At 36.9% G+C, this 72,089-nt stretch overlaps 1 protein-coding gene across 1 annotated transcript; it reads right to left on the bottom strand.

The window, feature by feature from the left end:
• Nucleotides 1-34,763: 34,763 nt before the first annotated feature.
• Nucleotides 34,764-48,269, bottom strand: LOC143182075 (uncharacterized). Its single transcript, XM_076382817.1, has 3 exons — nucleotides 48,180-48,269; nucleotides 40,122-40,255; nucleotides 34,764-34,893 (listed from the first exon to the last, which is right to left on the bottom strand). Exons 1-3 carry the CDS (start codon nucleotides 48,267-48,269, stop codon nucleotides 34,764-34,766), a joined length of 354 nt encoding a protein of 117 aa, XP_076238932.1.
• Between the last annotated feature and the right edge of the window lie 23,820 nt (nucleotides 48,270-72,089).

Below are 72,089 nucleotides of genomic sequence, written 5' to 3'. Positions count from 1 at the left end.
GCACTTTTATATTGGACAGAACAATCGAAACATTTCTTGCTGGTTTTAAAAAACAGATGATTTGACGGGTCAAAGCATGCTCTCACTTCTAGTGAACCTCTAGAAAGTAAATTCCACTGAGCTTTTCTGTTAAATGAGAAGTACCCAGAAAAATCAGATTTAAATGTTGTTCATGAGAAATTCATCGACCTAGAACTTGTAGAGCAGTGTAGCAATAATTTTGAAAATTATTTTTTTAAACCTTATTATAGGAGATAAAAGAAACGAATAGAAATTTTTCAAGTAGAATAAATGTAATTTTTAATGCAATTTATCTAGTACTAAAAACAATAGGGAAGTGGTTCGAAAGTGTTTTTTGAAATAAATTTTCAAAGAGGAAGCTGAAAAGTAATTAGGATCAATTTTGCTAACAGCTGTTCCTCAAAGCAGAATGGAATATCGAACGGAGATAATAGGTATCGTGGATTCTCTGAATCTCGAATGAAAGGACGATTTCCACAAATCCGACATTCATGACGGTAGTTCACTGACAGTGTCTCCGAGTACTAGATTTAGTGTCGATATTAACAGCTCCGTATCCATGTCGAGAAGGAGAGACATCAATCCCTACCTTCCTAGAAACTATTTCGTGAGTATGCAAGTTCCATTACTGAAGTAGATTTTACGATTGAAATTTTGAAAGTAGAGAATTAATAATATTCTTCATATCGATACAAATACTCTACTCTGTCTTACTAACACTAATACAATACCAAGCACTGCTAACAGCTTCCTAATAACACTGACTTAGGATACATCCCACACAATACAAAGAAGTTCCCAAAAGCTCAGCTTCTTTAATCAAACCTGAAAACTGAAAACTTTCAAAACACGTACATGTCATTCTGTATTCCATCAAAAATTCAAGCGCTCCGAAGTCTACCGAAGAAACAAGATCAATCGATCACGTTTGCTGAGTCTAACGAAACCCGAATGACGAAAACGCCGCGATGGTTCGCGAGAAAATCGCCCCTCGTTCGACGCGCTCGCAGGAAGTGGATTTTCCAGATGAAAGCTCGTTAGTCAAGCCAAAAAATAATCGCGGCGGGGGATTAGTAGCGTTGCAGGAGCGATGTTTCTGGAGCGAAGGGTGAAGGGTGCAGCCGAGGAAAAACTAGGGTCTCGAAAGCGCGGGGTAGTTCGCGGAGGAAGCCACGAAAGCCCTCTCAAACCGCCCTCCGCGTTAAAGTTCTCCCTGCATTGCAGAGACTACGCGATACGACTCAGTGAAAATCCATCTTCTAATAAACTTGCTGGCAAAACGACGAGAACGATGCAGAACGGGGATTCGGTTGCATCGTCTTCCTTCTGCTTACGTTATACAGACTGCCTCGGCTGTGGGGCTCTGTGGAGGATCCTTCACGTTCTTCCCGGACCACCAGGACAGGGAGAAAAGTGGTTCGAGCAGTGGCGTGGAAATTCAGAACTTTTCGGAACAAGAGAGGAATGAAGTGGGGATCGGCTCTATGGAAGCCTCTAAGAAGCTTGGAATTAGAGGCAGGTCAGGATTGCGTAATAGTAATGATAGCGGTGGTGGAGGAGATTGTTGACTGGAGGAAGATGTGGCTTGCTGATGGAGATCTATGGTTGAGGGTGTAGGATGAAAGTTGTGAAAGAGGAATTCAATATTTTTCCTTTTTTTTTAATTTTGTTCTTTAGTGAGAGTCATGAGTATTCTCAGAATTTTGACTTTGTTTTTCGTAAGTAGAAAAGAGATTGATATCCTTCATAAGTGTCGAAAGTTCTGTTTAACAATATCGGCATTAAATTTGAAGACAAATAAATGGTTTATTTTTGGCTGAAGAACTTAATAGAAATCATATTTAACTGTAATTATACGCTTTGTTTTGTGAAAGAAGGAAATATTTCCTGCTTCTAAAGGAGCGAAATTCCCCTTTAGAGGAAGATAGAATAGAAAGGTCTGTTAGACACAGGCTATGGCGAGATAGCTTTGTCTACAGTTAGCCTGCGATATTTAGTTTCATTGTACAATTACTGTCATAATGTCCACTTCTAATATGAAATACTGCTATGCTTAAGTCCCATGAATTTTGCATCCCTGAAGTATTTAACTCTCATGAATTTCACATAAGCTGTCTTCATCAATTTCTTACTGTGCTACCGCTTACTGAATTTCCAGAATAACATATTACAGCATTAGTAGGTGTAAAGTAACAAGAAGGAAAAATTTGACGAATATTTTTCGACAAAAAATATCTATTCTACTTTTATTTGGTGAACTAACAGTTTTCTACAGTAGAATCATTAAAGTAGATGAAACGATTTTAAAATCACTATCAATTTTCAAATTTTCGATCAATTAAATTGTCTTCCATTATTCAGTCGAGTGAGTGAACGCAAACTTCGATAACTGTTCGATCACTAAATCCAGCAATTAACTTTGAACTGAAGAAATAAATCGACCAATTTGAACTTTGTAATTAAAATAATGGATCAATTTTAAAACTTTCCCTCTTGATTCCAATTATTTTAAATGTATGGTTCGAGATTATAAGTTTTATAAAAATTAGTACAAACAAGCTTTATGAAATATAAATATCTATCACATATTTCACAAATAACGCAAATTGTAGTATTTAAATTATACACGACAATCATATTTTAAACGTTATCAGCGTTTTAATATTTCATTATCACGAATAAAAACTACTGTTTGACAATATTCCTGTCCAAAAAAATGTTATTAAAAATCATAGAGCTCTAATATGATATTAACATAGTCAGGAAAAATCAAAGTTTATTTGTGAAATGATTTCAGAACACATTTATTCACATAAATAGAAAATTTGTATATGTATCGTGGAAATCACCCCTATTCAGTTATTGAAATCACAGTAATTTCCAAGTAATTTTCCTCGAACAAGTACTGTGCACATCGAGAATGCTCGCCTTCTTAACCCTCATTTCAGCGTAATCTTTCGTTACCTTACGCCACTGTACTTTCTCCTTCGCGCACGTGCACACGTACACTCTCGCCACCCCCACACGTCCAATGTTTCGCGGGGTAGTTTTCACAGGATGCATTTGTGCGCGTGGAGTGCATTGTGCATTCGTGTGCATTCACTTTCTCTGTTTTTCCTCCAGTTCACGTCCCGATGGAACTTTCTCCAGGCGAGGACGTTGATACCGCTGCGTGAATATGCATCCGCCTCCTTCAATAACGATTCACTTAGAACTGTAGTTTTACCTGATGCTCTTTATTTCATCGTCATGTATGAATTATACTCATGGAAATGTTCTGCACCTTCGAGACGCAATCGATAAATAATTGCAATTGCAATAATTGTTATCGTGGGAGATAGCAGAGTCTTTCTTCATTGCAATTTTGCTCTGGATTTTCAGCGATTGCCAGTTTTTTACATTAAGTCAGCTGATTCACAAGACCTCAGACGAAATAGTTGCTGCGACTATTGTACAGACGTTTTAGGTCGATGTTTCAAAAAATACAGAATATAGAAAAGTACAGAGATGAAGTGCCATGAAACGTGTACATATCTACAAAACTTTCGTCATTATTTAGACATCCGCTATCCATTCAGAGAAAATGTCCTATAAAATAAAAAAAAATCGTACTTAGAACAGACAGTATCTAAAGCAAAATATTCTCATCATTATTCCACCATACAAATGACACATAAATTTCAATTTCCTCTCTCAGCAAGCATTAATTAACATCGTGCCTCTCTGGGCACTACGCCTTCTAAGCTCCTTCCACAATGAACAACTATCATGAAATATTATGTGACCGAATTCCCAGTACAACAGGAACGCAAGCGTAACACGAGCAAGCATTTCTAACAGCTGTTCAGAACACAAGATCGGAGACCTGTCGCTTCCCTCGCTTCCCCTAATTGCTTAATTACCGAATAATCACTGTGCCTACGAAGTCACATTCGTCTCCAAACATGCACGTCGAATATCCTTTATCCTTACTCAGTGACAGGCAAACACCTACCCACACGCGACGATATATCCTGTCGTCGTCACATTGATTTGAGTTACGCATACAGCGCCTCCACTACCACCCTCCTGGGATTCGCATTTTCGTCCCACATTGCATCTGCTCCTGGTTGTCCTCGGGAACTTTACGTCTCCGTAAATATACACCCGTCTATGGGGATCGTAAACTTTTCCCACCCTGACGCACGGTCAGCCCCTTTCTCGAGCACGAGTCACCCTATGGCACCCTAGTCTCGAGGAAGCTCGAGGGTAGCGGAGTCGAGGGAACTCGCGTGCTTCGTTGCGAAGGATGGAACAGAGGAACGAACAGAAACAGTGGAAGTCTTGAAAAAGGGGGTGGCACGCAGCGTGGGGTTGCTTCTTTTTCCTTTGGGCTAGAAGCACAGTAGACGCTCTGGGTAACTATCTAGGTGTCCTAATAGAAGACACTGATTCTAGAGCTACGATTACATTAAGCAACTTTTCGTTGGGGAACCGAGTTGATTAACCTGAAATTGACCGAAGTTGTTCGTGTTAATTCCATTCTAACCAAGTTGAGACGACAATCTTGATAGAGTTTAGGTTGATCAATTCTGTTGCCTGACCAAAAGTTGCCTAAAGCCTTGTTCAGATTCGTCAGGTTATTCGAATTCAATTGAATGCAAGTGATTTGACGCAATGTGAATAATATGATCTTGCTTGAATTCGAGTAAGTTGACTAATTTGAACGAGGTTTAATGTAAATTTAGCTTAATGGGAATAGATGTATGTATAGAAATAATTGACTGTAGGTACGATTTTCATTCCAAATTTCAACCTCCTGCAACGAGAAGCAACGAATTATTTGGCTTGATTTAGTGTAAGCTCTCCCCCTGGTGGAATACTGTGCTATTCAACGACTACGGACACTTTCAGGATAATAATTATTCCCATAGAGGCACGCCACGGTCCTTTGTGAAGGGAGGTATTTCCACCATCTTATGGAGAACTTTATTCAGAAAGGGTTGCTTGGTTGATCTCTGTGCCCAAAGTTTACTCGAGTTTATGCATAGTTGTTGGTGATGAACGACGGAGTGCCTCATAGGGAACGTCTAAAAGATGCGTTTGCTAACACAATAATTGTGTATCCAATTCACTAACACAGTATCCTACTTTATTCGTATTTTCGAATTAGAGAGGTGCTTAATAATTACCAGTTTAGAGGTGCATCTATACTATATGCTATATAACAAAATTACATACATACCTCTTTAGAAAACAGAAAAGAGAAATATTATACGTATGTCTCCTCTATTTTCTAAAACCTCTATTTTCTAAATTTTGTTATGTATCATATAATATAGACACACCTTAATATCCATCGACTAGAGCTATCTTTGAAATAATGTTTCCAAATATTCAAATTTCGAAGTACTTAAATTTTCATACATTTCAATGTCTAAAAAATCTCTATTGGACCAATTTTAAATTTCCCAGAAATTTTCTTTCAAACAATTGTAACTTTTCTACATAAGAAGAACTAAATTGCCTCACCTATGTGTACTTAGGTGTACGCACATACATTTCTCTTATGGTGTCAGTAAGCATTTCGTACCCCTCCTTTATCAACCGATTACACGTTCTCATGGAAGCCCTTGGCGACAACGCGTAGACAGCTCCGACACTCCCGAGTCAAATCGTTTCGTTCAAACAAATTGATAGTTCAGCACTCGGAACGAGATTGTAAGACTTCTTCGCAAACGAATCTCGTCGGCGGGCAAATAGACACAAGCGGCTTAAGCTCACTGAACAGATTGCTCGAACCTGGACTCTATGAGCATCGTCTTTATACGGTTCTGTCTGAAACATCCGTTTTTCTAGCTTAACGCTGCACTTCCCAAGTGGTACTCTCCTAAATTCCGTGGAAATCCTTATCTGTCTTACTCTGTACCTAAATAAAATTTCTATCGAGTTTTCAGGACATAAATCGAATGGATTCCTCGTCTGAATAAATATTTGACGTACAATACAATTTTTTGAGTCACTGCTTTCAGAAATTAAAAGAACCAGATCTTCTATATGAAGATATTTTTCAATTAGAACTCCCAGAATATTCTTAATATCAAAGTGATATTAAATCAAATATTTTTAACATTAATTATTCTAATTTCTTTGGAGCCTGAACTGGCACGTGTCTTTTCGTCCAGCAAGTAGTGAAGGGCAAGCTCAACGCGGACCGATGTCAGTACACAAAAGGGGGGAAGCCACTGCTGAATTTCATTTTCCTTTCGTCCACGTTTTAGGGAAAAACGAAAGGAGAAGAGAGTAGAGCGAAACGACTGGAGGATTCAAACGACGAAGCAAGTATCGTGCTGCAAAGCAACTCATTCGGCTGTATACGTGCGCGACTCATTTTCGGAAGTGGTTCGTTTTTTTATTATTCCTGTTTCCCTGTGAAATGTCGTTCAGGGCCGTACCTTCATCCTCTTCGTGGACTGTCCTCTCTTGTCGTGGAATGTTCAAATTGTACTCTAGCAAACGTTTTTCTGAACTTCTGGCCTTTGCATCGAAACGGTTCTATTTGAGGGATAACAAAGGGAACATGGGGTTACTGTGCACGGGGGAATTAAAACGGCTCAGGGTATAAAAGGGAAACATTTTAACGTTTTAAATGTTTTACAAGCATTTGGAAATGATGCAAAACACAGTAAAAGAAGGAAAAGCGAAAAGGAACATAATTAGTTTCATTATTTCCGTGTATATATTTTTCTAAGGTATATAATTAGTGAATGAAATATTTGGATATTGTGAGCATCTAATGATTTATTAGGAAAGCACTAGTCCCTCATTATCAACTTATAAAACCGGAAGTAATTAAATTGTTTGATATTTTGTTGTTAAAATTCTTAACATTTCTCTCATAGAATTCTGTAATCCTTCATTGAGATTATTTGAGTTAGTTGTATTATCCACAAAAACGTGCTTCTAATTTTATATATTCATAGGAATAAAAAATTCAGCGTTCTTAAAATATAAAATATCTACCGCTTTAATAGAAATGGCAACAGTTACAAGAGAACCACAGCAGAGGGAACAAATGGCAAGATAAATGTTAGAGAAACTGTTGACAACAGACAACCGCAACTCATTCTCGAAAGTGCTATGCTATCCATGCTTCCTTTTCCCTTCCCACTAAGATATACAATTTAAAAAGCATTTTGTAATTCAAAGCTCTCTGAAGTTTTTCAATCTGACAAGCGAAGGGAGTTTTAAAAATTGTAAGCGGAAATATGGAAACACTTTCTGCTTTAACATGAAACTTTCGTTGGAAGCTACTCCAGGTTAAAACACTGGACATAAACCTATGGTTGCAAAAAAAGCAGACTTAAGTCACATATTTTTGACTTCAAGAAAGGCTATTCTAACTCTCTTCCTTCACCCTCGAGCTAAATTCTAAAACTCTAAAAGAGTCAACTACTAAGAACGAAAAAGAAAAATCCTGACCTAAAGACATTTCTAATTCAATCTTCCCCGCTCTAAGAAAACGAATTTTCCATCGAAACCTTATCCAGTCCCTCAGACTCAGCACGACAAGCGTTCATGCGCAAGGTCCGTCTGCTTCCCTCCGTGAAATATTGTTCTTTGTCCGGTCGTAGACGAACGCGGAATCGGATCAAAAACCCAGAAGCTACGATACTCGTTGCGCGAAAAGGAAAGAGAGAAGAAACAAAGGGGAAAAGCGTCGGTGAAAAAAAAAAACGCACTGGTACCAGGGAGTCGCATAATGGCAAAGGACTCAAACGAGGAGACAAGTGTCGCGCGACAAAGGGCCACCGGCAGGGGTTGCGCACGACTCATTTTCGGAAGTGGTTCATTTTTTATTATTTACAGCCCGGTATACACGGTCCCGACTGGACCAGCAACCCCCGCGTGTAATTCGAGGAGGGCGAAAGGGGGCGGAGGAAATAGAGGGAGAAAGAGCCCCAAGAATCGACAAGAGCAAGAAAAGGCAGGATTTCGAGGATGGTACAGAAAGAGGGTGCCTTTCGCGTGTCGCGGGATGAAAGGACGCACAGAATCGACTGACATGGGTAGGAGTCCTCTTGGAAAAAGGAAATACCAAGTCAGTGTCGGCTGAAAGAGGATAGTCAATTTGAAGCGTGCTTCTTTAGCCTTTGACGCTCTTAGATAAATAATGGTTATCGGTATTCGTTAATAGTTATCAAGCAGATTTCCTTTGGAAGTTATAGATCTGTGGCTTTGGAGCATAAGATTAATACTGCTTTATAGGATGCATTTTATCGTATTTATGCCATCTTAAGGAAATCGTTCTGCCAATCTATTTCGTTTTTATTAAAAATACATAGCGTTAGGCTAATTTCATTTTAAAGGGCAAGGTCACTACTTTAACATCCCTCAATTCAATTTTCTTGGACAACCCTGAGTACTCTAATACAGCGCGGAGAAACAGGTGGTAATATTTCTCGAAACATATTTTCAAGCTCAAGCGTCTGTACAGAGCTTAATAAATTTTTTTCCCTATCTGCTTCGGGGTGAAATCAAAGGCGGAAAGCTTCCTATCGAACGAGACCTCGCTGTGTGATCTACAACTTTTTTTCGCTGAGTTATCACTGTCTGAAAGGACTGTGCTCCAGTAGCCTCGCAATCGTGCCACGATCCAGAGATCGACGAAACTCCAAATATTTGAGCTGCTGTACCATCGTGACAAAAAATCGCACGGGGATGAGCCTAGGCTCATTTTAAAGGGCAAGGCCTCTCCTTTTAGCTCCCTGAATTGAATTTTGTCGAACATTCCTGAATACTCCGCTGCAGCGCAAGAAATTGATGGTGATTTCTCTCGAAACATATTTCCATGTTCACGCGTCTGTACAGAGATTATTGAATTTTTCTCTCGATCAGCTTCAGGGTTACATCAAAGGCGGTAACCTCCCCTTTCGAATGAGACCAGACTGACTAATCTACGATTTTTTTTCGCCGAGTTATCGCCATCTGAAGCGACAGTGCGCCGCTAGCCTCGATATCACCCCATGATCCAGAGGTCGAAAAAACTGCGAATATTTGAGCTACTGTAACATCGTGAAAAAAAATCGTACGGGGATGAGCCTAGGCTCATTTTAAAGGGCAAGGCCTCTACTTTTACCTCCCTGAATTGAATTTTGTCGAACGCCCCTGAATACTCCGCTGCAGCGCAAGAAAGTGATGGTGATTTCTCTCGAAACATATTTCCATGTTCAGGCGTCTGTATAGAGATTACTGAATTTTTTTCTCGAGCAGCTTCAGGGTGACATGAAAGGTGGAAGCCTCCCCTTTCGAATGACACCAGGCTGAGTCATCTACGATTTTTTTTGGCCGAGTTATCGCCATCAGAAGCGACAGTGCGCCGCTAGCCTCGATATCACCCCATGATCCAGAGGTCGAAAAAACTGCGAATATTTGAGCTACTGTAACATCGTGAAAAAAAATCGTACGGGGATAAGCCTAGGCTCATTTTAAAGGGCAAGGCCTCTACTTTTATCTCCCTCAATTGAATTTTGTCGAGCACGCCTGAGTACTCCGGTGTAGCGCAAGAAAGTGATGGTGATTTCTCTCGAAACATATTTCCATGTTCAGGCGTCTGTACAGAGCTTACTGAATTTCTTTCTCGTTCAGCTTCAGGGTGACATCAATGGCCGAAGCTTCTCCTTTCGAATGACACCAGGCTGAGTGATCTACGATTTTTTTTGGCCGAGTTATCGCCATCAGAAGCGACAGTGCGCCGCTAGCCTCGATATCACCCCATGATCCAGAGGTCGAAAAAACTGCGAATATTTGAGCTACTGTAACATCGTGAAAAAAAATCGTACGGGGATGAGCCTAGGCTCATTTTAAAGGGCAAGGCCTCTACTTTTACCTCCCTGAATTGAATTTTGTCGAACGCCCCTGAATACTCCGCTGCAGCGCAAGAAAGTGATGGTGATTTCTCTCGAAACATATTTCCATGTTCAGGCGTCTGTATAGAGATTACTGAATTTTTTTCTCGAGCAGCTTCAGGGTGACATGAAAGGTGGAAGCCTCCCCTTTCGAATGACACCAGGCTGAGTGATCTACGATTTTTTTTGGCCGAGTTATCGCCATCAGAAGCGACAGTGCGCCGCTAGCCTCGATATCACCCCATGATCCAGAGGTCGAAAAAACTGCGAATATTTGAGCTGCTGTAATTTCGTGAAAAAAAATCGTACGGGGATGAGCCTAGGCTCATTTTATAGGGCAGGGCGTCTACTTTTACATCCCTGAATTGAATTTTGTCGAGCACCCCTGAGTACTCGGCTACAGCGCGAGAAACGGATGGTGATTTTTCTCAAAACATATTTCCATGTTCAGGCGTCTGTACAGAGCTTATTAAATTTTTTTCTCGATCACCTTCAGGGCCAGATCAAAGGCTGAAGTCTCCGCTTTCGAGTGAGACCGGGCTGAGTGATCTACGATTTTTGTTCCCTGAGTTATCGCTGTCTGAATGAATAATGCGCCACGAACCTCGCAATCAGGCAGTGATCCAAAGAGCTATGAAACTGCCAATTTTTTAGCTGCTGTAATTCCGTGAAAAAAAATCATACGAAGGTGAATCTAAGCTTATTTTAGAGGTGGAGGCCTCCACTTTAGTATCCCTGAATTGAGTTTTCTCGAGCGTCCTTACATATTCACCCGCAGGGCGTGAAATAGAGGGTACTTCTTCTCCTAATATATTTCAAGTTTAGTCTTCTGTACGCTGTTTAATCAATTTTTTTGGAACCCGTTTCGAGGTGAAATTAGAGGTGGAAGATTTGTAGTTCTGAATTAAGATCTAAATAGAAATTTTCACGTACTTGACTTATGTACGTATTTAATCACAGAAATAAGCTCATTTCAAAACTGCTTTAGCTCTCACATGGTGTCTGACTACTGCAATCTTATTACAAGAAATTATTTACTATAGTATACAGAAAAGTAACACACGCTTGCTCGTTTTATTAATTGGATTAAATTATTGTAGAATATTTTGTATACAATGCATGAAAAGTTATACTGGTATAAATATTGTGTGTCTACTACACTGATTAAAGATAAAGATCAGAAAAGTAAAGAAAGTGTAAAATATTATTAATATCCTTTGGTAAACACTATCGAGCTAATTAGCATTCTAATAATTGTGGTATCTAATTTGAAATATATATTAAATGAGTGAGTCTGGAGGTGTAGTATCTTCGGCCCACTACATAGCAATATTAACAACTTCGAAGCTGGCGAGGCACTTCGTACGAGAAAAGCCTTCAACCAAGGCTGAAAACTTCAAACAGTTTCCTTAGTGCAGGACCTGTTAAACGACTTTTCACTCGATCTTCGATTGGCAGCCGTCTAACAGCAGAGATGGCCAATTCTCCCAAGTTCCGTGAGGATAATTACTTGAGGGACAGGGGTGGCTATAACTGGGACAGTGGGCGCTCGAGAGCTATGGCGCGATCTTATCGATACAGCTTTTCGTCGAAGGCTGTAATTAAAATTTAATTGGACAAGGGAGGGGATATTTGATCTATGGGATCCGAGTACTATGATGAAGCGATTATTTATTGAATTTAGACAGGAATTGAGATTGATACGAACTGGGTATTGAGAGCTCTTTCCATGGAAAGAGCTTCAGATTATCTGGGGGACAACTTTCCGTCGTTAATATAAAATGAAAAGAAATGTGGGCTCACTGTGAAATCGATGTAAGAAGATAATGGTACAAAAATGGCAATTTACGTGATGTTCATTCCACTCAACTTATTTCAGTACAGTGTCACACTTGATGTATCCTGAACTGCTATGTACTTTTTCTTTTATCTCTATTTATCGTCATCTTTTGATTAATTTTTTCTGATAAGATACATTTGAATTATTAACTTCAGAATCATGATTCCTGTAAATACTGTAGATACACTTGAACTACATGATGATCAGTTATCATTACAGAAGGCAAATAGGGTAGAGAATATTATAGATAATGCACCTAGGAATTTGCAGAAGAATTCATAATCTAACCCATTCAAGTCTCTATTATATACATGTAGACTTTATTATTGTCCAATACATCAGCAGATAAATGCCTCGTATACCCGATATAAATATTTGATTAACAATAACGAGTTTATGAGGTCAATCGACCTGCATCACTGTCAATCATTTATTCAGCACTTAGCGAGGTTGGCGTACTTAATTTCACGTCTGAAAGAAATTTCCTGTCACAGCGTCGCACGCCAACGAGATATCGATTTTAATATTATTTTGCGTCAAACGACGTTTGAAGGTTCAAATAATCTCGATAATAAAGTGCGGAACCCACAGGAATTGAAGCCGCATTAAGGTCGTCTGAAACTACTTAAAAGATTATTTTTCGAGTTCATCAAGAGATTACAACCTCCCAGGCGTGCTTCAACACTCCGAGCAGGAATAATATTAAATCTGTTTTCGTGTTTATCGTGCTTTCCATCAAGATGAATTGAAATTCCCATCTCTACTATGCGATAAATATCCTAATAGGATTTTTCACAAGTATTGAAGTCCTCTGAGCGTCGAAATCAGATGGAATGAAACATGAAACCGATGAAATTACTTTTGCTTTGTAATATTGGCTCTACGTTGAAACTAAAGAAGGCCTTCATTCATTGCATTCAGGTATTCCTCAGCTACTGTGCACATATTTTAGTATCACAGTTTGTGATACAGGATAGTGTTTTCTGTATTATAAGTTGATTAATTTAACAAAATCTTAAGAAATGATTTGGTTTCATGTTTGGACGCTGAACAAATTTTCTAACAGTGAATTTGTCTAGGATTGGCCTCACACTCGCTTGATCTCTCCTGAGAAGGCATTATACAATCCTCTTCTAGTGCAAGGAACAAGCGAGGAAGAGTGATACCATGAGAAAAATCCCAACATCTGAGAATATCAACACTTCTAAATATACTATAGTGAAATTCCTTGACACAATCACTGACTTACGTCTCGTGCCAGAGAGGTCCATGACGACCAAAAGTTTGACCAGTAAATCGTCCCCAAATTGTAACTAATTGTCCCTTTCTAAGTCGAAGAGCGAAACACATAGTACAAATAATTGGTGCAAAAATTCTTACGTCCTCTCTTGTATTATATCAGTTACATAGTTCCTTAATGAGCACTTATTGTCCAAGAAACATAATTATCGATCAAGTGTCAATCACCCTCGCCTCCAGTTGGCATTAAGCGAGTTAATGACCTTCTCAGACAGCGTTCATGTATTAGTTAGTAAATGTTCCACTATACATCCCTAGAATTACGATTTTCGTCGTAAAAGTAACCATAAAACCTGTCGAAGGCTTCCTAATTCCATTTAACACCTCAACGTCGTCGATGTCGCGACGATGCCATCTTTAAAACATCTGCAGCGTCGTAAGCATCAAGTTTAAAGAGCTCCCCCGTCCGTCATGGTGGCCGAGAAGTTTTGGTTATGACATCAGCATTGTTACGAGAGCCCGTATTGCTCGTACTTATCCACCTTGCGGAAACTGGCGCGGAAGTTTTCTGCGGATCCTTGAGAGAGACGTGCCCTCTTCAAGCGAGCTTTACTGTCGATCGCCGTTGCTTTGTTGGATGTTAATGGCTCTTCCCTGAGTTTAATAGACCGCTCATTAACTTAGTCTTTTTATCGGGGAGCATACTCAACCTTTCATTTTAGAGCGTAGCAGACTAAGATGAAGAAGTCATTCAAGGACTCCAATTCTTAGATTCTAAACTTTCAAAATTTTCAGAGCCTCAAATTTTGAACAATTAAGGCGTTTCTCAGCCAACAATCTTGGTACATAGGAATTGCAGTAGTGGACGTCAAAATTTGAGCTAAGTCTTGAACTTTTGCTTGTAGCTAAGAAGTATCTTAAAAGACAAATCTCTAGTTTCTCAAATTGTTCTTCAAATTCTAAATATTTAAAATCCTTTTATGTATTTATTTCATTTATTGAATTCCAACACCTGAAATTTCTTCTGCTGCTATTATAGTTGTATTTTAAATGAAGGTAGCCATAATTATGACCTGAAATACTGAGAAAATTGTCGATTTTTTTAAATTATGATTTTGATATCGATTGTATCAGTAGGTCATTTGCAATTTTGGCCTGTGGTCGAAAAAATTGTTCAAGTTAATGGTTCCAGGTGTATATAGCTGCATATTACACGCGTGATTATCATAGGTAAAAGCAATCTCTGCATCATAATTGCAACACATAAATAATAAATGACATGCAGTAATCATTGTACGCGTCTACGTTTTGAAAGTCAATCGAAATTACATCGCTCGTAACATGACAATAGTATACAATGTAGGTTGGCATAAATCTGACATTAATTTGCATGTCAATTAAGTGCACGCATCGATGCATCGTCGATGGCACAACATGAGTGTGATTTAATATAATCCGAGAATTTAAGTTGATATAGGAGGTTTATGTGGACCCTGTTATTTATAAATGATACAGAAATAACAAGATTAAATTGATGGAAGCTAATGAAGAATAATCCCTGTATTCAATAGGCAATTCGTTAATTAACTTCATGTGCAGCATAATGTGTAGTTTCTAAACTGTCATAGGTCCTTTCCTAGATATTAAACCAATTTGAATAAACTTTATTATGTTCCATTGAAGTCCCATTTAACTAATTTAATTACGTGTTATATTAATATAAGGTATAGTAACATAAACGTTTGATCATAATCGTTTAATAGAGGTAGCTAATATTTACCTACACATATGTACATGGAAACTTACTGTCAGGTGCAGAATCACACTTAAAATAATTCACTTGTATTACAAGGTTCTAATTTATACAAGATCATTAGTGTAACAGGAAACCTTTTAATGAGAGTTGGTAGCAGTCACAATACTAACAGAATTTACAACAAATGCTCAAAGAGTTCCTACTTAAATTGATCACCCTGTATATAATTATACTTTCTCCTCTTAACATAAATTATTCCAATATTCATGATCATTGCATCCATTCGAAAGAAAAACATTAAAAACGTAGTTCTCTTCACGTTATTTAACGCCGTTATTTAACGGAAGACGAACAGTTTCTCGGTGCAGCGTTCATTTTTCTTCATGCACGAGAGATGAAATTGTCGATTCGAAAATGAGATCCACAGAAGAGGTGGCAATGAAGAAAATTAATGGGCGTGATTTCGAACGAATCAGAGATCCATCTTCATTCTTGGAGCAGGCGTATCGTATATTATTGCAACGAGCGTGCAGCAATTTTTATGACACTGAGATTACGAGCGACTTGGCGCGGCGTTTAGGAGCGTAACATTAATTCTCGTCGTAATTATACTTGGCTCATTGTACTAGACGCAGCATTTCATCGCGTGCACCATCGCGATCGTGTGGTTATGATAACAATGCCATTTCACAGCCTGGAAACAAGATCTCTGGTTTATAATATCGAAAGCTGACTCTGGCGAGAAGACTGCGGTATAAAATACGTGGAAGCAATATGGCGAGCAAGGTTGATTAACAATGGGAAGTGTAATGTTCCTAGGGAGTAATAATGTCAGTTGAAATATTGCAGTAGCATTTGTCGTTTTAGGTAACGTTAAAGCGTGTCGTTGAAGATAATAAATTCTTTAGTATCTACATATTAATTCCTTCCATTTTATTCTTCTTTAGAGTGTGACTTCTCAAATCGAATGTCTTTCGGCGATTGAGAATTTTTTAGTGGTATATAGTGTACAAGATGTGTTAGTAAAAACTGGCACCTTGAATGTCTTTGAATCTATAAGAGTACCAGAAATATTTTTTGAATAGAAATTAGTAATAATAATAATTAAATAAAGAATGGAGAATTAGATAAAAAATAATTTCCTTTCGTACTAAAGGAGCCACCATATTGTCATATCTTTTAAGTGACACCACCTACAAAGAAATCGATATGACTGTATGATAACTCGATTAGTACGAAATAACTTTTGGTGGAAACATTCTTCTATTATTTTTATAGTTTCTAAGATAATCAGTGTGCTAGTTTTTATTGAGACATTCTATATACTTGCTAAATTTAGACATTTACCTTAATGTTTAATTGAAAATCAAACTTAAATAAACTCAAATTTAATTCCAAATTAAATTTGGAATTCTAATTGTAATTTTACCAATGGTACAATAGTAATATTGATATTAATATTATGAATAATTAGAGTTTCGTTGAAATGAAAATTATGTTCGATAAATTAAACAGTTTCATTGGTTCGAGGTTCGACAAAATTAGAGGGCTCTCATATGTCGCAGTTTATACAATTTGAGAGGATAAAATTGAAGAACTTCCATAGTTACAAGCTCGACTACTTTCTGAGTGCAAAAACGCAATTGAAATTCGAAATATGTCCGATCCTTGATGCTGTCACTATCTTTAACCTTAGTTCTAACTTCTCCATTCGAGATGGTCTTGGGAAAATGCACTTGGAAGCAAGGACATCAGAATGCCAATGAGATGTTCTGGATGCTTTTCAGAGTCTTGCACTCTGTACAAGTTTGCCACGCTGAATGTGCTCACACGCAACTGATGCAACAGAACATTGCATGCACCCTTAGGCCGTGAAATTGCTCTGCCATTCCATATTTCTTGGATATAGCTCGGCACGCTTGTACGTGCAAATTGTGTGAATCATTATTAACAAGGAGAAACTACAAATATTCAAAATACCAATTAGAATTTGAAAATCTTGTAGGAAAAATAAACTCACACAGTTGCTGACGTTTCTTCCTTTAAATATTCTTTTATTACCACATCTATTTTATTCATTCGATTACACTGAATTTTACTATATTTGAAGCTGAAATATTTTCGCTTTCCTCTATATGTAGGTATATTTTTAATATTAACATTTACTTCCAATTTATTTTGACAATTGTCTAGAACAAAAGCATGAAGGAGCAATATTTCCCAATCATTTAGACTACATTTTTTATTTTCATTTTAATTACTGCAAATTTAATGCAGTTACAAAATAGAGTTATTCAAAGACATTCACTAATCATAGGTCACAGATGTTGTTTTGCCATCGATTTCATTGCTACGAAAAATGATGTAGCAACATTAGCCCTGGTTTTCATTTGGGTAACAGTAATAATAATAAGGAACAAGTTTAATTAATGCCATGAATATACTGTGGGTTAGTGCATCGAACTCCAATCGTATTTTACATCGTCTATGCTATATTCCGATCTGCGAGCACGGTTCGAAGGCAGAACGCGACCAGGCAATTACAGGATTATTCCCTATTGAATTTCCCAAGAGGGAAAAGAGGGAAGAAAGAACGCAAACGGTTTACCCTTTATTTTTTCCTTTTTGCTTCAGGTTTCTTATTCTCGTTTAACATTTTTTTAAATCGTACCTACAGCCGCGAAGAACCACGGCGAGTGTGTTATGGGAAAATGTAGAACCACGATGTTCCATTTTTCCTTGGACTTAATGGCCGTATCGGAAGAGACAAAAATCCAAGTTCAGTGAGAATGAAATGAAAAACTTATTCAGTATGCAATTAAGTTAAGAGGCAGCGTAAATTAAAATTTGTTTTTAAGTAGATTGCTTTTTTGACGTATTCTATGGACTCGTTACGAACAATTACCTTATGGAAGGTAAAAGCACGGTTTTTAACTGAATTTGTGTACCTGACGGTTCTTTGCTTTTTAAAAGGACAGAAAATAACGAAATAGGTCCAAAAAATAATGGGGACGACAACAAAAGACAGAACATGTTGCATGTAATTGCTTCTCTGAACAAATTTGTACGTGGGAATATGCATAAGAATTGCGTAAATATTCAATGAACTTTTGAATACAGTATTATTAAAGATTTCCAAGGGAATTTTAGATGGGTTCATTGATTCATAAAGTTTGCATATTAAAAAATTCACCACGATTAAATAGATACTATTTTGCTAAGCAATTTCGGCTTTATGTAAGTTTTAAATACAGATGATGTAACTAATCCATTAGCTAATCATGTAGCTATTGAACTTAATATTATTATAATTAATTGTAAGTACTACGTCCCATTACATTAATGAAATTAATTAATACCATCGCATAATTATATCCTTTGACATATTTATAATTATCTCCATTACAGAATGTACAGTATGACAAAATGGTGTTCTGAAAAATAAATTATGAACGTTCGTCGTTTTTCCTAAATTAACAATAAATTCATGGAAAAAATTCATAATAATCTGTAATGAATGTGAGTGGACTCCTTGCTGAGTACATAGTGCTGAGATCTTTTTTACACATTATAATACTCAAGTATTAATAGTTATTTAAAGCAATGAGTTATTATGAAAGAAGTCATCTAACAGTATAAACACTTCTTGTGTACTTATATCAAGCTCCTTTCCTTCTCATTCATAAAACTATTGAGAGTATAAACATTCATCAACAAGATCCCATAACATGTACAAAATACAATACGAAAGCATCGCCAACTTTTACTCCACTCCAATATAAACCATCCCCTGTACATCATTTACTTCATCTATTTCCAACAGAGAAACATGCATCCTCACTCAGTTCCTTTTTACCAAGACATCTATCAAGAACTCCAACTACATTCAACCTATGTCAGATGCTTCATACTTCTCGCCCCACTTTTGCAGCTTTCAGTAAAGCATTCATTTTGCACTTTAGGATCATAATAAACTTCGCGAACACGTCCTCTTGTACCTTCCACTCTATCGCGTCTTCCATTTAGGCCTCAGATTTTCGCCGTCTTTGTCACCCTCTCTGAACCTTCGCTGTACATCCCTGTTGTCCGTCTCGCTTAATCCTGTCGCCCTGGCGCCTATAGACCTCCACTTGCACCAGGATCGGATGCAGGAGAGTTAAGGCGCAGCGTAATAATTTTGAATTCGGTTAACTCAACTCCGACACCCCCAGCCACCTTCTCCGCCCTACTTTGCGAACAGGGGACCAGCCTTCCTTCCATCGCCGGGGGTGCAAACTGCTGCACGCCGAGATAAGCGCAATGAATCATCGGCCAGATAAGCAGACACGGTTGTCTGTAAACGCTAACACCAGCTTCGTGAATCAATTGTATCGTGACACGGTTCGATTTCGATTAACATCGCTTGGATAATGTTTCATGGGAATTTGACATGGAGGGACGAGAATTTGAATATTTGTTTGAAATTCTTTTATCTGGGAACGTGGGTTCTGATGGTTATTAACAATCGCATGCATATTCATATTTAGCGTAGTAATTTCGGGTCATGGGATACGTGATGCGTGGAAATATGCATGGCAAGATTTAATAACAGCTGAAGTATTGTGTTTCGCTGGTGTAAGCTTGTGATACATTGGTGACGAAGTTATAGAGAATTACGTTTTTGATGATGGTTCGTGTTGGCAGGTGATTATTGTTTTATCATATATATCAATGAAAATGAAAAGATATGGAAATTTTGGAGTGCGTAAATTGAAATTACATTAACTGTAATTTGTAAAATGATAATTTATATTTGAAGCTCATATTTAAACAAACACTTGACAAATATTTATATGTATGATACCCTTGAACATATACAAAATTATTACTTGTGTCACAGATCCTAGAAATTTGTGGATTTTGACATAATTTATTTATATATATTTTCAGATCTCTAACAATTAAAGCTGCCATATTTTATTGTTTAACAGTCCCCTGTATCCTCTTAATCTCAATTTTGTAAATGTAATCGAGAAAACTTTAGTATGTATTGGGAGCAAGTAGTACGAGTAAACCGCTGCATGTATCGAGCTGGCAAGTAGTATAAGTACGTATAAGGGTAGACATTTAATCCACTCTCTTACGAAGCTCTCCCAAGTTACGAGTATCAAATATTTCAAAAGTCCTGATTAATCTTGAAGATTTTAATTCATATTTACACCCAAGATTTAAAATTTTAGAGACGTTTTAATTAACAAAATTCCTCATAATTTAATATCACAGAGGCGCTTTAATGATACGATCCTTTGCTCTTAAATGAAATAACAAACGATCTCCTTGATAAATTCCCTTATAATTAAAGGGAAACACCGATTTACTGCTATAACGATGACAGCGTGAAGTGTACACAAGACTTACAATTCCTAAAGACAAGAATTATTATAATAAACATCGGATAAATGAGAGTACAGCATTGAAATAAATTTTTCCTTCAAGTCTGAACCTTCCGCGGCATAAATCAGTGCGAGACGGGGGAACTGCTAGAAGACTCGGACGATAAAACTTTTCCATCGAGTTACTCCACTTCGTCCAGGAGATTAATAATATACACGATGTGAACGTGACTTAAGCGCCTATGTTTTAATTAAATCGAAATTCACGACGAAGCCTGTTAGGCGGATTAATAAAGGAGTCTGGGGACGATAAAAAAAACATTATAAACGTCAAAACAGAGTAGAAGAGAAGAAAAGCCTTGCCTGACAATACGTACTCCTATATGAGTATTTCAAGACGTTAATGGAAGGATTGTTATTAAACGCTGTTGTAAAATAATAATAGATGATATTGAACAGACATTGGAACAATAATACTGGAATATAGCTATTTTATGTATCTCAATTAATTTAAGAAATGAATTACCATTTTGTGGAATATTGCATGATTATTAAACACTTGATTCATGAGTTTTGAAAAGTAGTTAATATTGGATTTTGAACTTTCACATTTGCAGTTCCAGGAATTGAAATTTCACCTATTGAAATAAATAAAATATAGTTTGTATTTTTTAGCAGAAAAAGGGGAAATTAAAGTTAATGCAAAATGATTCGAAACGTGTTTATCGATCTGATAAACTATTATGTTTTAAAATTATTTTCAAAAAAATTCCAAGCACTAGAAAATATCGTTACTTTTTCAATTGCAATGTATTTAATTTCGAGTTCGACGTAATTGTAAATTATGCAAAATTGAAACACACATGTTGGACAAAGCTTGTCCCTTTGATTGTTGTTTATTCTCTACACGATTTCAACGTCACGATTTCTGCCACTGGCTTATAATTACGTTTTAATGAATCGCTGGACCAACAAGCGCTACGTTCATTCGGCAACTTTTTCAATCCTATCGTGGAACGAAGTTAAACAAAAAGTCGCCTTACAGAGCTTCGTCGAAAAGTTACCACTTTTCATATATTTTTAATGTTATTGTACTGCGACCGCATAGCCAGCGTACCCTAGAGAAAATCAAACGAACAGCGTTCATTTAACTGCGAATTCGCTTCTTTATGAGCTGAGTTTACAATTCGAGATTTTAACCCTTTCACGTTCGACATGACGTACATATAATTTTATATTTTTGCTTATCTTGAGTCATCAGATTTTATACGAAGCTTATTTAAATCTCTATTATTAATAAATTTTTAAAAAATTGGTTTCACAGCCCAAAGAATACTCTACTTCGATAGGGTTAATAGGCAGTCATCTCCTTTGTAGAAACTCGAAATTATTTTATTTTGTATAGAAATATCAAAGATATTTATCACAAATTCTATACAAATATAGAAGATTTTCATGATTTTATTACATTGATTGATTAATTCTTTAAGCTACTTTTCTTAAAATTCTACAATTGTTACTTAAGTAGTATAAGTCAATCTTAGAGCTTCCTGAATCCTTATTCTGTTAATGAAGTACTCAACTTTAGGATAGTAAGGATCAGACAATATGATCATAAAATAGGGGGTTAAAGATTAAGAAATCTAAAATTATTTTCCACTTTTCATATGCAGGGTGCAACAAGTGTATGTTGAAATATTGTAAGGGGTGGTAGAGAAACTCAAATGGAACATATAGTGTCATATGACATAGTGTCTAATCTGCCTCGATTTTTCAATAATAGTACCTCAAAGTTAACACACCTACATGTTATTCTAAAAATCAGAGGACTCTGTAATTTTACAGGTGCAGAAATAGAGCAGAAAAATCATAATACATTTTATTATATTTCTTGTAGTGTAACTTTCATATAGCTTATATTATTATTACATTATTATTACTATTATATAGTACCTTAATCTCCCTGGTTTGAGTTACATTGATGTATTACAGTTATATATCTCCTCTCCCCTTTACATAAATTTAGCAGATGAGACAGGACAGATAAAATCTTTCCTTCATCCCAGATTCATATTGCCTCAAACCAGAATTCAAATGTACACCATAAAATAAGCACCTGCGATCCCTTCATTTCCAATTTAAACTTGCTACAACTTCAAAGACGCCACTACAGAATAGCCAATCATCAATTCACTTCAGCAAAGCCAGAGATAATGCAGTTCGAAAATCTTCCGGATGCAATCAGAAAAACTTCACCGCTGGTGCAATTTCAAAGTACTTGCCGCAGCCTCAGCAAAGTTCCGCTGTATCCTACTAATGCGCAGAGTTCAAACACGAACTGTATCTCCGCGAATTTCTTTTCCCTCAAATAAATCATCGCGGATGTTGGAGCATTCTTTCTCCTTCAATTCCAAGCATTCCGAAAGAAACTTTGCTCTCTGAGTGAAGTTATACACTAGACTTTAAAATTCTACATTCACCTCTTCGGTCTCCCCTTTTCCACACGTCTAAGCTTCATTTAGTGAAATTAGATTACATTTCGTTCTATTAGACTTCTTTGTAATGCTTTCAATGTGAGACTATTTGTACGATAATAACTTGAGTTGAAGATGCAGTCTTCTTTGGTACTGTTTCATTTATTTGGTCCTGTTTCTTCTGCATTTTCTCAAAATTGTACACTTTAGAAGAAGAAACTCTTTCGATTAACCGAGCCCTATCCAAGTTGTCAATTATTCTTTGTATTAACTATAAGAGTGCAGGAGAATTTTTGTTCAAAGTGAGACCATAATTTAGTAATAGTAATAGCTCGTGTTTTCTGAATATATTGAACAATATAGACTTTGTTACTCTTTGATTGAAAATACAATTAATTATATTTTCGTTTTAATTCAATCAGCAATCTCTGCAAAAATTCATATTTCGTGATTGTTATACAAAGCGTTTCAGAACATGTGGGACCCACTTCAGGAGTTGATTCTATGCCTACAAACAATGAAAAATGTCAAATAAAGATAAAGTTTATGAAATATTGTATAATGAATTTTATAAACGAAGCAAACTCTCTGTTCGACCTCTCTTTCCATAGATTTTGTCAACATTTTGCAAATAAATGGATTGGTCGTGGAGGTCATATTCCATAGTCTGCTCGTTCTCCGAATTTGAGTTCATTAGATTTTCATTTGTGGGGGCATTCAAAATCTATTGTATACGCAATATCTACCGAAAATGCTGAAATACTACGAAATAAAATAGAGCAAGGCTTCCAACAAATTCGAGAGACACCAGAAATGATGGAGAGAGTAACAAGAGATGACAAGACGCAAATTTAAATGCAAGGTGGTCATTTCGAGCACCTTCTGTAAAGATAACTAAAGCAGAAAATTCATTATGTCTCATAAAGACAGACACAATATTTTTCATTGTTTTTAAGCATACAATTAACTCCCGAAGTGAGTCCCACTTGTTATAAAACACCCTGTATATTAGCAAAAAAATTAAAACTACTAAAATATCTGTGAAAATAGAAAGTACATGTGTCACATTAATATAGATCACCCCATTTCTATTTTAATCAAATATCAATTCGAGTTTCAATGAATTATGAATTCAAACAAGCACAATACTCTCAAAGCATAAATCGTGTTAGTCATTTTGCCTGTTTTGGAGCTTAGCGCCAAACAAGCAGCTCTTATCAGACTTGCAAGAAAAAACGGAAGCAGTCAAAGAATCAAGGATAAGAAGGAACCGCCACGAACGCATGAAAAACACTTTGCCTTCTAGTATTCAGGTCGACCAAATTAGTGAAGAGGGACCGTCGTCTAGAAGAGGATAATTATCGTTATCACAGCCGCGACTTTTTCCCTCGTTCCTTCTACCACGGCGTGTTTGAGGCGGTAGCCATTTTTTAAGTCGATTTCAGGGACGTTTGCTCAGGCAGTGCCAGCGACCCTGAATTCAAATTACTGTCCACAAATATCTAGAATTTTTAATTAAAGAGCAGTGACACTAGGAGCTGGCCAGTTAACGATCTCTTGCCTCCATCGTATGCTTCGACCTCTGACCGAAGTTAACGAGCATAAAATAATGAGAAGAACGACGTATGAGAAATGAAGACGCCTTCCTTTGTGTCATATCTTCTTTGCATGCTTCTCGTTTTCCCTGTTACGCGTGTCTCGTTTTTCTCGTATCGTGATACTTGGTGTAGGAGGAATGATTATGTGGGAAGGAAAGTATGAGAGGAGCATCTTTACTTGCATTGAAGTGTATGGAAGACTCTTAAGCTTTCGAAGGCTGATCGATATCGCGGAACTGTGTTCAGAGATTTGAGACTTACTGTGCTATACTCTTGATGCTGAGGCTTTTGTTCGTTTAGAAGAAATCCTGAGTTTTAGAAGGCATTATCATTAGTGGTCATATTTCCCTCCTTTTTTATTAAATTTGCTGTTTCTTACGTACTTACAGTGAAATGTTCATAACAATTTAAAAATCATCTTCCAAACCATTAAAATTTAGTATACGTTTATTTTAAATATTATAATTTCTTTTTAAAATATTAATTTTCTGATCGCCTTCCCTTGCTGCACAATTAGCTTGTTATTAATTGTGCTGTGAACAACAATAAATTATTAGATTCTAATTAAGAACTTTTAATTGAAAAAATTGTTCAACTAATTTAATTACTGAAAGTTATGGAATGACTGAGCAAACTTTAAACGAGATTTAGTTATTTCATATTTGAGTTGTGACCAAAATATCACTTAAAAATATTTGTAACATAAATGCACAATTAGAATCTTTAATCCAGATTACGACAGTAGCTGAGCTATTTTTTAATTAATAAAAAGAATAGGACACACGTTTTTCAATCCCTACTGTGAGAACAAACGTAGATCTAAATTGGAAAGCCTATTAAAACAGATAAAGGATTTCCTTGTTCCATTTTTATTTAATTCAGAGCAGACGTAATGAAATAATTCTTTTCAGTTCCATTAGTAACTTTTTTCAACGACATTATTTAATTTGCACGATGCAGTTATTCGTCATCAATTTGTGAGGCGTTTTCTACGTCGTTCTCTGCAAGCTACACAGATTTCATAACACAGAAAGTAAAGAATATTTATTAATATTTTCTTCGCGAAGACTCTATTCTTTCTAGCGTGTTTCCAATATTTTATTTTACCGTCTCGCATATACCTTCTCGTATAGCGTCTCGAAAACCAGAATATTCACCTTAAGAGTGTTGTTATTCCATGTAGGGGCATTCACTTGGGACGTGTCGATAGATACATTCTCTTCTTACCTTCTAGTTCTTCTTCGTTCCCTCTTTTGTTCTGTTCGCACTCTTTGAATCATATAACAGAAGAGTTCTCTATCATGGATATTTGTTTGCTGATACCTGCGTTATGCAGCTTTCTACATACTGCCATGTGAGGTGTGGATATAACATACATAGCTTCTAATAATGCTTGATTCTGCAATTGGAAGTGAAACACGCGATAGGGAGAACAGATTTTGAAAGAACTATCAAGACCTTTTATTTTATTTTTTTCTGCTTGACATTATTAAAGTCTGTGAAATGAAAGAATCATTTTTTATGATTGTATAATAAAATTTGAACACAAAAAGAAGCGCAGTGATATAGACAATTCACTATATGGATAAGAAATCGTAATGAATAGTAGTTTTAATTAAAATTGATCATCAAAGTTGTTAAAATTTTCCTTTTTCGGTTTTATTTTTTATTATGTAACGTTTTTATGAGTAATAGTATTTCTAGATATATAGAATTTGCCTACATCTGTACCTACATGTATATATTATATTTATTTAATATGTTTATAATCATTGTCATACATTCTCATATTTTATAACATTTGAAACACTAAATCAATATCGACCAGAATTAATTTCCATTTGAATCAGCAACGGAATGCATTTACATATAATCACGTAACCCATTTATAATGCATAAGTTAATTTTTAATAAAATTACAATAAAGATTTGATGATATAAAACATAACAGGCATAATACAGTATAACGCCACTTGAAATAACGCGCCAAATCTCGCGCTGGATCACGTGACTACTGCGCAGGTGCGCACGCAGCTCCGCGCATATTCGCTCGATCTTCGACGCGAGTGGGTCGTAACAGGACGCGCTGCTTCAAAAACATAATTAAACATTGTAATTTTGTATGGAACGATACAATTCACACTACACAACGATTCATGGCATCATAGAGTATCAGAAAAATACTTTAAATAAATGGTAAGGACTTAACCATCGTAAAATAGGCGCGACGGTCTTTACCTGAGTTCAGGTACGCCATTTTTTGTTTGTCGACTATGTACTAATTCTTGGAACTTTATCGACTTGCAGAGGGGATAGATCTGTTTCGTACCTACGATTTCTTGAACGCGTGCTCAGTTGTCCAATGAAGTGCGTATGGAAAACACCTCGGAGAAATTCACTGTAAAGCTAAGGTTATACGAATTCTAAAAGCAGCGACGTCACATGGTTATTCGCAGTGCTTGGTCTCCACTACGTTCATCATCAGGTCAGTGCGCACATTTTTAGCAAATTAACACAATTTTTGGGATGCAAGGTTTAATATCGTTTGTTTTATCGTGTGCATTTTCCATGCTTAACGCAAGACTGATTTTTAATTAAATGTGAGTTTTCTAGAATTGTTTTGTTCACTATTTTAATAGATGGAGGAATACTTGAACCGTAATTGAAGTTTTGCGATAAAAAAATTAAGTAGACGAACATTAATCCTTTTATTTATCTGAATGAGTCAGTAATAAGTTAATAGATAATTTAGTTACATGAATTTTCAGGATCATAGTGTTTTACTTAATACAAAGTTATTTCTCCATATACTTTATTATTATTTAAATCAATATTTATCAGAAGTATAATAATATATTTTATACAAGAATACAATAATATATTATTATACTTAATGTTTGTTTTACTTAATATAAAAGTTATTTCTCCATGTACTTTATCACTATTTAAATCAATATTTATCAGAAGTATAATAATATATTTTATACAAGAACATAATAATATATTATTATATTTAATGTTTGTTTTACTTAATATACAAATTCTTTCTCCATATATTTTATTACTATTTAAATCAATATTTTTTATCAGTAATATAATAATATATTTTATACAAGAATATAATAATGTATTGTTATACTTAATGTTTGTTTTACTTAATATAGAAATTCTTCCTTCATATACTTTATTACTATTTAAATCAATATTTATCAAAAATATAATAATATATTTTATACAAGAAAATAATAATGTATTATTATACAAAAATATATTTGTAAAAAATATTGATTTAAAATATCAGGTCCTTTATTTGTTCAATATTATTTTTAGATGATTCCTATTAATACTTCCATCATCTTTTTTATATTGAGCATAATTAATTCTAATCTATATTTGCTACTTTGATATTACTATGCACAAATATGTTTTATCTTCTTAGAAATTGACTTCAACTACAGGGTAGTCTACTTAAATAATGCCACCTACGTGTCTATTCCAGTTGTGATGTTATAAAAAATATTTTATTTGTGACTTTAGAAAGAAAACCTTCCCTGAACTATGTTGGTCTCTCTATTCCATTTAAATTAAATGTAAAATATTCTTTATATCATCATAATTAAAAAAAGAATTATTCAGGTGGTCCTACTTAAGTGGACCACCCTGTAGCAAATTCAAATAGTACATGTCTAGTTATACTTCGAACGAGGCATAAATCGGATTCGTTTTGATATCCAGCAACATATTATGTACCTTATAGTGCAATACCCCTAGTTATTTCCATAATAACTTGATTTTATTTTGTTATTTATTGAATGACTCCTATAAATACTGCTGTCTGGCCACGGCCACCGTTCGAAAGAATAAATACAATCTCCGGTGGGGGGGTTAAAAAACATGCAAAAGTGTCTGATTCAATTTCGAGAGGCGCGATGTTTTTACCCGATCAGAGAGATGGACGCATTTTTCCAGCGAGTAACTCGAGTGTTGATTACAAAACTGGCTGTTGCGGTGTCTCAGAACTGGGTCAGCTCCATACATCGATTACTCATTAACTCTTTCCGAACGGTTCAACGTACGCACTGGGCTTTGACAAATCACACTCGAAAAATCAATTTTCCATCATATGTGTTCGATTCGCAACACGTCAGAGTAAAATGCTCGAAACGCACTCGTCGACATGGCCGTTTCACATTTCGTTCTGTGGATACTACCACTCTGCGCTAAACAATTGATTCGTAGAGAGCCTGGTCGCGTTCACTCATGGAATAATGATCCACCAATATTGCAAAGGATTCGATTAAAAATTTTTAATGAAGTACGTAATGATCGTTCGAAACATTTTACTTGATTTTCGGGTAGTAATTCGTTTAATACGGAAGGTTGATTTACGGAGAATAAAATTGATTGTTTTCTCGATTGTGCCAGTGTGCGGATGTATCGAAGCTAACAGAGGTGTTACGCTTCAGTAGAAATTAAATTAGATTAACAATTTTATTCGTGTTGGTTAAAGCCTTTTTTACGTGATTATGGGTCGCGAAAATTTATATGTGTAAATAAAAATATTTTGATAAGGAAGAACTTTAAGATTGGTCTACATGTTATACAGGGTGAATTATGTAACTGTATCACGAATTTTCAGATTCACATTTCATAATCAGATATTTGGCATCCAGGGTATAATCCTCTTTAGTATACTACTCTCGATACCATATAACTTTCGTTTGAAATATTTTTTTATACAATAAATATTTTGTTAAAAAATTCAGATGATACATTGCGTGACTCACACTGTATAATAGTTATACAAAATAGAAACTTTGTTATAAGGTTATAATATATTATAATAAAAATATAATATATATTGCCTTTTTTATATAAGTAAAACTCTTATCGACGAAGATATATTGCTGTGTCCCATGGAAATTTTATTCCTTGAGGGATATTTATGTGTGAGTACGTTTAAATAGAGGGACATTATATTTCCTGTGCCTCGTTTCCAATGCGTCCAACTTTGAAATATTTATGGTACACGAACTAAGAATAACAACGTGCAAGTAGTGAGATTTTTCATAATGCGATTTTTAAATTAATTGTTTTCGACAGGCGGAATTATTTGATATTTTAAATTAGCTTCTACCATTTTTAAATTGTACATGTAATTTGAGAAGCTTGACCCCTTTAAACAACTTCCCTATGTTATTGCTGACGCCTTTGTAGAAAATATTTTATATTCGGCAAACGGTTTGAAATTGTTCCATGACTGAAGCTAAATTAAGCAAAGCCATAACTTAATAACGTTTGATTTATATTATACAAGAAGATTACATGAAATTAAAATTACTTGAAATTTAAATTTACTTTTTGAATTTAATATCGCACAATTGCAATTTCATGGGGAAAGAAAATTCAAAATACATGTAAACGTGAAGCCAAAATTAAGATAAGGGAATCTAGTATACTAATTGACTCGAAATAATTCAATTAAAATTTGATTATAATAATATGTGTTTACAATCAGAATTTAATTACGAATATACTTTTAAGTACAGTGTGCTAAGTGTTGATACCTATTCTTTCGAAAATACACTAATAAATTCCCATAGAAAGTATTTACAGGCACCCAATCAAATTTGAGACCCAAATTTCTTTCATCGTTTCTTTAACATCACAAAAGCAAATTGTCACAAAAGTGTCCACACTTTCTCGTAGCTTTTTCTGAAACTGAAAGTATATTCGCATCGCCTTCAGTATAATGTGTCTCAGTCAGGGTGCATTGCGGTTTCGTAATTGGACACCACTAATGCACCCCAATCTCGTTTGTTGAACGTGAAAAGAATGAAGAAGAAAGAGGGTTACAGAGAAGGGATCGAAGTGCAACGCGTAACAAAAAAAGGCAGGGAAAGAACAGAGGTAACCAAGACGAGTGGCTAGGAAGGAATAAAGGAACCAAAAGAGAAAAGTGTTAAGTCGATACAGAAGGCGTCGCTATTTGGTTTATTCGTTCACCAGATCTGTTTCTTCCTTGGCTCACGACTTCCCAGTTCACTATTCTTTCCTTGATACACCTACGTGCTGTCTTTCCCTCTCTTTTTATTGTTCAGTTTATACACTATCATTAACTACATTGGTATTTGTACTTCATCGCGAATTGTTAACATAAAGATACAAGTGTAAGGGGTTGAAATAGTTTAGAAGTTTAAATCTATTCAAGTTTAGTTTCTTCATATAAATTTGTGAAGAGAAATTTGTTTTAGACAGATACTACTATTTAATAATATTTTAAATTAGCTTTAAGAAATTATACTTGACGAAAAATCAGGATAGTTTAAGTCTCTCAGAATATTTGTCCAGATCTCGCGTTTCAAAGGGTTCTTAAATTAGCATATGGAATACAAGACCTAAAAAAATTTAAATACCTATCATGTTTCTGTTATCTACAAATATCTCAGCACAATACTCTCTGTACCCACTTTAATGTTCAACAACTTCAGTACAAAATGGAGTTCTTAATATTCTACAGAAATTCAAATCCCTCTAAGCAAATTATCAGTCTCCCACAGTGAAGCCGAAAACGTCCTCCCATTGCATTTCACTTTCTCATTCTCCACCCTAAGCACAGACCATGTATCTTTTAATTCCCAGTCCCGACAATTTCGTTTTTTTTTTCACGTCGCCGTCTACTTGGTTCTTCCGTTTCATATTCGTCATTCACCCCCATTCACCTTTTGGCACCACCACCCTCTTCCAGCAACATGGCCACCCTTCCGTCTGTCGATACTCTTCACCTTGTCTTTCATGTTTCATCCCACTTGTTCCAGCTCTGTCATCCATTCCGCTGTTGCTAGCCCATAATTTTCGCTCGTCTCGGGGTACACGCCGACTTCCTTCTCATGTTTGCTTTATTATCCGCCTCACGATCCAGTTCTCCGTTTCCGCAATTCCCTCCTTCGTTTTTGCGCTTCGTCATCTGGGTCGCCCCGTACATATTTCTGTCCTCGACGCCGACGTTCTTATTTCCCTCATCCTAGCCCGGATTCCGTATTATTTCCTTCGTAGTGCGTTTCCCTTTCCTATTTGTCCCCTGTGCCCCATTATCCCTTTCCCGGTCGTTTCTTCGAGTTTCAATATGCGTCCACGGTACACCGTTGTTTCGCCAGCTCCTAACATTTCCCTTTCTCATTTTCCGCGTTCCCCGATGCAGCCTCTCGCTTAAATTCGAGCTTCCAGCGCGAGGGAAATATTTATTGGGCGCTTTATTACAAAATGGCTTTGCTTCATGAAATTTCGATGTACCAATAACGCTGCCATCTGTTTTACAAAATATGTTTGAACTTTTATTGAAACCTTTTTCATGGAATCTTGCGTGTTTTATTTGCGTCTTTGTTGGGTGCTTGTTGATTTATATTCTGAGGGTTTTTTACTAGGCTTCTTTTGTACATTGTGTGAGGCTTGATGTGGTTGGTAGCATCGTTTATGATTAGGGGAGTTGGTTTACGAAGATTAATATAAGAGCTACTAGGGTAGTCAAAGCAGAGATGTTATACGAATTCCTTACTTGGAAGGAACCTAAATTGGAAGGTGGAGGAGGAAATAGCAACTGTATTATCTAGGGTCTAGGGTCTAGGTCTTAGAACTATACCAATACGACACCTAGTATTTGGACCTCGTTCTGCATTGCTTTGTGAACCCATAAAAAATCTAATTTCGACTTATGAATGTAGTATTGTTCAAAATGGCACAATTAATGACATTTTTATTAATAAATTCTTTAATTTTATTCCTTCTACTACTAACAAATTCAAAGAGACAAATATTAACAGTATATGCATGTATACCATTTTTTTCATATCTTTATCTAATGATGATAATTAGATAATTAGTTAACTCTCGTGTTTGAAACGAAGTAGGTTATATTCTACTTGCAACCTGCTATCCTTATATCCAAACAATTGTTTATTTTCCTGATTAATATTATTTGTGAATTAACACACTAATGCAAAATTCTGCAATTCAATAATATGCCATTTTGAAAAAATTATTGTTTTGATTTTTTGGTCTTTTCTTGGAAATTACTCTATATTTTATTTGTAAACTACTATTCTTATATTTAAACGACTAAGTATTTCAATTAATAATGTTACAAAGTATGTAAAGAAAATTGCTATCCTTATTATTTGAGAAGAAATATGAAACACTCAGTTGTCCATAACTATTTATTTGTAGATTAACACATCAATGCAGAACAGGGACCATTCCTTCCCTTACCTCTCAATTTCCCCACTATATCCAAAGAAAAAATTCGCAAAGCAACCCTGAGTCAAAGTGACCAGTACAATAGCTTCTTTGACACAAACGATCATTTTTTTACTTAATCCTGAACAGTTTTTTCTCCAAATACTTAAACCAGAACACCATAATTAACTAAATCCGCCACCCTCATTAGTGAAACAGAATCAAGCCAACCCTTCCTCGACATTCCACCCTTCCACGCTGTCATTTACCATTTTCACATTTCCTCGTAGCTTAATTTCCTGCGGCGAAGCGCAGCGGTCCAAATAACGACAGAAAATAAAACGAAAGAAAGAAAACGGTACACGAAAGCCTGGTGTACTCGATTTGACGTTGAATACCAGGCACCTCTTCGCCCGAAGTTCCGGTGTCTCGGGTCGGGGATGTCTTCGCCTTATCGCTAGATTGCTGGTTCCTTCCTCGTTCCAGTCGCCGTTGCTCATCACAGCCGGGGTCAGGCTCGTGAAACTTTAGGTTCCCTCGCGGGCGACGATGGCGAAGCGCGAGATGGAGTTGCCGATTCTCGATTGCTCGAAGCGCTCGAGATGCCAGCTCTCGACGAGCTGCTCCTTCTCGGTCTTCGCCAAAGCGCGATAATCCGATCGAACTTTCATTTGCTGAGGACGGTCGCTCGCTAGCTGGGCGCAGAGGGGGTCGAGAGGGTCACGGGGGCGAAGGGGTGGAATTGAATCTATTATTCCGAAGGCCCGGCGACGGCACGCCGAAGGGAATAATCGCGTACCTTCTCGGTGTTCCTCGAAAGTTCGCCTCGTTCTTTCGGATTGCGTCGTTACATTATTTTCTTGGTGAAACGAGATAGGACCTCCATTGTCGGGGGAGCGTTCGATGGGGTGCATGGATGTCGGTGAGTGGCGCAGCTCTCGTGGATTGATGCCGTGAGCGTTTTCAGAGTGTTGGTCGGTTGTTTCGCGTAGGGAAAGCAGATTGCTTGACAAGGGAATGCAAATGAGGTACACTGCGCGGGCAATTAGGGGATTAATTACTCCAGTAATCTTCATCCCTCGAAATGTAGGGTGTTTGAAAAAGTTCTGGCATTGAACGAGGTTTTACTAAATATCGTTTCATCGATTTAGAAGAGTATTCTTTTTGTTGTTACTCTCTGTTATAAGGTAGTAAACCTAGTACTCGATCACTTTGTAAGAGGCGTCGATTCTTTTAAGAATAAAATTGGACATTTTTTAATAATCAATCTACACCGTTTAAATTAATGATATTTACTGACAAAGAAGAACTTAGTAGATATATATCTGAGGTAGAGTACTCGATACTGGATCAGTACCCAATAGTCAATCACTTCAATAAATAATAGTTTCAAAGTACTAATTTGTTTATTGTAGTGTATAGTGAGATATCTGAACTTACTGTATGATGAATTTGAGAAAGTTCAAGTAACGCTATTTTATTATTTATTGAAGCGATCGGCTACTGAGTACTGATCGAGTACCTAGTCAACTATCTCACCTAATTAAAGTTGAAAAATTAGAAAAGTTAACCAAAATATCTCTTAAAATATTTCTTTTTTAAGGTACCTAATTATTTTAGTACTTGTTGTACCTGTGTTATACCCAGCTACTATTTTTTGTTTACACTGACTTTACTGTTTCTTAGAACTTTTACCTGTAGAGAGAACACATTTATTTTCTTCGACTATTCTTTGGAAACTTGTTCAGTCGTCTAGTCAAGTGCTTATGGGAAGCACCTCGGAAATATTCAGTGTACAACGAAGACTAACGACCAGCAGAAATATCGTCACATCACTGTTTGCAGTCCTTGATCTCCACTACGTTTATCACCAGGTCAGTGCACATACTTTTACCAAATTAACATATTTAATGTATCGACTTTTAGAACGCAAATTTTAATGAAGTTTACCTGTCATGTGAATTTTTCGTTTCGTTATCCACCAAAGGCTTTTAATTAAACGCACATTTCTCGAGGATCGTTTCCTCCGTTAATATGTGAAACAATCCAAAAGCAGTAGCGAAGGCTACAGCTCGCGTGACAAATGTTTAATTGAACGCTTCAGAAGCGGAAGATAAATCTCGCGCGTGATAAGCAGTTGTGTGAAACGGGGGAAGCCAAGCAATCTCTTAAAAAGTCGAGGATGAGTCCCCTCGCGGTGGATGCTTCTCGAGACGGTCGATCGATCGAATTTTATTTAACGAACAGCCGAGTCATGGTGAAAATAGCGAGGGACGGGGGTTTCTCAGCCAACAAATAATAGATCGCGCCGCGATGATCGAGGGGACCATTTATCTTGCTGGAATCACGGACGGAGAGGAAAGAATAATGACAAAACGCTTACCTTCCCGGAGACCCTTGAGTTGCATAAGAGAACGCCAGCAGCGTGGATTCTGTATTCCTTGTCGAGCTGCTCGTGTTGTCCCTGAATTTTTCTGCCGGCAAAAGGAATGGAAAGTGACACCTTAGTCGAGATTATCCGTTGATGTAGATTGTAGAAGGAGAACCTTTTGTTAGATAAGAAAAAATTGAATGGCTCGAAGTAAACAGAGCTGCACTGCCATTGGTATAATTGTATTACTCAAAACTTACATCCTTGGTTAATATTAATCTTCAAACTTTTATGTCTTAGAATTTTTTATGGCTAGCATCATTTGTCAACTTATATATATATTTATGCAGACAAATTTTGCACGAAATTATTGCAAAAGAATTACAGAAATATCATAGTCGCGTATTCCTTTGTGCAGTTATTTCTTTTCACATTAATATATTTTCCATGAATTTTTCCATGTTCAAGTAAATTCTAATTTTGTTGACTCTTTATAATACGTAATGTTTAGAATTATCGTTGAAATAATATCTACTATTACAATCGTTCCACTGACAGTGCCACAGTTAAGGAAGTCGAAATAGATTTCACGGCGATAATTTCAAATTTAATCGTTTTCCCGCGGTAAAAAATTAAGCGTTAAAGCGAGTAACGAGAGGAAGGCGACGTCAGTTGCTGCGCCAGCGAATTCTTCCAGGCGGTTTCCGCCCAGTGATTTAGGAATCGAAAAAGTTCCAAGGATGAACGAACGTCTCCGCGAAAACTTCAGCAATTACGTGAAAGCAAACAACCTTACGAATTCATGGCACGAGCCTGCCCCATTTACCCTTCTTTCCCCTAGTCGACAGCATTCGATTCTTAAATCCGGAAGAGAGCTATCGAAATTGAATATGTCTATCTCTTCTATTCGTTTTTAACGATTTTTCAAAACACTTAGCTTTATTCTCGTTTTTACACTTGAAACATTTCTTTCTCAATTTATGGACATTTTTGGAGTTGTACTTCTTAAACTGGATGACATATGCTATTATAGAAGGGTAGGAGGGTTAAAAGTATTGATTCAGAGTTGGGGGAATCTATAGGTCTTGGATTATAGTTCGTCTTGGTAAAACAAATAAAAGTCTAATGGTCCAACTTGCAGTATATGTAAAATGTAGAACAGTTTAGGTAGAAATGAACGTAAGTCGTTGAAGGGAGGTAGAAAGCTTTAAAAGGTTTGCATGGAGGGAGTAGATTCAAGTACCAGAGTGCCAGAGGAATTGATATTATATAGATAACTGGAAGTAATTACATGGCTATCCACTTGAACAACTTTAGAAGCTTTGACCTACTAAACTAGTTGAAGTTTCAATAAAACTGTAGTGGATTTGCGATTGAGTTGATCGTACCCACCCCAGTCTAGATAAAACCTTAGTCAATAAGATGTTCTGAGATGCAAATTCATAAGAATATTTACATTAGATAGCAACAGTGAAATGTAAACTAGAAATTCTTTTTAACTGTCTTACTGTAACACGTTTACATAAAGAAAAATACTGCTTTCAGATCAATTAAATTCGTAATACTTTGATAGAAGTTTTACATGATAAAGTAATTGTGTTATATAACACTGATGAAACAATTTTTTTATTACATGTATCACAGTTCAAATTTTATTAAAGAATTTCATAATTGAGTTAAACTTGGAGTACAATAAAAATAAAAATTCGATAACAATTTTTATTTGTAGAAAGTTTAATAACTCGAGCACAAAAAGTTTGAAATATCCTTTTTTTAAAAAAACGATGAATGAATATGTAACGTAAATATTCGGAATAATAGGTACCTTTTATTTTTGAGTGAAATATTTCCATTAACCATTTGAACTTCTTCCACAATTGTACTAATTTTGGAATCCTTCGCGAAACTACGTACATAAATTTCGTGTAAATTACTGCCCATCAACGAATCAGTGAGGTTACACGGATTCGTGGTTTCCAAATTAAGCAACGTATATACGAAGGGAAATTCTAGAGAACTCTAAGGACTAAAAGTTTAATAATTAAATAAAACATGTTATATCGCATATATGCATAATAAATATGTTCCTATATGGCAACAGATACAATATTTTGCTTCAAATTGATAAAATTAAATATTAATTTAAACTCGTTTAAAAAATACTAACACAACTCGAAAAACATCAACTTCTGTTTTCCCTGATTCCACACAGAACCGTTCCTCCACCATACCACCCCCAAACTCGTCGCCACCCTCTTCAAACACGCCATATTCGCGCAATAATATTTGCAGGATACTCGTAACGCCGAAGCACCCATAAAACGTCGAAACCTAAATCATCTAAGCTATTCGAGCCCCACTTTCCCGACTTCCCAACAGTCAGCACCGAGCATCGCCTCCTGCTTAGCATCTTCATTTTCCCGATACCCCGAAGAAATTCATAGTCAAACACTTGAGCGTTCTCAATCCCTGAATAATTCGTCGTTTGCCCCCCCATCTCGTTCCTCGCATTCAATTTCTCGCTCGTGGGCGGCAGACAGGGCGGAAGGGAGGTGCGTGGATAGGATCGTTAATTATTCCATTGTTCTTCGCACGTGTTCTCCAAAAAGCGACGTCATATTTCGCCTCGCCGTGGGTGCACAAAGGAGGTCGAGAGTTCTCGGAAAGAACGGGTGCCGAATAAATAATTCGGGGGCGCGAGAGTCGAGCCTCCGCGTGTATCGCGGCGCAGGGAGGAATTCCGCGACGCCTCGTCGTCTCATAAATTTATCATTGCCGTATAATCAACGAGGCAGTGCCGCCATCTACAAACAGGGCCGAAACGCCGCGAGCCACGGCAAGAAGTTGCGCAAACAGCGCCGAAGCGCGAAAGCGACGAGCAGGAGAGCCAGGGTGAAAAAGAAGGGAAAAAAAAAGAAGAAGTCGCGATGTGGCTTTGCATATCGCTGACTAGAAGCTTTTTCTATCCAAGTGGCGGCGGAGACGTCTCGACTCCTACGACGCCTCGGTCCAGGAAGCGACTAGGGAACGCCGACGGCGCTGCTAATTTTCGGGATTCCGGAAATCCGTGCGCACCTGTTAACTTGATCCTGCCGCGTTAGATTTATTGCTGGCGAAAGGAAATTGGCTGCTCGCTGGTAACGCTCGTTATTAATGCTTGCTGGGGAAAGAAGCTGTGAGATCGGGGAGCGTTTGAATCGGTACTCTACAGAACTCGTAAAGTTGTGTCTGGGAAAAATGGCGGGTTTGTGTGGTTACAGTAGATAAGACTGCCTGATTTCATCAGAGATGAGTAGGGAGATTCCTAGTGCTCGTTAGAACAGCGAGGCGAATTGGAGGAGGCATTCCTAGCAGTCAAGTGTCGAACTGTACGCTCATTAGAAGGAGACTGCAAGTGAAAGATGGAGACATGGGTGTACGAAATTGTTTAAAAAGTCCCCGCCAGGATTTATTTTCCACTCGTACTCTTTCTAATATACACACAGTTCGACAGTTAAATGCTAGGAACGAGAACAATAATTGAGAAATATTCAAAAAACAATTAATCACAGCACTTAAACTAAACATAAAAAAGTTAATTCCAAATGACTATAAATTTAGAAACTTCAAAATGTATACCGAATGCTCACTTGTCCAATGGATAGTGTAATTAAATCCTTGTTCTTTATTTTAAATATTTAATAGTTTCGTAATTCAAATCTGCTGAGACGTGTTACAATTTCCACGTTATCATCCTAATCCTCCCGAATCTGTTCTCGATTAAGTGCAACAGTGTTTCCCAAACATCCAGCGAAAGCTCGTAAATACATTCTGAGTTGAAAAACCGCGAAACCGCCGAGGTAAAAGTTCCCCGTGTACTTTATTTCCTCGAATTCGTTTACCGTGACCACAGAACGAACATAATTAATCACCGCGTATTTCACGCGTGGGAAACGGACGAAGGTTCGCTGCTTCGACTTCGGTTTCAGACAGCTCGTGCCGGAAGCTACCTGAAACTGCATAATTCTACGGTAGTTTGATCAAATTGTTAGTTCGCCGGAGGACAGCCGCTAATAAATCTTGAACGAGTTAATCCTCCCTATCCCCCTCTCACTGCTTCCCTTTGGGGAGGGTAGAAGAGGGTGGAAAGGGGAGTCTGGGGGCAAAGCTCGTGTTATGAGGGTCCAGTGCCAACTTGCAAAATATATTATTCGAAAGCTAGTACCACCCCCGAGGGAAATGGATGTTTCCTTGGCGCAGTTTTTCGAGCTCGCGGCCGATTTCGATAATTTCGTAGGGAGCTTCGATATTCGAGTGCACGCGAGCAGGAAAGCTTTCGATGGAATTATTTTTCTGATGACGCACGCGATACCGTGCAAACATTTTCGTTTTGCCGTGCCTCCCCTCCTTTGTGAACGTTTCCTTTTTTTTCATTGATGGCACGAGCTTCGTGTACCGAATGAGAGAGAAATATGTGATGTGTTTCCTGTTTTCATGCTGACACATAAATTGTTTGTAGCGTCGAGAATTATGGATCTTAGTGGATGAGCAGGTGGAGGGAGGGAAGTTGTTACGTATTTTAGTGATACCCTATTTTATCATACAGTTCCCAGTTAGCAAACTTCGATTTACTTTCGGATTATAAAAGTCTGATTTGAATTCGTTCGTTCCATAAAACGTCGATCAAATTGAATATTGTCTATTTAACATTCGCAGAGCTATCGGTAAGAAGAGTCTCCTTAGACCATGATCTTTCTATGCTAATATTTACGTAACAAATGCTTACTTACTTTCTAATTTCTGAGATATACATTGTAATATTTTCAAGCACAACATTTTTTTAAATTTTAGATTAAAAATATTTATTAGAAAAGAATTGGATGACAAAATTTTAATTCCTTGGTCGAAAAAGACCCTGCGATCTGCGAGTGTTGAATCACTCCATATCATTTGAAAGTTTAAAAAATGAAAATTTGCTAAGAAACATGTAGATTACTAATATTAGTCGGTAATTTTCATAATAACAATTTGTTTCATTAGAAACATTTTTGATGCTAGATGCTCTATCATTAAAAAGAAGGAAATGTTTATATAATTATAAGTATGGGAACATAAAAGCTACAGTTAGGTTTTTATTCGTATGCTCTTTAGTTTACCTATATTTAATATCATAGAATGCTTCTAATATTATTACTTTGAAAAATTATTCATTATAACTTTTTAATACATTTCAGTGAAAGTTTACGTGTCTGAAATGTTTAATAAAGAAATTTATATATCAGGTCAGTAAGAGGAAAAGTTCAAGGTTCGTAGTTATCATGGTCTGGTCATGTACGGACCATTTCTACTTACGATATGGCATGTAGCAACTCTTGCTTCTGTTTCTCCTTAACTTTCACACTTCCTCCCTCTGCCAGTGCCACTTGTAATTCTCTTTGCAACACTGCTAGTTTTCTACGTTCACCTTCCAAGAGCAGGGAAGTAACCTACAACAGAAAATTTTGAAACACATGATTACAAACGTTTAATGAAAACTATTACAAATCCCTAAGTGTTAGCTTATCATTCGAAAAACTATTTTAATTAACTCGTTCGAATTCCAAATTTTTAACGAAATATCTGAAATGGGAAAGTACTCTTCAGGTATTGCAGGGTTCGTTAGATCAGTTTCAAGGCACAGTGAATTTCTCTGATCGATGTTACCTACAGGAGGGAACACCTTTTCCCACAGACGATACATTCTCTTTCATTCTCAATTATACACGTTCTACCTGCAGACGATATCTATTTATCATCGATTAAAAAGTAACATGAAACACAGTACTCCTTTTTACCGATAACTGGATCGATTAGTCGTCATCCACCGATATAGAAATTCTTGAAAAACGAAATCGACTGCTGAGAATAGCACTTCTGTTCTTACTACTTGATCAAATCAAAAAGTGGCAATTTAACAAACTTTTGAAATAAAAGGCATTCTCTCTCTCTCTTCAGTAGTACATTCAAACACTTAGAATTTCGATGAATCAACATTGCTTCTTAAGAAAGATTCTCTAGAGAGTACGAAATCAGAACCACAATAGCTGTTGGAAAATAAACTTTGCTACTTGGCGTCATAAGAATCTCTCTCTCTTTCTCTCTCTTTCTCTCTCTCTCTTGCATTATCTCTCTCTAGCTCTCTCTAGCTCTCTCTTCTCTCCCTCTTTGCACCCGTTGATTTTCTGCAGTCACATGTAACGCGCTGTGCACAGCGCGTAGGCTCATCCACGTGCACGTGTGCGTGCACCCTCGTACGCGCAACACGGGGGAACCTGCATAGATATGTTTCAGGAGATAAGGGAAGGATAGGTAAGACGCAGGCACAGTGCAATCTGCGAGCGAGAACTGCATGCGAATACGCTCTGTAATTGGCTAAAACCGCTGAACTTCCTACAATTACATGAGTTATTATACCTGGATTATGCTAATTCTCAAGTGGATTGAAATCTGTTGAATCTGTCTATTTTTCGAATTCGTGATTGCTGGGGAGATGATCGCAGGATTACCTAAATTGGATTCGATCGTTATTGGAAATATTTCTAATAGTAAGCAATTATTGTAAAGTATAGCATATAATCACGCGAATTGACTCTTTATAAATTTTTTAGATTTAAATTTTTTATAGATTTGAAATTATTTTGTATGATCATTAGCAGAATTTATTACTTGTAACATTTGCAAGGAGAAAAGTGAAATTAAACATTTTTTACAATTAGTTATCTCATCTTCGAGAGACAATCAATATTTGTTCTCATACAGATATCATGGATATATTAAAGTTCATAAAATGTGTTCCCATGAATATACAAGTACTAACAATGCTGTAAATACCACTCTATGAATTTGTAATGCTATGAATTATTCAGCATAGTCTAGATATTGAACTACTGAACCATTAAGGCTAAAAATAATAATACTATAATGTAAAATTCAATTGCCAGAAAAGATCAATGAACACAATACAATATTACAAGAAATACTTTTTGCGAAGACATTGCAAATTGATAGAGTTGTATGCATGAAGATCCTTGTATTTTATAGTTCATGTATTTCTTTGTCATGCCTCGAGTATTAAAAAAAAAAATCATAAGCTATCGTAAATGGCCATTGACATCTACAGTTCGAAAGACGTCACAGGCTGTGCTATCGATAGCAGTCAGTATCGAGCTAGTGGCGCAACTGATAACAGTTTTTCAATCCACTCAACGTGAAAATTTGATGTCGTAGTAAAGTTACCTAGATTATCGGGTAAAACAAGTATTGGCTAACTGTAGAAAATTATGCTACATTGTAATCTCTAACTACTTTTAAATTGTATACTATTTGCAACTTTATTTCCCTCTTTGCTAGAATTTTATATGGATCTTCTATTTTTTCTTGTTTTATGTTTCTGTGGGAAGTATTTCTGCGGCTCTTCGCTCGGCTAATAGCATTTTGTTGTAGAACGTTAAACCGCGATATAATTATTCTACATTTATGAGTCTTCATAGACTGCTGCTTTTCATCATTTCTATGATAACGTCTGCGATATTTTTAGAGATCTTAGATAATACTAAAGTAAAAGTCACCACAAAACAACAATGACCATTGTCATTAAGTAATTTCATAATTCCTGAAGTGACAGAATATTTCAGAAACTCGAGAAACTATACAGTTAAATTTCTAGGATTAAGAAAGATTACTTTACGATGTGAAAGTGCATCAGTGAAATATTAAGATCAAAAATTAAGATTAGCAAAAACAAGTAAAAGCATGAGTTATTAAATCGTGTGCAAACACTTTTGTTTAATATTAATTAGAAAGGAACACCTGCATAGTACAAGAAAAACTCCCATAAAAGAAATAAATAACTGTACTAAAAATTTATCATAAATTTTATCCAAAAATATAGTTTCTCTTCACAGTCTTTTAAAAAAACCACCCTTTGGGATACACAGTTATTTGCAACTGTAATTGTAAGGTATTCTTATTCAAAAAAGTTTCCTCATTACCAGCTCCATTTATTTTCGAAGAAACATTTTCTAACGTTTAAAATAACTTAACAAAGATTTACCTACACCGCTGCCCACGCGCATACTCTGACGGATTCCATCAATGTGAAAACATTTTTCAATGGCTCCACCGTTACGATTACCTGACAGTTGACTGGCATTACGCGGGTATGCAGTTTATTAACGATTATAATTCGCCGTGAGTGGCGTCAAGCATAATAGCTCCTTTTCCTCCAGCTAACAAGGATGTCCGATTACGACAGACAGGATAATAACTCGACGCTTCATCATCGGTTTTGTATCGCGAGCGGATCTTTAACAAGTACGGTCAGCTCGGTATTACACAAACGTATCTTTCGACAGACATCCTGTCCAGTCGAGTTACGGTTCCGCGTTCGCTTTTGCTTTGATGGATAGGTCGCATCGATCAATATATTTTATATATTCCCGCGAGTATCTTTTACTTATATGTCGTTTAGGTCTCCTTTATTCTGTGTTCTGGCTACGATGACCATTCAAGTGTCTAATCAAAACTAAACTATGAGGATGTCTGTCGAACTTTTTTTTTAAATTTGTTGATAGGAAATGTTGCATAGAGAAGTAAGTGTTGTATCAATTTAATTGCATAGTCGCTTAAATTGTAGGCAGATAATAATAAATGAAGTTAAATTGTGTTGAGTTGTTGAAGGTTTCGTTGTTTAGTTGAAATGAGAAGTAGGTAGCATTTAAATTATTTAACAGTTGTTATTGAAAATATGTGAATGAAATTATTTTTATATTTTTCGAAATATTACGAATTCACGAAGTGTACGTAGACTGTCCTGACATTAACATTCTTTTATAATCTGAAATAAGAATTCATTTACTACATACTTATCATTTCAAGTTAAAAAAATTTTACTTGACACTTGCAGGGCTATTGCTAAAAAGAGTCTTTTAGGACCCTGATCCTTCTACACTAATATTTACGTAGAAAATGCTTACTTGCTATTTCATTTCTGAATAATTAACTAAGATATGCACTGTAATATTCCGAAGCACACCATTTCTTAAAATTTTACATTAAAAATATTTACTAGAAAAGAATTAGATGACAAACTTTTAATTCCTGGGTCAAAAAAGACCTGGCGATCGCCCTATGAGTGTTAGTAATTGTATTTAATAATAAACTAAGTATTAAATTCTGTTAAGAGTAAATATTACTAAATAATTCACATGTTCGTGAACTTTGAAAATTTCGATTTAATATGTACTTGGAGGTGATATTATGTGCCTAGGAATATTATACAGGAAGATGTAAAGGAAAGGAACTCGATCTTTCGAAAGTTCTTGGCCCAAAGACTCCATTAATAATACTCGTCCGACAAGTGGTGCGTCTGTTTCAGACCTTTGCGAAATGACGTTTAATCGAAGCCTGTTCTCCTGGACGAACAGCAAAAGGAAAAGAGAGGCACGACGGAAAAAGAATTGCCGGACGGATTTCGTAATTTATTTCGTCGGTGCAACCGCGTATCGGTCATGCCATTATCTGGTTATGCTTCCGTGCTTCCGAAACAGTTTTCACTTTTACGCTAAACGCGTTGTATTATCGTAAATGCCGCGATTAAAATTATTATCTGCCGTACAGGAAATCGGCATTGAGCTCGATTTCAAATTTTTTCTTGGAGCATTACACGGTTTCTGCGTCACTGAGTGCTCTCTCCCTTCTATTCGACATACAATAATGTTCAAAACTACAACTCCTGACGATTACAGATATCCATTTTCATTTTTCGTAACATCTAACAAAAAGTACGCTATACAGACGTTTTTTAAATAATGAGAAACAGAGACCACAGGTAATAGGGTTGGGAAGTTGATCTTTGATTGCTGGCTTGACATCTTATAGAGTACTCTATAGAGTAAAGGATTGAGTAAAGGTACTCTATAGAGTAAAGAATTGAGTAAAGGTACATCTATAGAGTAAAGAATTGAGTAAAGGTACATCTAGAGAGTAAAGAATTGAGTAAAGGTACTCTATAGAGTAAAGAATTGAGTAAAGGTACTCTGTAGAGTAAAGAATTGAGTAAAGGTACTCTATAGAGTAAAGAATTGAGTAAAGGTACTCTATAGAGTAAAGAATTGAGTAAAGGTACTCTATAGAGTAAAGACTAGAGTAAAGTAAAATACTCTAGTAGAGTAAAATACTAGTAGAGTAAAAAGTAGAGTAAAATAGAGTACTATATAGAGTAAAGAATTGAGTAAAGGTACATCTATAGAGTAAAGAATTGAGTAAAGGTACATCTATAGAGTAAAGAATTGAGTAAAGGTACTCTATAGAGTAAAGACTAGAGTAAAGTAGAGTAGTCTAGTAGAGTAAAATACTAGTAGAGTAAAAAGTAGAGTAAACTAGAGTACTTTATACAGTAAAGAATTACTGAGATGTCAAGCCAGCAATTAAAGATTAACTTCTCAATTTTATTATTTGTGGTAAAAAGTAAAGTAATTATAGAGTAAAGAATTACTTAGTAATACTTTTACTTAAAAAATTAGATATTATAAAGTTGAGTATTTTGGAACAAAATTTGATAATTCTAGTGTGAACATTATTGATTGAATATACAGTAGAGCACAGTAAAATTTTGTTGAAATAATTTGTTCAATGATAAAATCATATCTCTTTTTCACACGTGGGTCATCTACAGCGATCTAGGTCTCACAGGAGGATTGTTCATTAGAGACAGACGGATATGAGATTCCAGAATTTTCCTTATTCGCTAGAAACTGATTAGACTGATCGAACAGGTTTACATCCCGTTCGATGTCCAATCTAATGAACTCGTTACTCGATGTTACAGCCTGTTTACATCGGCGCGATTAAAGCGACCGAGTCCATCCGATCGAACGCGCTTCGGCGATACTCGCCCTTCGAACATTAAGCCGTGTCATTTATAACGAGCCAGCGACCGATTAATTAGGCCTGTGCCATATTGCCAAGCGATTAATAAACTCTCGTCAGTAATTAGGATAGAAGCAGAGGAAATGTTTCCTGTGAATCATATCTTCCCCTGTGATCAATTTTCATTAGAAGAACAGCGACCCTGTCATCGTAACATCTGTTTTTCCAGAATTTTGTGAACACTGACTAGTTAACAGACTTTCATGGTTGTTAGATGGATGATAAAAAATGTATTTTCTATCAGAATCATGTAATTGGACAATCCTATTGTGGCTCATATGATATTAAAAAATTATTCTTTTTAATTCTGGTAGAAAGTAACCATGTCCAAGAGGGGTGAAACTTTCAGTTCAATTTCATCCTGTAAACTTGATCTACCTTGCAAATCTATGGAAATTGAATTCAAGTAATGTTAATGAATCCAAGCAAAATTCGCATAATCGGTAGAACTGTTTGTAAATGCAATAACGCCGCTAGAAGCTGTCATAAACTCGCTTTCATTTGCTGATCTCGATTGCATCTAAACACTTTCTTCTACTTTTAAACAATTGCTACGCTTGTGGGATGTTTAGTGGTAACAGAGCAATTACTCGATGTTTTTAAATACCTAATGAAAACTTTTCGTAATGAAGTGCCTAACAAACGTGTAACCCATGCGCTTGAACAATACATTTAAGAAATATAAAAGGCGCAAAGCTAATCGTAAGCAACAGCCTAAGCGTTTAATCCTGCAATCTTAATATATGTATACGAGTTTATTAATCGTTATATTCGCTTGCGCTGATTTATTACAACATTGCCAGGGAAAGGAGAAACTATCAGAGATATTAAGAAGAAAAAGAAAAAGTGATCTGAAAAAACTACGCAGTAAAAGTAGAGAAATGTTGCTAATACGAAACAGTATTCTCAGGCCCTCCTTTCTACGTACTCAAACTACTTTCAGACATCTAACAGGTTCATGTATTATCAACGTTACGCAAGAATAGATTGCAACTTATACCAAGAATAATTTCCTAATGAAAAATGAGTCAATTAAAGACCAGTCGTAAATTGTTTTTCATCATAGAATGATATTGTACTTTTTAATCGCTGTATTTTACTTTTACCAGTAACGGAACTACAGTCTTACGCAATGATAGGAAAAGTAAAACACTGTGAAAGGATTTTTACAAAAATCGATCGCAGGTGTTTGGAGGGAAATAGTGGCCGACTGCTAATGCATGACCGTGAAGCTTTCCAATCTGGGTTTCGTTTTCGTCGATCGATTATTGGGAGAAAGGAGAAATGCCTTTCTGAAAGTGTAGACAATGCCCTTCAATGAAAATCGATCCTAGCAAATGAAACTGTATACTGCTACAGTAATTCTAGTGCAAGGTTTTCTGCTTATCATTGTTCCAAAAAGAGAATTATATTGTAATAATATTATAAGAAAGAAGAGAAGGAAATTTGGAAAGAAATATAAAATCAAAAATGAACAATGTTCAATTCCTTAGACATGAAACAGTAAAATTCTTCATTACATTGAACATTGATATATTTGCTGGGAACTCACCACTAAATGCATAATATTCAAAATACCTGAGTTTCTAAATACAAAGAGTGAAACGTGTTCTATTTAGCATTAATCTTTCTCTGCTTCTTATATATAGATTATTATAATCAATTCTCATTTTTACAAAAAAATACATAGAAATAATTATAGTCAAAGGGATCAGTATCAATACTTCAATATGTTACAATCACTTTTTTGGAGCTCGAACACTTTGCATAGGAAATTGGATCAGTGTTACGACAAAAATAGAAAATCCCAGATGCAAATCTGGATCCCTAGAAAGATCCCGCGACGGAGAAAGGTAAAACGAATCGATCTACATATCGAAGGAGAAAGAGAGTGTAGTGGACAGACTTTTCTCGGACCTTTCGGTATCAGGTAGCGTTTGTTCTAGCAGAACACCGGTTTTCTAGGTCGCACCTCTCACTGCTCTAGACTCGTGGTCCTAGCAAAAGTGTCTATTGAATTTGCAACCAGCACCTTGTCAAGTGAACGGGTTGTCGACATCAGATCGGATTTGTTTCTGACCCAGACAAGGGTACCAGAGATTGACTCGCGTTCGAAGCTTTCCTTGAAATTTTATCGTGTCCATGCTCGTGAACAGAACGCTGCCACTTCTTGACATCTAAAGAAATAGTCTCACTTTGATTGAAATATTCTGGGATGGAAAATAGTCGCTGAATTCTCGAGATACAAATTTCTCGTTGAAGTTGCACTGAGATAATATACAGGTTGTTCCTTTTATCTAGGACATCCTAATTGCTTCGTTATTTCTGCTGGTAAAAAATGTGTCTGAGCAGTTTAGTTGGATTCAAAGCTGAAAATATTATGATCCATGCTTTTTTCTCTGAAGATCATTTCTTCTACATATTTGAGCAAAGTAATCTTACCTCGAGTTGTACACCAAAGAGATCCCTCGATCTACCAGGTCTTGATGTTTCTAACTCTTGCATTTCGGCTTCTCTTTCGGCTAGTCCCATTTCTTAGAAATATCTGAAACAGAAAATGGAGATCATGATTCCTGATTTTTAGCTGTAGAACTGTAAGTGAATCTGAGGTGATCTTTGTATTTTATACATGTATATGTATAACAATTAAAAAGTCTAGTGACTGTTCAACAATAGAACTCATTTTGGGAATAAGATGTCAACTTTAGACCCAACAGCTATTGTGTAAATATCATTAAACGTTTCGTTTAGACTTTATCCATTAATTAGGTATAAAACTCACTGTGCTGCTTTTATTTGCCATTAAAATATAGCCATTGGAGCAAATAAGCCTGAATCATTTCACCCCGTAATCAGAGAAACAAACTAAATTAGCTGAAAAGTGTCGTCCAATTTTTTGCAGTCGTGGAAAGAAAACATAGTTATAACAAAGAATTTAAACTTTCATTAAAAATTTTGATATAATTTTTCTGTTAAACTGGATAAAATATTTAAATAAATAAAAGGCATATAACGGATCCTAATGGAAGAGCAAAAGGTGAAAAGGTTAAAGAGAATAGCGCAGATGTTTGCACACTGTTGTCACGAACGATCGTGAATCATAAGAACCGAGAACAATTCCACATGTTTCCAGGTGCAATTAAACGTCTCTAAATACTGCGTACCAAACCCGGCAACAAATCAAGTTTCCTCGTCTTCCTTTTTTCTTCCTTTCGTTGCGACGACCGCGCTTAATGCAATTAGAAGAAGATTGCCGCGAAACCCACGCGAAAGCGCGCAACAATGCATCTGCCAGGAACAAAGGATGCACTTGGAGCGCAGCGACCTTAACCATTCCGCCAACAGAGATTATTCAATGATCATTGGTATTAATCGTTCAGAGACTCATAAACGTTTTATCTACCTGTCTTAATTAAGCTATCTAATAGTACCTCTCTGTCGCCACAATCTCAGGGAATGAGTGTAAGAAGTAGACAAAGTGTCGCTAGAATGATTATTGTTTTTGAATATGTAACGCACTTAGTATTTCAATTTTGTTATGTTGTCTGATCGAAGCATGAAGTTTCTTTCTTATAAATTTATTGCAAGGGTAAAATACCCAGTAAAGTAGGACAATGTATGACTCGTTGTATTTCAAAAGGATCACACGTTCACATTTTAATGAAGCAGGACTGGCCTTGCCCATGCCCACCAAGGCAAAAGGAAAACAGGGTAACTTTGATTTTATCAGTCACATACCTAACAAGGTAGCATTATAGTTAGGGATTTCTTTCTAACGAGTGTTCTATGTTATCTCGAAGGTTAATGAAAACTGTACACGACTATTATATTAATTAAGATTGTAATGTAATGTCAGATAACACTGTAGGAGATTTTACATAGCAAATATTATATAGAATTAAACAATACATGTACTTAAGAGATAGTGTTGCTATTTCTGGTGACAAAAGATCTAATTCTTATCATAAATGATCGGCACACAATTTCTCGTATAAACTCATAAATAACTTCAGACAATAATAAAAAAGGCATTTAACTTAACTCTGCAATATAAAATCTAGTTTTTGTTCTACAACATAAAAAGTTGCTGCTACAAAAAAAAATAAATTTGGTCCAGATCTGTTTTCATGTCATAAGCTAATTATACTTAACACTTGCTAATCAAAGAATTAATATTTTTGTCATTATTTTTTTTAATTAGTGATTGAGCTTAAGCTTCCTAGCGTTAAAATAACTCAACCCTATGATACTTAAAAGAATGAAACAAAATAAACTTTACACGCGCTTAAACGTCAAACACATTAAAAACGCCGATTCAGTAAGCGTGTATCAAGCAATTCGCCAAATAACCATGAAATTCAGTCAATGTGTTTGAAAGAGAGACTCCCGAATAAAAACCCGTCCTGCTGATTATCTCGACGCACTTTCACTTACACAACTCTTACCTCAGTGAAATGAAATCAAGGAATAGGGAGAGAGTGAGAGAGAGGGCGAAGCCGGTGGGAATTTCGCTAAATTGCTTTAATGCGCTTCGTTGCGACTCCGCTGCAATTGCAGCAGTAGATCTCACAACAGCCACGATGACTCACGGTGCTTCGCCATGAAACAAAAAAATCCCTTCTGATGTGACGATTTCAGGGATTGCAATGACTTCGAGATAACTTGCAACCATTTTAGCTTAATAGAATTTACTGAAAGTGTCCCTGATATTGGAATTTCTTTAGTTATACTATTGTTACGGTTCTCATTTTTGTTAAAAATTTATTACTTTCATTGTTCGACCTTTTAATATAGTGTACATCATATTTGATCCATAAGACATTGAATAAGTTTGATAATTGTATTTTAGTAACACGTTTTTTTGATATGTTTGATAAGTTTCATTATTACTATGTCACGTAGTAAATGTTTTTAAAAAGCTTATAAACTTCTTCGCTAAAACACTGTCTATTTTAAATGACCCCTTCAGAAGCCAATCTAGTCAGCTTCGCTTTCTGTAAAAATTTCAATTTTACCACTAAAGAACATTATTAATAATAAACTTCTCAGATACTAGAAAAATTACTTCTATAAATTTCATAATCGTCCCAGTTTCTTAGTATTATTGTAATTAAAGGACGTTTTACTTGGAGACTGTTAGTAATCGAGGTCGCTGGTTGTCAATATCAATGAAATTGCACTTGACTATAAATATTTGAAGCTTATCCATGATCTAATTGATTTTGTGGCTGTGCTGAAACGATCGCTCCTACATTGGGGAACGTTAATGATCCATATCGGTGATCCCGTTAGCATTGCACCTCCGGAGTACCTTTGCTTCCGCATGTAACCTTATGTGTTCCATCCACCGACGCAATAACAGAACATTCTTGAATCTTTCTTGAACTTTCTACTCAGCAGTATTCAGTGATACATTGGTTATTAATATATTTATGATCGCAGTGACCACTAGAGATCTATCGTTAGATGTATAACGCGTTTCTTACACGTTGCAAATCGATCCTAACATTTTTTAGTGTTATTATCCAGGGTATCCAAGCTGAAGCAGGCCACCTAAATATTTCCTCTGTTTTTAATAGCACGAAAATCTACAAAATAAAAGAAAATAATCCTATAGAGAAGATTGTTCTTCCATGATATTCTTCCTTTGAAACCATTCAAATTATACTATAGATAATTTTCGTGTCATTAGAAATAGAGGAGATATTTAGATGGCTAGCTTCAGCTTGGACACCTTGTATAATGTATTGCTGAATTGCTGATATCAGACTGCATTAGGAAATGCAAATAAACTTATACTATAGTTTCATTTTGTTCTTGTTCTTTTATTTATTCTTATTCTACATTGTGGACCACAAGTTTCAGACATTTGAAGAGGTGATTCTACATGTCCATATAAGAGAAAAATTAGGAATTATATAAATTACGTTTGGGGTTTCATGTCATTTCAGAGTTATTAGTTGTCTGAGAAAATACCTAAAATACTCGTGACCGTGTCTGACTAAAGACTGATTCTACTGTGGATATGCATCAGCCACAGCGACGTCAGTAGAATAAATCTCGAGTCAGATACAGTTCACGCGTATTTTAGGAACTTCCTTAACAACTAATAATTTAAATAGCGATCCTGAAATGCAATTTCAGATGGACTAAAATAATTTAAAATATTTCCTCTTATTTTAGCATGTAGAACCATATCCTAAAATTTCTGGTACTCATCATCGAACACCCTGATAATACATAAAACTTTATTAATAGAAGAATTCAAACTTCCACTTTACTAAAAGAATTCAAAATTATTCTAAAATAGCTTCATCAAAACAGACCCGAAGGTTAACAAAATCGTCACCTAATCAAACCACTCCTCCCCTCAAACTTCAAAACCCACCCCTACTCCCTACAATACTAATTTTCTCACCTACGTCCACTACATAGCTAAACACACCCTCAAGGTGGCCCTACCCTCTTTTTAACACTCCATTATGCACATAAAAGCAGCAACGAGTAATTTGCACCAATAATAGCACTCCTCCAGGTAATCATACGTCCCCAACCAAGGGAGGTCAGAATCATTACAATGACATTAAAATCGGCATCGCAAAGAAAGGCTAAACGACCAAAGCGCGCCAGCCACTTCGACGTACAATTTCATCGGGGGGTTCGAGGCGTGAACACGAAACACCCGTTGCCACGAAGCAACGCGTTGCCTCGTTATCGATCACAGGAAAAATTCTTTGTCAGTGGCGTCCGGTATCAGAACAGCCGTGTGCCCTTCCTGGTCTCTTATCGTGGGCACGTGTCAACGAAACGCGGTGGCCATCTGAAGTTGACATTAGTCGAACATCGACCAGCGGCAGCGCGCTCTCCCGCAGGAATAATAATTAAAGTTCCGCGGCGTCAATGCCATTCAACGTTTCCCCTCTCGTGTAAACAGCCCACGAACAACGCGTCCGTTCCGAGCCGCCCACGATGGATAAATAATAAGTGGCAATAACAACCTGCCAGGTAGAGCGCGGAGCCCGTGCATTATTACGAGCCGCTCTATCTGCCAGGAGGATCTCTACGAGCTGTATCGCGCCACCCTCTTTTTGTTTCGCTTAGTTATCAAGTTTTACCACGGGGCAACCGTTTCGACACGTCGCTGTTCGCTTTACGACCGAGATTTCAGGAAACTCTTCTCGCCGATTTTTAATGGGACAATTATTTTATTGGTGAAAATATATATTAGTGTAAAAAGTGTTGTATTTTGTTGGTATGCGGTAGAAATTTAACCTAGATGCATGCGAGTGATAACTTTGTAGGTGTAAATGAAGGCGGAGTACAGACTGAATAGAATTTTATATACTATGGTGCATGCTTGGACACCTTCATATTTATGTGAGATGTTGAGGATGGTAAGGGAGAACTCAAGAAATCTGAATTTTGAGAAGATTACTTTTTATTTATATTCTATAAAATATTTTTCAAATTGTTGAGTTCGCTCTTAGTATCCTCAACGCCTCATTTTATAGCAAATGCATAAAGTACACTTGAACTAAAATTTAGTAGTAGAATTTTGGATTCATACCTAGTCTCAGACAATTATTGTATGAGATTTATACTAATGAAAGCAACAGTTAATATCAATTAATATAAATAAAAAAGTGTACATTTCATGTATTTCCAATAACCTGAGAATGTCTAAATACTTCTCCATTGCAGTGTATATTGATTATCTTTTTATCTATTAGATAGAAAAAGGAGAATTGATCAGTCTGTGATCAGCCTTTACTTAAACCTCCAAACTTGTCTGGTCGCCTAGGCTTATTCGTTTATACCTACTTGTAAGTATATAATATCATAATTAATTGAACGAGGATAGTATTAAAAGTTAGTATTAAACAAGGTTGAGTATTAAGAGTTCCCTATTTTTCAAATCTACATGTACGTGGACACATATTCTGGAAAATGATGAGAATTAGTAGATCTGGGTTTAGATCTCGTATCGGACTTTAAAGTATCGAATTTACAAACCATACGAGGCCAGGTTATCGCGATCCGCTGTCAGCGTAGAAGTTCTTGGAAAATGTAGGAAGGTTAGTAGGAACAGCAAGGAATATTTATTCCAGGAATTACGGGAGCCGTATTAGCGTGCACTCGCACAGGCAGGTTCCAAGAAGGTGCATAGTCGGCCTGTATGCACGCGATGCAGTTCGTTATGTTAAAGCAGAGCATGTAAATGAGTCTATGCATGCTCGGTTTTTCTTAGGATTCGAGAGCCTACGTAAAAAGAACAAGACGTTGACTGAAATGCCCGCGTAGTCGATCAAGACAACCCTACCTGACTCCTTCCTTGCATTTTAAGAGAAACTTTGTTAAAACAAGATGGTAATGATGAATAACGAGCTAGATGTAATACCCATTGATTATTCGTGCAAATTTTGATTTTACTTTAATATTACATTCTTGACCCACCAAGAATTCTATCAAATTAAAAATATATCTAGCTTCATTGAGATATTAGAATCTTTAAATCACACATTTTATTATTATTCTGTCTCAACTTACCTATAAGTGAATATCGTAAATTTTTCGATCTTCGAAGTCTCAGAACCTTGAATTAATGATCACTGGGAATTATCGACAGAGAAAAGATCACGTTTGATTAATTCATTCTCACACGAGTATTCGCAAATGCACGCGGATGAGTCAGCTATCTAAAATCATGTGAAATGACTTCCTCTCGTTGCTCCCCAGCTAGATCTTTCACGACCATGTTCCTCGAGCATTGCACGAGATTCGATGAAATGATTTGTATCGCGAACGCGGAATTCGAGTTCGCTTGCATAAATGCAATATCGTAACTGCTTCGAGTGATCCCAAGTTGAGTGAAAATTAACAGCGCGATACATGGTTTCTTGCAATTTAGCAGAGGATGAGATGCAATCGTGTTTCTGCAGAAATCGCGCGCAGTAAATCAAAAGGTAATGAATAGGAAAACCCTTCAAACGCAGGTAATTAAAGAGCAATTATTACTGACGATCTATTTACACGTCATGACTTTGTTTATTTGATCCAAAGTAATATTATTGTTTGATAAAAATTTGTAATGAGGACTATCAAGGAGAGGGAAATAGTATGAGATAAAGCAGAGTATTAAAAAGAAATACTTTTGTTTAAAATTAGAATCGTTTTGCATGGTCTGATAGGTTCTAGCAAGTGTTACGTGAAAGCTCAGTCTGAGAATAACATATTCAGAGTGATACAAGAAAGTCAAAAGCAATACAATTTTCACTTTATTTATTATCCTATAAATCTAGATTATTTATACCATAAATCCAGATAACGTTAATTAGGCAATAAATCTAGATAAGACTACATACAGTTTCACAAAATTCATCATTTTTGACAGGAGATTATTTTTACCTAAAGCTTCATTTAATGGTCAATATGTAAAGTCTCCTCCATGAACTTTTATTATCCATTTCAATATTATTGACTACACTCTATTATATTTTTATACATTTCGCTAAATACTATTCTCCGTGAGTAAAAACGAAAGACTTGCTCTGAACAATCACAGTCAATGAACGAGGACAGTGAATGCAAAACCGGAGGGAAACGACAGGGAACTGTCCGACTTTTTGGTACAAATCGAGCTTGTTTCTGTGTCGTTGGGCTCGATTCCACTGCGCTAGATACCTAATCCTCTCACCCGGTTGTCTCTGTTCACGGGTCAGGTTTCATTGAACAGCATTTGCACGATCCTTACGTACATAGTTTCATCTTTGAGTCTGCGGATTGTTTTCACGCTCCCATTATTTTGCATCCGAACGTAGTCGAATCCCGACGATTACGTGAAATCCCTGGCTTATGTTTTCTTGTTTTAGTAAGCCAGTTGTAATAGAGTCAAGTAGCAAACGAATTTATACATTATAGTAACTCATAGAAGGATCTTTGCAACAAATAATATATAGTCAGGAGTAAATTATTTTTCTTAGGTTTTGTATACGTATACATATTTAAGAGAGCAATTATTCACTAAGATGATTAAAAGCATTTTTTCAGTTTTTCTTTTTAATGTGTTTCCAAATAATTGGAAGCTCCAAATGGATAATTTCTTTTAACCTGTATTTCATTATACATGTATACTAGTTGCTATCTTAAAAAAAAATTCCTGGATGTGGTGTTAAATGAAATATGTCACTGAACTCTTCTTTTTCTATTTCCATTTCCATCTCCTTTGAAATGTTAACGTATGTTAGAAACACCCTATATTTTTGGTTTACCGCTTTCACAGTCCGCGTGAAATGAAATAATTCATTACGTAGATGAACTTTGAAATCGCAACGATGTTCATAGTAAACTCCGTCATTGTTATCAAACGCGGCATCCCCTTGTCTGATGGTGGTACTTTTGTTCGTAATTAAGAGTAATTAGACGGCGTGCCACTGATGTAACTCGCTAGGTGCGAGAGTATAATTACCTGCAAAAAGGTACCTGGTATGCCAGAGCTTAATAAAGCATCTCGTTATCTTTCTTTCTTCTTCTCTCGACCTTTTCCCTCACGCGTGCTCTTTTATTTCCGCTAGGAACGAGCGTGTAGACTCAAGACGACGCCTTCTTAACGGCCATTCCCCCTTTCTCTTTCAACCCCTTGTCCATTTCTCGTTCGGGGAGCCATTAGGTTCAGTTTTGACATTAACAACTACCATTTTCGGGTTAAAGGACGACAGAGTGGAGAAGACTATCGATCTAGGGAAGTAATGAAATTGTGATACAATGTTGTGAATTTAATGAGACTGTTAGAAGTGACTTTGTAGTGAATTTTGTAACTATGGTTTAGGATATTTATTTTTTAAATCTTCATTTTCGTAGTCATTATCTCAACTAAAATGTGGCCAATCCTGATCCAGGTATTGTCTTCAGAGATTTATCGGTGCCTTCATAGTCATCACGCCCACGAAAGGTCAGACAGGAGAATAGTTCGAGTCAGGTTAATGTCAAGTCGTCTAGGTCATGTATCGGTCAATGTTCTTGATCGGTCGCGTTTATTTGAGTGCAGTCATGACCCACATGCTGTTAGCGGTAATGTTAATCGCCATTCCTGACCAGCACGTGCGTTGCACAGTTATGCACTTTTTATTTGCTACGCGGTCCGCTGAAAAGAGAGTCGTTCACCGTTGACATCGGGAATTCATGTACGGAACACCATTGCCAATGGAAAGTCGACAGTTGACCCATTACAAGCCTGTTGTGCGTTTTTACTTGAAAGCGCGGTTGTACTTTTCAAATGTTTAAGTTGGTAAGAGGTAGAGTGTTCAATTATCATATTTCTTCAAGAAAGTCAACACATAGCACTGTTATTTCATTAACTTTATGACTAGAGAAACAAGAATTCCTGTTTTCTTAACAGTCCTTGCTAACTTCGAAGCTTTCATTGGTATGAGAAGCAACTGTTTGTGGAACAATACATAAATTTGATAATTGGATTTATTTTAGATTAAATTATGATTACCTGTACAGCTTAACCAATCAGCTTTCAAATAATTGTAACAACTCATTATATATCAGTATACTTTCACGATCAAATCTTATAATGGGGACATTGTCTATTTTATCATCAAACATCAAAATTTTTTTTCTAGAGTAATTATTATTTGACATATTTAGCTTCTGTGTTATTTTAAAAGTAAGCAAGATTTCAATTGCCATAAATATTTTGTAAAAATTTGAACTACTTTCTCTTCATTAATTGACACCACAAGTAATTATAAATTTAGGGCTAGACATTTCATCATCGTGCTCTCATAATAACTGATTCTGAATGTTGAAGTGTTTCACTGTTTTAAAAACAGTACCTAAAGTCATACATATTCTTTCTTAGATCGAAGTTTGAAGCTAATCGAGTACTACAGCTGAATTGAATACACCCCATTCTCAAGGGGTTAAGCACCTGCTGAACCGGTTATCAATAGCTGCCTCTTGCTCGCTACTATAGATAATTCATGGCTTTAAAACAATTTTACGATTCTAAAACGTCAATCTTTCGGCATATTCAATACCCTGCCCACATAACGCTCCTGCGCTGCATCATAAAATTTTAAAGGTTTGTGCGCAGCGTGTCATGAAACAAAACTAACAGGTAGTAAAGATCGTGCTGTTTGATGCAAGGGATGAAGTTAATCCTTGCGCAGCGGATGCGACGTAGCATTCGTAAATGCTTGCATAATCTGAAATACGCACGATCAGCCATAAATCTCTCACCCTTCCCGCTCGAGATATTATTTATAGTCACCCTGTTGTATTTTCGCGACGGTTTATAGGCACCTCACACCCACGCGGGTTTAGCTGTCGATCTATTATGTAACGTTGCAACGAGGCGCCGTTACGGCAGCCAATCGAAGAGGGAGACATCGTTAAATGCGAGGACAATGTTGTCGTTTGCGACGAAACCATTCAGTTTATGTACTTGCGATTAGCATTTAAAGCGATCATGAACTCGAGAAATTGAATCGCGAGATAACATGCGAGTGGTCCATGCAAAATATCCTGTTTAAGTAATTGTCGCAGATATTGCAACATTTCCGAAATTGCTTTGCATTTAATAGAAGCACTCTTGGAAGCTAGTTACATAATAGTTTCCTGCAATTTGGATGAAATTATGGATCGTATTATGTTAGACAATTTTCAGAAACTTAAGGGTTGCAAAATTCATTATCGAATTAGATAATTAGCTTCTACACTGATAGAGAAATATCTTGTTTTTTCAGTATTATCTATTGTGACTATTGTATATGCTTTCTTAAGTAATGTCTTTTTATTAAAAAAGTTTCATTTCTTTTTAATGTAAGAAAATTGCTTCATTTACATAAGAATTTTTCTATCAAATTTACTGACTATTTTACGACAGTTTTTTGATAGTTATTTGTGATAAGAAATTCACAGAAAAATCTAGACAAAAGTGACCAACAAAGTATGAACTAGTCTCGTTACAGAGAAGCATATGGAACAGTCTACCGTTTGAAACGGTGGTAATGAAAGGAAAGGAAATGAAAATTAAACGTTATGTTGCTAGTTCTCCGTAATAGCAGTTATGTGGTGAACAACCTTTGTACCTGCGCCGTTTCGTTGCGTTAATTTGGTACAGGCCGCGGATTGGCCCGTCATTTAAATGCCAACGAACCCTCGAGACTGCCATCAGCTTTGAAAACAGCCCTTTTCCTCTACAGAGGGAAGAATCGGTGAAGAGGGTGATTGCCTATAACGTGTGAAAATGCCAATAACTCAACTCATTAACATTATCCTTCTTCAAAAGACACCTTATCATGCACGCTTCTCTATAATTCAAAGCGATTTCCAATACAATAGATTGTGTTTCATGACAACGCTATCATACTATCCAAAAGTTGCAGACACTCTAAGGATGTGCAGTCTTTCACGCGGAAGAAATATTAGTCACTCGAAAAGGAAGAGAACTCCGACTTTCTCAAGGGAATTCAGTGCCAATTTTTGGGACATAAATCTTGCTAAAAGTCGCTCACAAATTCCATGTGATTTTATTTCTCCGTAGTGCGTCGTCTCTTTAAGAAGTATACACAGAGTACCTGTTTGGATTTTCACAGGATACACAACTTATCTTGCCGAGGCAGAGTGCCAAACTTTTAAATCTTCAATGAATCACTGTCCGACAGTGATACGGGCGATGAGAAAGCTGATAGAAAGGGAACGATGAGAATTTCGTAGAGATTTGGAAAAAAGAAGTTTATTACTATCGTTTGTTTAGGAAAATTGTATATGTATTCAAATTTTCACTTAAATTAGAGATTGTGGTGAAACAGCAGACACTGTACAAATTGCACATGAAAGTATTATACTTTTTCGCTTTTCTTCAAGCTATGCTAAATGATCTGTGAATGAGTTCAAGAAGAGCTCATATTTAATGTTAATAGTTTTGAATAATTTCAATATTTCAACAGACTTTTTATTTCTACGTCAATATGAAGTTTTTATATCGTCGTTACACGTAGATATCGATTTTTCTTGAATTCTTTCGCAGATACTACTTTTTCTCTCCAATCAAGTAAAAATTTCTTGAACTTCTGTACTTGCTAAATCCTGCATCAAAATTATATTTATTATTCTCAAATTATTTCAAACAAACTCATGATATTTGAGATCTACTTTCATATCTTCTACTGTACATTTACCATTAGAATGTTCTCTTGAAACATATGCAGCGAGTGAACCATAACATTTAGAATCAGCTTTCAAGTCGTTAGAAGTGATAAATACATCTTTGAACTATAAAATGCTTCGATTTGAGTGACATACATTAGCATCGGTAAAAGAATATAAATACTATGGAAAAATCACATGGCATTCAATACCTGAGCTATTAGGTCTCTTTTATCGCTTCCTCTACTATTTGTTGCATTACAAACAAAAAGTAAACTAACAAGGGAAGTTTCCCAGACAGGTAAAATTCTTCTTTAAACCAATTACATATCTGAGAAACTTTCCTTGTAAATGTTTTTCTCCAATCAGACAATGAAGCCAAGCAGGATGAATTTAACAAGAGTCTCATGACAGTGAACCCCGCCAGGAAGGTTCCACGTCAAGTCCGTTTCGCAGAACCTCGAAAGGTTAAGGGTGCGCGGAAAGGTCCCTCTGCAAACGAGTGATAAGTGTTCCTTCTTTTCACTTTCCTTCCTGCAGTTCGACAGGGCATTCGATCGTGGGTAGGATAGTGTACGTGTTAGGGAGTCGTACAAGGTGCGCGGGGCCCAGAGTAAACTCGCTTTATATACGTTTACACGGGGCGCGGTATCGACACCTCGTAAACCAAGAGGAAGTAGTACCTTTCTCGTGTGTACACGCCGTAATAAAACGAGCATACACGCGCCAGTGTCGCCGTACGCGAGCATAAAGCAATATTGATCCGTCGTACTTTCTAGGTGGATTTTTCTTCGTTAGGAAATTCGACGAGGAGAAACACAGTGGGTCGAGCCTACGTTTGTACTTAACACTTGCCATAATATTTTGTTAAGCCTGTTTCCACGAGAAAGATCGTTTACTTGATTTTTTTGACGTTCTGTCTGAAGATGTTGATTATACTGCAATCGAGTATCAGAATATAATTTTTTTTGTTAATTACTTTGAGTGTTTTATTTAAATTACAAACTGGTTGAAATTTCATGAGAAACAATTTGTGTGGAGGGTTATGTGTATAAGTCACATCATTTTAGTGTCATCTTCCAATTTTGATGAAACTTGGAATATTTAGTAGTACATCGACAAATATTTATGCTTAAAGGGTGAAAACCACCCCCAAAGTTTGAGTGGAAAATACATTTTTGTGAATATCTTGAATTTCGCGTACGTTATTATAAAGAGCTACACGTTTTGTGTGTGGACAAAATGTGGATGTATTTTTCACCCCAACTTTGAGAGTGGCTCTACCCCTTAAACATAAATATCAGCAGCTAAAAGAATACGTGTCTAATATTTTTCAATGCTGTACTCGTATCCAAGTCTCATCAAAATCAGAAAATGACACTAAAGTGATCTTTCTTGTTAGTATAAAAATAATTAATTAAAGTATTGTAATACTGTGAAGAAATTGAGAATGCAAAAAGAATTGTATGAACCTTAAGTGACATGAACTTGATCATGAAATGTTCACATACTGTTACATAATGTAATCTATAGAAAATAACTCAGTACGCTTACAGTATTTTGTTTTTATGTTAAAAAGCAATTTTACTTAATGGCTCTCAGTTTTTTGGTATTAGATCTAAGTCTAATCGAGTAAGTCAATAATTGAGTAACGACATACATATTAGATACTCATTAACGAATACCTCAGTTACTATCGTTTCTAATTAACGTTTTTCATTGCCTATTTCCTCTCAATCACGTTAACTCGACATTTATATAGAACACATTCCTCTTTCATGCTTCATTAGAGCCCTTCATAATTCTGAATGTCCTAACAAACAAATGGTACAAAAAATTCGCTCTTCATTCTAGATTCTCAATTTACTAAACCACACCAGGGTGAAACGGAACTAAATTCCGCAAGAAGAGAGGTTCATTCACTTCGTTCCTTTAACGAGGCATCGTATCGGCAGCTCGTAAAGCAACAGGAAGTTGTAGCCGCAATAAACTCGACTCTTCCTCGAGCCTTTGTACCTTGGCAGGACACCATGACCCACGTGAACACCTTGCCTCGAAAACGCGGAGGCTGTGTTTAGATAGCGGTCCTCCCAGCTCGACTAGAAGGGGGGACAAGGAAACGAAGATCACAGTTCGTTTCGAGACACGTAGTGAGACGATCGCTGGTGGTGGTTCGCTTTTTCGAGAGATCCCCTCGACACGGAGACCGTGAGAAATTCGAGCGGAGTGCCGGGTCGATGATCCTCGACGAAGTCCTCGACGACCTTGAGTCAGAAGTGACTGCGTTCATTGACAGTGCTGGGTATTGGCTACCGGAAGTGTTCTACTTGCGACAGGTTTTTTTAAAGGGAAAGGTGAAACAGGTGTTGCGAAAGAAAGTTGCTTGTTTTAATTGAGGAACGATTTTCGATCCTTGAAACTTTTTTAGGGAATTACTTATGTTTGGACGTGGGTAACTGTTTTTGGAGAAGCTTGGGATATTTCAATGCTTGAGATAGTTAGAAGACTGAAATCCTTGGAAGTTCTACGTGGAATCAAATGATGAAATTTAAACAGAAATGAAAATAGTTATTGAAAAAGTGTTAATTTTATTTATGAATAACAGAGGACCATATATATACATTAGAATAGCTTCTGAAGAATTATATTACTTCCATTCAGATTTTGATGTAAAGATGCATGTCAGCAGAATCTATAAAAGGGAGTATAAAGAATTAGGTAACTAAAAGGAATTTATATGAATAAAAAAGATGCATTATATTGTACTTTTTAAAGAATGTACACACTGTAATGCATAGCATACATTCTGTAACATTTTCTTTTTCTTCGTCAGTATTTTTGTTTCTCAAACTGCAATTTTCTAGACTATTTCTCTTAAGATATACGAAAAGTTTAATTTTAAATTTATGCATTCATGCATTGCGTCGGCTGTACTAAATAGCTCTTAAAGCCACTTTCTCTATCTTCCATATTCAAGCTTAGCATATTTTTTCATATATCCATAATTCTTTACTCGTAAAATAAATTCATAAAATTCTAAATTTACATACTGTTTAATTAGATATCATTTCAGGTTCCAGACTTCTTTCTATAAAATTCTATATCTCACAGATTTTCATTGCTTATTTTAAATTCTAAATCCAGGGTACCATATTCCACATAGACTTTCAAGAATCAGAACTCTTTTTATAGCCCACAACATAAAATAAGAATAGGTAAACAGTATTCAAAGAACTTCTAACGCTACACCTTCCATTCTTGCCATTCTCTTAAAGAACCTCGCAGTAAGTGCAATATTCTTCTTCTCGTTCGGCGACTTTTCAGTCTAGCGTGAAGTCCGGTTGGCGAACGCATCAGAAAGGAGTAGGAAGGAAGTTTTCTATCGATCGGTGGGGATGTTTTGAGGTCAGGGCGCTGCGCCAGCACTGCGGCGACGGGGTACCGCGATACCCAAGCCGAAATCGTCACCAACAGCACAGAAACCCTCGCGATGATCCCGAGGATGATCCTACTCGTGACAGTCCACAAACGGGACAGTCCTTCGTCGGGCACTCGTCGATTAACTCGTCTCGTAATCCCTCCCTTTTCCAGCTCCCTTGGTCCCCCTTCGGGGACCGCAATGCGGATAGACATCGTTGCGAGGCAACTTGGTCCCTCCTTTGCAGATCTATTAAGAAATCGCGGTAATTTCTATGGAAGCGAGGGAGCGAGTGTATTACGCTGATAGATGGTTTGAAACGTTGTGTTCGATCAATTGTAGGGCTCGCTGGATGTATAATGGATATCTCTGGGATTGTTCTACTTCCAAAGGCTGATTCGAGCGTTGAGTAAAGTGCTTGAGTTGGTATACCAGAGTGTACGGAATAAGTAAATATTGATTTCATAAGGGAAATGAACTTTATTTTTATATACTTGTACGTTGTGCTATGTGGGATAACATTCTGGGGATAAAAAGATGTTGAAAGTAGGTAAATGGTTATGAAATGGTTTGAAGAGAAGTTAGTGATTTTTTCAAATAACAAAATTATTTGTATATGGATGATTAGAAAGAGATTTTTACTGCAAGATAATTCGCAGAATTTAGACTCTAAAGTTATGACCTCGTAATCTATATTCATCAAACCATAAGTACTCGTTTTTATCATCCTGTATTTCTAGACTGTGGATGTTTATGCATTTATGAAAATTTGAAATGTGTAAAATGTTACAGAATGCATATAATATTCAAAAAAATCGAAACCCCCAAAAATAGAGTGCAAATTATAGTATTGAAAACTTGAAGCAAATTTTTACTTAGATCCATTTCTTTAACCCTTTGCACTCCTATGTCAAATCTAACTTAATATCAGTTTTCTTCATAGGAACTCTTATATCAAGTCACATTCAACATTTTTAAATTAACTTGTAAGAACAGAAAGTTATAAAAAAAAGTTGTGTAAAAACTGGAAGTACGAAGGGTTAATTGTGTTTATAAAAATATGAAATTGCATAAAAATCCGCTGTCTACTAATCACACCTCTAATTCTGAACAGGCCTGTACAAATCCTAACCCCCTTCAACGTCCCAAGAGACAAAACAAGGTCCCAGCGAATATAGCCTTAATCGAGCTTAGACCTGCTCGTGAAAGTTCAGTAGAGCCAACGTTGGGCAAGAAATCGAAAGGAAAGAAGCGAGTTCCGGTGTCCATCGCTATCAGCTGTCCCTCGAACGAGGTCGACAGCGGCAGGTGGGCGTCACGCACCGTAAAACGTCCACGGTCCAACGTACTCTCGGTATCACGGGAACCAAGGGAGATAAAGAAGAGAGGGAAGGCCTGGAGAGCTACGCGGGACCGCAACGAAATTATCCGAGCCGCAGACGTCCTTAATGCCACTCATAACGACGCGGCGGAAACTGGAAGGCACCGTCGGGGGCGAAATGGCCATTATGTGCCAGCTGTTTTCTAGCCCCCTGTGTTGCCTCTCCCTCCAACCGCGTTTGTTCCTTCCGCGTGTACATAGGGTGTGCAGCGATTAGACTTGCTACTTCGTGTCTTCTTAATTTCCTTCCTATTCCACCTTTCCAGCCCCTTTATTGCCCCGAAGGCGGACGCTCGCAGAGTTCGAAGGTTTGTGCATTAAATCGCGTGACTCGGTGTTCCGATGTTTTGAGAGTTCGTACGCTTCACAGCGGTAACGCGATTGATGGGTGGTTCGAGGAAACTGAGGGCTGAGGGTTGCTTTGAGGGTATTACGCTGAAATGTAGGGAGATTGAGAAGCTTGATGATTTGTTAGCTTTGTTTGACTTCTCATTTTTGTCCTTAGGGTTTTGGCTGCGATGAAATGCTGTAATATTTGGGCCACGATCTCTGTCTTCCTGTAGAGTTATGGGAAATTTAGGTTTTGTATTTTGAATGCGTATCGTGGGTAATTTATTCACAGTGAATGGTGCAAAGTGAATGGTAAGAGAAGTAGAATGGTCTTTACTTTTGTGTCTTTTTGGTCTCTGGTCTCTACTAAACGTCTCTGAAGGTATCCATGAACAAGTGAGCAGCCATAATTAGCTATTCAGATTTGACTCGAAAATCAGTGAAATAAATTCAACTATCGAACTGGTGTAAATACTTTCATCTTTCACTGTGGATTTATCCACGATGCAGATCCATAGTGACAAAGTTTAAATTCGCCTTTACTGAGAGACATCTCAGCTACATTATGAAATATCAAAAATGTGTCGTCTGAAATCTTCTGGACATTAATCATGAATCCAAGTCCTGCAGCAAGAAAACACACTTTAACTCTAGTTGTAGTCTCGCTGCTATCGGACAGTGGATGAAAAGTATGAGTATGCTACTGCACTATCAACATCAATCGAACGCAAGAAAATGGAGCAGTTTATAGCACAGTATGAGCAAGTTTTTCCATCAATTGAGTCCGAGTTATGCCATCGGCAAGGTTTCTAGAGGCGCTTCTTAACTTTTATCGTACCCCAGGTATAGGGAGCTGTTGCTTATATCCAACGAGACGTAATTGGTGGCGCGTAGACGAGCCACCACGTATCCATGAGACGTGTGCACACGTGCGAATAGAGAGCGCGTTACGTGTCTTACCACCTATGTATTTACGTCACAAAGCCTACGTGGAGCACACGTAGGCATGAATGACCGCATGACATATGGCGTTTATGGACATCCCATACGGTGTTCTGTCATTTTATTTCGTCTTCCTGGGTGCTATCTAGGATGCTTCCGTCTGTGTGTGGCCCTGGTGGTCTTTCTGTAGGGAATGCAGTGGTACTGTGGTCAGATAATGAGCTACCTTGAAATGACTTTTTCCTTCCTTTCGTTGAACCTTTCCAAGTCTTGGAAATCTTGTTTCGATACCACGAAGCGTTTAGGGTGGAAGGTTGAGTGATTTACGAAGTTGATGAAACTGTATGTTATCTGTGAATTATTGTTTGATATTGAGGGTGGGTGTTTGTATTAGATTGTATTCATTTTTTGAATGAATACTATATTATTAGGTATACTATGAAGTTGCTTTTCGATGAACACTCAGTAAAGTTAATTACAATTAATATTATTTTTATTCTATAATTGTGGAAGACAGTAGAATTCTAGCCTGCTGTTACAAAGTACTATTTTATTAATAGAGAACAGGTCATCTCAATGTTTCTGGATTTATCTACAACTTGAAATCCAGCTTAGACAACTTCATTATGTAACTGATATATTGACAATTTCTTACTATTTAACAAGTTGCACTACAACAATATAAAAAGTATCTCTTATTATACGTCAGGAACCTTATATCTGAAAAATGACTGCTTTTACAACATCCTCTGGGTCGGTAATAATACTAATAAATAATAATCTTTGTGCCCAGCTGTCTTAGAAATTATCAACAAGACACACATAATCTCATGTTTTCAATTACACTTTCACAACCATCCTAAGAAGTAATAGAATCTATTCTAAATAATAAGCACGCGTGAGCCGAAATTTGCATGAATTTCCCTAACAGCTGCGCTGAAAGAGGCAACCCTCCACTTTTATCAACACCCCATATTCCTGTTTCATTCAACAGCGGGAATGTAAGCCATAAGGACGATCCTTTTGAAACAGTCCGCTGTAAGCAACGCGCTCAAGCACGCGAATCATCACACGCGACGTGGAAGGAAATATCGATAGAATAGTGAGTTGATTTTATATAGGTGGATCTGGTGATGGCTTTCATTGGATCGACATTCATAATATATCCCGTCGACGTGTTTCGTATATTTCCACCCCTCGATTACCCCTTGGTCGCGATAAACCATTTCCTCGCGGCGTAGAATTTGACATTATGAGGGATAATATCATAAGGCTGAGTTATAAAATAATATAGAACTGATCATTGTGCATTGGTCACTGAGGAATGGAATTGCATCACTTGTTGATAGAATAAGTAGCTGTTCTTGTCAGTGAATTCTCGAATTTATATGTACATAAAATGGAAGAATCTGGTGATGAGATTAAAACAGAAGAAGAAAATTTGATTACTGTTTTCCATTTAATATTGTCGAGCAAGTGTATTCTTTTATTTTACATATTTCTTCTTCGTGATAATCCAATAGAATCACTTCTAATTATTAGAGGTATGATATTTTAAATTTGGCTTAAAGTACACTGAACTTTGCAGAATAATCAAAATTTTATTAATATAAAATTAACTTGGAAACAATCTGGATACCTGGTCTAAAATATCTTCAATACATCTTCGACCTACTTTCACAATAATTTCAATGCAATCACTAATCTACTCCTCAAAGATTTTATATCATTTAGAAAGTTCGAAGGGTTCCCTCGCCAACTCCACTTCTTTTTTTTTTTCTCAACTTTCTTATTTTATTTTCGATTCACTTAGCTCCCACTAAATGCATATTCGAGTAACAAAAAAAAATCAACTAGAGCGAACACGGTGTATTGTTAATACAATTTCCAGGTACGCAAGCCACCCCAGGTCTCTAAAGAGTCATACAAACAATCCAGATGGCAAGGCAAGAACACAGTGTCACGTGACACGCGTCTAAATAGACGCAAGCCCGCGTTCCCTCATTTTTTATTGTCATCACGGGGCGGGGGTGGAGGGGCCAAGTCGCTGATAAAAGTCGAGCAGCCCGGATCCGTTTGCTCGGTCGGAAAAGCACCGACATGCTTAATGATAATGATATTCTCGTGACCCGAGGTTGGTTAACGGGGAGCCCTCCGGTTGCTTATCGATCCGTGAACTGAGTCACGCCAACCGACCAACCGCCCCGAAGTCTCTTTCGAGGTAACACTGACTCGAACTTCTTTCCCTCTCGCGAAATCGTGCACCCCCGCGATCAGGAGGACTCTGACCCCGCGGATACGCTAACGCGAAAAGAAATGAAAAATTCTCTTGCAACGTCCACTTTTTATGATTGAAGCGAACGAATTAGCTTTTTCCTTCCTTTTGCTTTATCCTGAACAACAGACGACAATTTCTGCTAGGTATGCTATTATTTAGAATTACTGATCGTTGGGTAGGTATTACGAGGAAAGGAAATTTGAGTCAAGAAAAATGTAACAAAAGTAGAGTATTCTGGTATTTGAATTTTATTAGTTTAGTTATTTTATTTTAAAATGAATATTCTGGAGTATCGAGTGGAACCTACGAAAAAGTATTCTGAGGATACGATAGTACCCTCGCGATGACCATGTAGTCGTGGACTCAACTTTAAACTCAGGAATGGGGGAGTTAAGAGGGTTGAGGAGGTAGGTCACGCGAAGAATGGGCGGAGATTCCAAAAATAGGACCATTACCGATAAGACCTAACCGAGGCGCTCCCGTAGGTGGGTATAGAGCTTGAGGTTGCCGATGGCAGGTGATAAAGCGGGGAAATAGGGTGAGTTAAGGGGGAGTTGGTAGGTGATGATCACTATCACTATCACTATTTCTGTGAAAACGCTTTTATTACTCTATTTATTTCTACTTTTTCAAAAGACCCTCAGTGTCTTTTCTTTCACTCCCAAAGTAGATTCACATGATAATTGTAATATAAATTCCTAAGGGAACAAGAATTCCCTAGAATCTTAATTTTGACGAACTCCAATTGAAATACTGATAAGAAAAAATCTGACCATGTTTTCAATATACCTTTTGCTACCTCTGGGGTTCAATACCTAAAACGACATAAAAGCCTGCTTTATTGCCCTCACACCAACAACCATACATCTACTATTAACCCACCGTCTCAAGGTTCATTAATCCATTACCTCCAGGTATCAAAGTATCACCCAACAACTTCCAAATTTTTTCCTCGAATCCCATACGACAGCTATTAGCGACACCATTTCCGCCTATCTAAGCGAGACCAAAGAAGCACCTTCGTGGCGACCTTCGAGGAACTTCCGTCAATCAGACAGTTCCTCGAAAGCCGTCGAAGGGCACAGAAGTGAGCTTCGCTGTCAAGAAAGGCAAGTACGAGCTGCAGAAAAGCTGAGGTTCCCAAGCAAGGTAGGGCGACACGAGCAATGGGGTGGTCGGGAAAAGGCACAAGAAAGGCTTGAGTAGCGTTGTACGAGGGAATCGCGTGACTACTCACGGATCAATAGTTAGCTCCTATACACGTATGTACAAGAATCGGTTTGCACGGGACTTCGTTTAGGCGGCGGCGTTTGTAACGACGAGGGTTGCGGAGAACGAAAATCGGTGCTTACGTCGAACCACTTCCGGAGAATGTCTGCGCCATCGTACGAGCCATTTGTATTATTCAGGATCGCCCTCGAGCACCGCAAGATTGTATGTCAGATGTCGTTTCTGATTTTAAATCGCGCCTGTAATAACAATAGACTATTCTATATGCTCTCATTATCGATTACCCGACGAGTAGGAAGAAGAACGTTATTACTTCCGATTTGATGACGCTTGTCATCGGTTTGCGCTAGTTTCAGCACCGATCGATATCGTATTCTTGATATGCTGTGGAACTTCACTGAGTGAGATTTCAGCTTTTATACTTGTTTTTTGATAATTGTGATAGATTTTGTGGAGTGATAATTTAGTGTATATATAATTTTTGGAAGTATTGTTCATTTATTTATACCGAGAGTTTTAAAATTGGAAGGGTGGTGATTTTAGGTGAAAAAATAATCTCTATTTATCGATATAAATTCATTTCCTAGAGATGTAATAGTATTTAGTTTGCTATATTACTTACTTTTTTCATAAAACATCATTTTACCATTCTACAGAAATAATTCTTTAGTATTTTTCATGATTTATAATATCTCTAATTATTCAAAAACATCAAGAATAATTTCTCACAACTCAAATTTTTCTCCAAAACCTACTAAAACATACTCCATTTAACTCCTCCTCTAATCAATATGTAAAGTAATCAAAACAATGGCTGAAATTCACATGGAATCAAGATCCACACGCCACTGTTCCACTTCGTTTCTATCAAAACAGCGCCGCGAAAATTCAATTCTTCTCCAGGAAATTATTCAGCATTTTATTTCTCAACGATCCTTATCTCGCCGCGTGAAAAGGCTTTCAAGGTAACGCGAAACTGTGAAAAATCTATGGCATAAAACACCCGTAACACAGGCTCTTATTACCACCCGAGGGGGGGGATGATGTTTACGCGATGCGCGCAAATCCCAGGCCACAGAAACGGTATAAAAATGGCGAAATTATAAACTGCAAATCCGAGGAGGCATTTAAGGCGAGCGAAGACGGAAACGAAAATCGTTCTTTACGATTTTAACCTTTGCCGCGCGTTACACCACGGGACAGCCCTTATTACCACGTGTCGTGAGAGAGGGAGGCTCGAGCGGAAGAGCTTCGCTCGAAGAGAGAAGGAAGAACGCGGTAGTAGAGTCTATCGATCGTAACGAAATGTTCCTGGAATCGTGACGAGCTTCGGGCTGCTTTGCTCGTCCATTTATCGGCCTCATGGCGTACGTACGAGCTTGCGAGCTTATGATCACCCCTGCTTCACGAAGCTAGGACTAAGTGAGTGTGGTAACCTTCTGGCTCCCCTTCCGCGATATTCCTCGCGAATTTTACAACACACGAAGGAAGTTCGCGAGCTTAGAACAGAACTTCGAGGTGCACTGAACTTACGTTGAGATTTCTTGCGTTTAATTTTGTTAGCATTTTTACGCTCTGAGATCGAAGTATCTGATAGGGCTGAGTATCTTAGGGGTAGATTTTATGGAGCTCATAAATTTATTTGAAGTAGCTGTAAATGCTGGAATACTTCTGTGGATCGATTGGTCTCTACCATTGCTCGATTTTCGTAATTTTAATAATCACGTTCTTAATTTATTTCCAAAGCCGAATTACTACCTTTGGCAAAATGTTTGTCTATCAAACACAGCGATATGAAATTATTTAAAACCATTGTAGCTTTTGAAAATGTGAAACACGATCGTACCAAACCCATCCAATATTCCCATATTTGATATTCATACATAGCATTTTGCATTTCAAAAACTACAATATTTGTTAATAGCTTCATCTTGTTGCGTTTGATCGGAAACGTTTTGCCAGCGGTAGTACTCCATTCAAAGACATCATCCTACGCGTCAAGGGTCTTGAACGACCATTAGCTGTTTAATTAATCTCATGCAGAATGTGATTTCGCACTTGCTCCATTCGCGTCGTTGTGCATCGTAATCGAGTCAATCGATTCCTGTCGTACGGCATGAATAAATTGCTTTCAAGCCTCTTTCTCTCGTGTCGCTTCTCCCCTTCGCTCTCGTTTGCTCGTATAAACGGAACACTGTTGTACGCCGCGGTACGCCTCGCGCCGCGATTCCGGCGGCGCGGCGCGCAAAATGATTGATGGACTTTTTCGTTGACGTTTTCTCGGTAAAGGCGTATCGATTCGCCACTCATCCTTATGTATTTATTCGCCCGCGTGGGTTCACGCATGCGAAACGCGCATAGATTTCGACCGAAGAGAAATGCTTTTGCAATTAAACTGGTTATTTCTCGAGACGCGGGTTCGATGATTTGGAACTGGCGGAAAAACAACGAACCTAATTGCTGTAATGATGCAATGGGGGTATTGTATTTTGTGAACAGGAATGAGGAAGGAGTGTTTCGTCAATGTAGGTGGATAGAAATTGTAATCAATGTTTGTATAACGAAAATATGAAGTTTTTATATTTTGTCCTGATTAGAGTGCTAATTGAGAGAAAC

This window comes from Calliopsis andreniformis, chromosome 8 (genome assembly GCF_051401765.1).
Source record: "Calliopsis andreniformis isolate RMS-2024a chromosome 8, iyCalAndr_principal, whole genome shotgun sequence".
Lineage (NCBI taxonomy): Eukaryota > Metazoa > Arthropoda > Insecta > Hymenoptera > Andrenidae > Calliopsis > Calliopsis andreniformis.
Note: the sequence above shows the minus strand (reverse complement) of the source record. Positions and strands in the feature narration are given on the sequence as shown.

What these genes read in the sequence shown, in the direction of transcription:
- LOC143182075 (XM_076382817.1), bottom strand. Translation starts at nt 48,269, where the DNA reads ATGGGACTAGCCGAAAGAGAAGCCGAAATGCAAGAGTTAGAAACATCA. An exon ending in TCTTTGGTGTACAACTCGAG is followed by an intron (nt 40,256 to 48,179) that starts GTAAGATTACTT and finishes TTTCTGTTGTAG; the next exon opens with GTTACTTCCCTGCTCTTGGA. An exon ending in GAGTTGCTACATGCCATATC is followed by an intron (nt 34,894 to 40,121) that starts GTAAGTAGAAAT and finishes TTTTGCCGGCAG; the next exon opens with AAAAATTCAGGGACAACACG.